This window comes from Hippichthys cyanospilos, chromosome 1 (assembly GCF_059441005.1).
Source record: "Hippichthys cyanospilos isolate Australia breed blue-spotted pipefish chromosome 1, RoL_Hcya_1.0, whole genome shotgun sequence".
Lineage (NCBI taxonomy): Eukaryota > Metazoa > Chordata > Actinopteri > Syngnathiformes > Syngnathidae > Hippichthys > Hippichthys cyanospilos.
Window position 1 is genome coordinate 28,367,612 of NC_142369.1, and position 72,089 is coordinate 28,439,700.

The 72,089-nt window shown below is 40.1% G+C and overlaps 1 protein-coding gene across 1 annotated transcript; it reads left to right on the forward strand.

Moving 5' to 3' along the window:
• The first annotated feature begins 1,829 nt into the window (after window positions 1-1,829).
• lmx1bb (LIM homeobox transcription factor 1, beta b) lies at window positions 1,830-52,584 on the forward strand. The gene is made up of 10 exons (XM_088418711.1): window positions 1,830-2,021; window positions 2,139-2,193; window positions 2,415-2,533; window positions 2,738-2,924; window positions 43,359-43,591; window positions 45,442-45,620; window positions 45,901-45,978; window positions 46,350-46,416; window positions 48,927-49,088; window positions 50,098-52,584. Exons 1-10 carry the CDS (start codon window positions 1,943-1,945, stop codon window positions 50,253-50,255), a joined length of 1,317 nt encoding a protein of 438 aa, XP_088274837.1. The 5' UTR covers window positions 1,830-1,942; the 3' UTR covers window positions 50,256-52,584.
• Window positions 52,585-72,089: the final 19,505 nt, after the last annotated feature.

The window sequence follows — 72,089 nt, forward strand, 5'->3', positions numbered from 1 at the left end:
ATTGTTTTCTACAAACATGGACATATTCTCTTACCTTCATGCTGCACGCAACAACTGTAGTTGTGGCTGCTTGCAGGACGTTATGATTCAACTTTGGCAAGCACTAAGTGTTCCCCACACCTGCTGGTGCTGCTGCTACATGTTTTTTTCTGTCTTGTTTAAAGTGAGCGTGGGCTTGTCGAGCAGAGGCTCATTAAAACACGATTGATTTATTGAATTAATGATCTCATTCACACAAGCAACCTGCAGAGTTGAACGGCTGCGTGCATGAGGGCTGCCTTTATGCTTTTGTTTTTTCAACTGTATAGATGAACAAAAATATTGATAAGCTCATAATGCCGTTCAGTGGTACCGTAATCTAATATGGTGTAAGGGTTCGAAACGACCCCTGTTGACCAAAATGTTGGAAATAGAGACTCGACTTTATGTCGAAACGACCCCTGTTGACCAAAGTGTTGGAAATAGAGATTCGACTTTGTGTCTATCAGGGGCCTAATTTTGAAGGAGCGTCTGTGTCTTCCGAAGAAACAATGAATCATTCCGCGTTTTTAATAACTGATTGCTTCACGGTACCGCATTTCGAGTCATTTCAGATGAAGCATGCTATGTCCAGTGATGACCACCAGAGAGCGCCCAAAAATCTCCTCCACTGTTTGAAAAGCATTCTGCAGTTCACTGCATGATCCACGGAGGCCTCGGAAAGGTAACCAGTTATAAGGCTTATCTTTAATACACAGCTTACTGGCTCAGTTTATTTCAATAAATAATAAGATGCACGTCTTATTCTTATTCTTTTTAATTAGTATCCACTGACGATTATTATTATTATTATTATTATTATTATTATTATTATTATTATTATTATTATTGGTGACACTAGACTAGAGTATATTGGTATAGTTTCATTCATTTTTAGGTTATTACATTCTCTGCCACATCATGATTTTGCTTAGCAGATAAAGACATAGCATTTTCAAAAGGTGAGTGCAACAGTCTTTTGACAAGAGCATTTTTCTTCTATCGACAAAAATCGAGACTGTCATCTTCTAAAATGATCTTATCACTGGAGACACTAACCTGCGTATTTTAAATGTGAGTAAATTCACTGCGTGTGTCAACAGTACCACTCTTTTTTTAAATTTATGTAAACGAATAAAACTATGTGTAATAATAGTATTCTGTGACAGAAAGAAAGCTCCTTTTGTTTATTATTAAATGGTAATAATAATAATAATAACAATGATAACAACAACAATAATAATAATAATTCTAATAAGGATAATAATTATTATTATTATAATTATTGTTCATCTCTCCAACCTTTCAATTTCTTGGCCTCTTATCCTCAATTAGGATATATATATATATATATATATATATATATATATATATATATATATATATATATATATATATATATATATATATATATATATATATATATATATATATATATATATATATATATATATATATATATATTTGTGTGTGTGTGTGTGTGTGTGTATTATAGACGGAATTTGTTGCTTTTTGTTGGTCAGCCATGGCCTCGTCTTGCTGTTATCGCCTCTGATCACCAGGTGCATCCGCTGAAAGGAGACTGCAGCTTCCATTGGAAAAACGCACACTAAAAAAAAAAAAAAGGAAAAAAAAACTCAGCCATGCTTTCTCACACACGCTTGCCCATCAGTATAAATTACACACTAGGGCCTTTATGATTTTGTTTTCTATTGCCCCAATGTTATTTTTTAATTAATCTCTTTAATGTTAGATCCTGTCATTTTGTTATAATATTGAGTTTATAGTAGCCAGACTTAATCAATGAACATTATTTTGTGGCATATTTGTTGTGTGTTGCAGTTGTGCTGAACGCGTGGATTCACCGCAGTGCGCTCCAATAGCATCCCAACGCCTGTGAGTGGGGAGTGAAAAAAGTGCAGCCATGCATGCACGAGTGGGAGGTTCTACTCGCCTCAATCACGATGTGAGACTTGAACAGCGACACCAACACAAGCAAGCAAGTAAGCAAGCTCCTGCATGACCTGCTGCTAGGACATCTGCACTCGCCTGTCTTTGGACCTTGTTGTCTTCTGTGTTCTCCTTGGACAAACTCCGACTGGACACTCAAATCAGCTCAGGCGCACTCGACATTGGAACAACGCGTCGACGCGTCTTCGGTTCTGATTTTTGCAGGTGACAGCGAATGATCGTACTTTTTCCGCTTGATTTCTCGCGGTGACACACGATCAAAGTGGCTCTTTTATGTGTCGCTCAAAGTCGTGTTTGTTGCCTTTCAACAGGTTCGGAAAGCGGTGGCGTTGTAACTTAGGTTTTTAGACTATTCTACCCTCGGAGAGTACCCGTGTGCGCGGGTCTGTTCACATGTGTGTGTATTCTTATGGATCTTGCAACAGGTCCGTGTCACTGGAACGACTTCCCGTGGGTGAACAAACCGAGACTTGCATCATGTTGGACGGCATAAAAATAGAAGAGCATCCGCTGCGATCCGGACAAGCTCTGGGTGTCATGATTGGTGAGTTACTCTTTAAAAACTGGTATATAAATACATAAATAATTTCAGGATATTACATCTAAAGTTCGTGCATACACTATAACGCTACTAAAATTATTTTAATTTTCTTGACATTTGATTGGATGAGCGAGTGAAGTTGTGGGACATTTTTTTTCAGAAATATTGTGTTACCGCACCTACAGGACACTATTTTTTTTCTTCCAGGGACAGACTGTCACCACCAGGCCGTGTGTGAAGGCTGCCATCGTCCCATCTCTGACCGCTTTCTGATGAGGGTCAACGAGTCGTCGTGGCACGAGGAGTGTTTGCAGTGCACAGTGTGTCAACAGCCTCTCATCACCAGCTGCTACTTCAGAGAAAGGAAACTTTACTGCAAGCACGACTACCAACAGTAAGAACTGCTTTTTCCCCCCACTTGGATTTGTCCTCGTTTTTTTCCTTTTGAGTGAGCGCTTTTTGCTCGGTGATGGTTTGGCCTGCACGCAGGTCATCATATGTTGAATCAGTCGTTCGGGAAGTGTGTTTGACGATTTAAGCGATGAATTCTAATTATTATTCAACTAAAACATTTGCAGAAAATGTATGCTGCACCGTTCTGGCAATTCACAAAACGTGTGCAACTACGTATTCTGGAATGGGAATGTGTTTTAAATACGTTATGGAATTATTATTATTATTGTTATTATTATTATTATTATTATAATTATTATTATTATTGTTATTATATTATTATTATTATTACCCCCGTATTGCTTTTTTTCAGAGTCAAAGATTGTGATGATTAAAAAAGTGTTATATGCGTGTCTAAAACTAAAAATATTTACTTATCATCTTATCACCACAAATCTTGACTGAAATTTGAATTAAGTAACAGGTTATTGTTTATTTTATTTATCATTTGTTTTTGTTTATATGACTTTTTAAAAAATGTATAGACTTTAATTTCTTGACGGCTAACAAAATTTGCGCGAAAGTCGTTGAATGGTTTACACAGTGCGTTTAAGAAAATTATGACAGCCCCATTTTTACAAATTGAATCATTAGAATTCCAGTGTCTTGCATGCGCCACTCCCTATCGTAAAATACTTAGAACTATAAGCGTCGTAATTAAACACTTGGATATGCATGGATTAACCGTTTTACTAATTGCTGTCGGACAGTTCCCTTAAAAAAAGGCTCGAGAATGAGATTTGCTTTCTTCTAATTACTACCTTAGTCACAGTGCTGTAATGATTCGCTCAAGTCTCTTGACAGCAAACAAACTCTAGTTTTATTATAACGAAAAAATGGCGAGCTCTTATGCATTGTTACTTATATACATTACACATTAAATTATACATTTTACACGTAGCCAGCTATTTCAAATTAATTTTGTTCCGTTCCATTTGGGCAAATATTGCGGATTTTAGTAGTAGATTTAACGGGGATTTTTTTTTTATTATTTATTTATTTTTTGGGGGGTGGGCGGAGGACCCCAGGGTGCTCTATGTTTCTCATTGTATGAATCCTTTACATGCCTGTCATCAAATGTTCGTTTTTTTGTCCGTGGCCTTTTGAACAATTCAACTTCCATTACTGGGACACGCTGGCTCCCTGCTAGACACCTTGCAAGCAACAATGAGTTACATCCATCCCGTGTGTGTGCCATTCACTCAGCTTTGTGGCAGTGTAGTTGCAGGATAACAATAGGGGTAAAAATCATAGCAGTAACTAATGGATACCAGAGTCATGGCGTCAAGATTCAGAGGCGGTGGAAGCGGATAGGAAAAGAAAGTCAGACAATGATTTCTCCTTAAGATGACCTTTTTCTTTTCTTTTTCTTTTTTTAAAGGCATTTTTTTGTTGTTGTTGTCGACCTGTGTTTGTAAAGAAATGAGGAATACTTACCAGCGTAATGGATATTTCCAAAATAATCAATCAATTCGTCCTCGCTACCTTTGCTGTTTGGAAGGGTGTCAGCCTGTGAGGCAGATCAAATCTGAGTCGAGCAGAGCACAACAACAACGACCCGCTGGGCACCATCCTGCTTTCACATGCTGTTATTCAACACATCTTTTAATTCTTCTTAGACTTTTCAGCCCCCTACTCCTTCATATTTATGTTCAAAGCTAAGCGGAGGGTCCCTCTGTCACACACACACTCGCATGCATAGACGGACAGCGTCCCCTTTTCCTGTTTATTCCACTTGCAGTGATGGGATATTTAAGGATGTAATTGGCACCTTTTTGACTTTTATGACACCCATTTAAGATGCATTTGTCAGCCCACAAACTGCTTGGGGCTGTGAGGAGAGCACCTAGCATTCTAGGTTCTCCTGCCTAATTACATTCCTACAGCATCTGATTCATGCTCCGTAATCAGCGCTCACCAGCTATAATAAATCAAGGAATTGGCAAGCAGACTTTTTTCACACCTTTGGTACAGCTTTAAGTGTAGACGAGGGAAAACAATTGTGTACCGCGTTATTAAAACTCCCACCAACACAGTTCAACCCGTCTTGCTCCATAGTGCAATTATATAGTAACAAGATTGGATTTTATTATCCTTTTATCCCATATGTTTTTCCTTTTTTAAAAGACCCTACTGCTGCCCCGTGTTTATTGTTGTCGCCTTGACCTAAATTTAAGGACATTTAAAATGATATGACGGTGAAATATTTTTGACAGCTTTTATTTTCATCAAAATTGCAAAATGGAAATACTGTATGCGCTTACAGAGAGCGGGGCTTTTTCCTTTACACTAAAGGTCTTTTATAGACAGAAAAAAACACGTATTATTTTTTGGTTAAGCATATCGATGTTCAGCTCGTTCGAGTGGATGGCAGTCGGAGCCGTTGAGCGCAACAAGCTTGAACAAGGCGGGCCCTGAAATTACACCACCCAGAGAGAGTTCTGTTTGCACCCTGGTGTTGGCAGGGCAATCACGCATCATTAGAAAGAAGGAGATCTTTTCCCTTGAGGGACCTTTCCTTTAAACAAGCATTCATGTAGTGAGGCCATCACTGGGCCGAGGTGTCGGGCAACACCCCTCTAATAGACTGCCTTGTTAGAAAGTGCCATGGGCTACATCCACAAATACTACACTAAAATGTAACCCTAACCAGATTACACCAAATAATTTAGAACCAGCACCTGCGGCTCTAATAAAATGCCAAATTATGCTTTAAAGTCAAAGATGTGTTAGATTATTTCATGTAGTGACCCCTCATGAATCAAAAGTAGCAACAACAAAATTTGCAACTTGTCCGAATACACCAGGACATTTTTTTATGCCCACGTTGCAAGCCCAATTTAAAATCAGGTCATGGTAGTATGAGTTGATCAAAACAGCAGTGTGATGAAGCCATAAAAGTGGAGCTCCCACAATCGGTCTCACCTCCCATGCATGCTGGACCGTCCCCAAGTGTGCTGAGAGCTGCCTTTTTAGAACTGTTTGGAGTACCCTCCTGTGAACTTGTTGTTTTTTAATTAGCTGAGCTTGTGACGCTGCAGCAGTGTGCCGGATAGATGCTGACGGCTGGCTTTCTGTGTTAGCTGGCCCACTGTGTGTCTGTCCGTGTGCGTGTGTGTGTGTGTGTGCGCGCGCGAGTAGGTGCGCACGCGTCCGTGCTTGTGCATGTGTGTGTGTTTTACTCTGTCCAGGACACTCCCGTGCGGCCTGTGTACATGCCCTAGCCCATATACCAAAAACTAAAGATGAAAAAAATAAAAACAAAAGGATGCCCTTTGTGTTGTCTACCCAGCGGGCTCGTTTCATAGTTAATTAAAGACTGTCCTATGTTCTGCTACTAAAACAACCAAGCATTTTTTTCAACTTGATCTTTGTTTGTTCCATTGGGGAAGACCGTTTTTCCACATTAGATTTTTCAAAATGTACCCTAAAAAGGATAAAATAAAAAAAAAAGGCTCTTTAACCACTGTTCCTGGGTAAATAAAAATGAGAGCGCTCTAATGTTAGAAACGCTAAGCTGCATAATATTGCTTCAGCTTGCTGGGATTTTAGGTGCTCGGCAAGCAGCTAGCTCAAACTGACCCGGTTCCTCTGTAAGGAAGTATTAGGTTTTATGTCAACATGGCCTGGCCTGGCCTGGTCTGTCCATGCAGCATACTCGGATGCATCTTTGGTCATCTCACTGGATTTTCTTTTTATACAAAAATCTTAGGCCCATTTGCCGGGAGTGGTAATTCGTAGTCTGGATTGCTACATTTTGAAAAATTTTGAAATGCAGTATTGAGAGATAAAAAAATGAAAAGCTTCATTTTGTTCAACCCTTTGCTGGGCACAGCGGCCGCTTTTGGCCAATTGTCTAAACAGGCATAAGGTAAGGTAAGCATCTGAAACAGTCTTTGCTTGAATTCTAACGTAGCCCTACGTTTCTCTAAAATCCGGAAAATTCTTGCCTGTTGAGACTCTTATCCGAAAGTGGTCGCTGTGTCCAGTAAAGGCGTAATACTCTACATTTTATTTTCTATGTGAAATGTAAAGGACACAACAAATGAAAAATAGCTGAAGTATCAAATTTGGCATCTTAAGGTTTATATTTATTGACAAATTTCCAGTATATGCTGAGGTGTTTTTCAGTGGAAATAAATTAGAGGCTATGGATATGTAGGCTTGCTTTGTCTGTGTGTGTGTGCGTGTGTGTGTGTGTGTGTGTGTGTGTGTATGCATGTGTGGTGTTTGTCTGCGTGCATGCTCTGTAGTTGGCAGACAAAGCAATTTTTGCAGGATGCTACGTGAAACCGCAGGCTCAGTCATGGTAATGCCATCACCTCTTTAGAGGCCAAAGCAGTGGCCAAGGATATGGAATAGATGGTCATGTGGCTTGTGTGTGTGCATGTTTGCGTGCGTGTGTGAGCTTGTGTGTAGGGTGGGTCGCTGCAGTGGTACCGGGGAGGAGAAGGATCTGCAGAGGGATGTGCCTGGTGTGCTCACATTACACTGCCCGATGGCGGAAGAGTGCCGAGGAAGTCAAGCGTGCAATTTGTTGGTAGCCACAATTTAACCTCATCTCTTAAAGCCGGCTGTTAGGCCGCCAGTGGGACATGTCAGTCAATCGGGGAAGCTAATCAGCGACACTGGAGAGAGAAAGTCCCGGGCTTGGCAACGGAGTCATTTTCATTACTGCCTCCAAGTCCTCGGGCCTTCAGGTTTATTTTCCCAGCATGACAACTTTTCATAACGAAAGGGAAAGCAACCACAAACCATTAAAGCAATTTACAGATTAGATTTTGTCTAAATCTGTGAAATACAGCTTCTGCATCTCTCTGAGCACATGTTTTCAATTATAATTTGCCATATTACACATTTAGGTCTAGAGTTAAGATGTAATCGCGTGTCTTGATCTTTGCCGCATGAAACGTTTCATGGATAATACTGTCACGCCGATTCCAATTTTTGCCACGTTTGCGGAAACCTTTCACATCCGTTTGTCTCATTTTGCTCATGTGCGAGGCACATTTGTTTGGAAATAGCCCCTGCTTGTTTCTTCGGGCAGCCTGGTGAAACGCGCAAGAGAAATGGACACCTGGCTTCTGCTGCTGGCTGACAGTGTCACGGTTGGCCCCAGTCGAGTATACGTGATCCCAGTCTGGAATGTTTTTCCAACACGTAGGCTTTTCACAGATACACTAGAGAAGACTGGCATCACAGTGGCAAGTGCTGCATTCAGACTGTTGTGTGCTCAAGGCTTACTCTCACACTCATGTCACACATTCTAGCTCTACATGGCAATGGGCAGAGCTGTGCCTTTGCCAATGTGCAGCCCACATTTGGTGAGGGTGTGGGCAATTGCGCATTTGCCCTCCCACACACCCTTTTTTGTCTGTAATCTAAGCCCCTTTCCACCGGCCCACATCCACCCCATGGAAGCACTTGTCTCGCTTGCTGCTTGTCCTTCTAAATTTCAGCAATCACGCTAGATATTTGTACAGATACGACAAAACACATTTCTTTGTCTTTCTTTTCTTACAACTTTTAATCTTCATCAACGGCGATTAGCCCCCCCAAAAAACAGAATTCCAGCTCAAAAGTGACTGACAGGGATCTGCACTTTTATCATTAAGTGTGACACTAAGCTGGTCAGAGCTTTGTCTTGAATAGAGGGTCTGACGGAAACGGGGGCTCCTAATCCTTTTATTTATGTCAGACCCAAAAAGAGGGAAGAATGGGGCGAGGCCATAGAATGCCACAGCCTTTAGTCCCCCCCCAGCCCCCTCGAGACCTGGCCTCCACAGCCAAGTGAGCATGAGACGCATCTTATGTGGTCTATCCACCCGAGCGGACATGTACGCGCCAACATAAGCGCAACGAGGATGACGAAATATTGGCACCGGTGCGCTGTCTTTGTCTTGGTTTTTGCGTCGACACATGCCATGCCCTGACATCAATTCGAGTGGTTACCTGCACACGGCAGATGAGTCTATCACTCATCCCTGACTTGAAAAACCACGCGATTCGGTCGCGGATGAGATTAATAAAGTTTGCCGGTTGGCTGGTCAAGGTCCAGCGTTGGCTTTTGTCTTCAGCTCACATCGGGTTGTGGGGCATCAGCTCCTTTGTGTGCGCACCCTTGTGGTAATCCATCTCCCGCGGGAATCCCCTGGGGCACTTTATTTACTCATTCAACTGTTTGGAAGTCTGTTAGACTGCAGATCAGAAGCGGTGAGACCAATGTGATTACTTTAACCGGCACTGCAGATTTCTGCTCAGCATCTCTTAACTCCACCGGAGCCCTCCAGGATGGAGGGACGCTTCACGCTGGCCCGTCTTTCTATAGTCTGGAATTTAATGGACTAATCTACTCTTGGTCTTACAATTATTATTAGTTTTTAATTAGGAGCTCAAAGAATCACACCTGCATGAAGTTTTCATTTGTTTGAAACCCTTTCTTGCTAGATAATTCAGCATCGTATATGCCCGTTGTCACAGTGTAAAAACTAACGTCTCAGTTTTCTTGCCAACATTGAGATGGATTTGGTTATCCATCCTTCAACATGAACCTAGAGCATGTATTTGGGGCTAAACCCCATGTTAAACCATTGCAGGCTGTCAGACTCACTGAATTTACTCTCTGTCTGTCCGCCTGGTGTAGCTGGGGAATATGGGTGCAATCTGCTGCCAGGACGGCATCTACAGTGACAGCTCTCAAAATACACTGGTTAGCATCAGCCTACTGACTGTTGATGGCTGTTTTGGCAAGAAGAGTAACCCTGTAAGAAAAGAGTGCGGATTGGGTTTCTTTACGTCTGACTCACTTCGCTTCTCGTGACCAGCCCCCCCACAACCAGCCAGCATGATTTGTGCAAAAGGTCCCGTGACCCGTGGAAGCTTCAAAAAGCAGCCAGGGGAAATATTTGGATGATCCTGATGGGGGAGCGAAGAAGTGGGAGGGATGCAAAGGCGGTGACTTGGTAGGAGCTGATATAAGCCAAGGCAGATGTGACGAGTCTGCATGAAAGCCCTGGTGATGCGGATGTTGGGAGTAGGGCGTTGAGAAGATGAGCGCCGCTCCCAGAGCCTCATCCTGACCGTTTCAAGGCCCAGGATAACAAGCACATACATAATACATACATGATACATAACAAGCAATAGACAATTCAAAAAGGTATTTCATCTGCATGTAGCCATGATAACCGATCTTCTGTGCCTTGCTCCCCTGCTGTACTCACCTAGTCCCTCCTCCTGCTTCTGCTCTTTATTCTTTTGCTAGCCGCGTATTAATGTTTCTCCAAAAGCTGCTTCAAATACATCTTCTGGGGAAATTCCATGACTCCTGCAAACTGATCTTGTGCCTCTGAGAGGCTGATGGATAAAGGGATATAACTTGCGAGTTTTCAAAGTCGTTTTTGAAAGCATGCGATCTTATACGGCTCTTTTTGTGAACATGTAGTGGACGGTTATGAGAGTTTAAAGTGCAATGAAGTCACAGCTGGTTTAAGTTCACAACTGATTTTCTTTCTTCCAGGTTCAAGACGGGTTTTTCCCCACAAAGTTGAAAGCATCATATTGTTTGGCAGGAGCTAACAAGTTTCGATCGATGACTGATTATTACATTGGTAGCTCTACACTTTTAGCCATGTAATTTGTTTCGTTAGCATTAGAATATCACCACAAGTATGCGTGCGTAGTGCCATTTTGAATAGCTCAACAGAAATAGCAGCAGTTGGCTCAGAGTTGGAGAAAAAAAACCTTCGCCCCAGCACTTAAAAAAAGAACAAAGTATGCCATCTCAAGGAGCCCCCAATCAGTCTTTGGCCTCAATTCATGTCACTCCCTCCTCCTGAGAGTAGGTGGGCTGAGTAAGCATACTGGCCCCCTGAGTATTTGTCTGCCTCACGTTAGCCCCGCAGGCCCAAGCACACGGGGCGCACCATCCCTGGTCGTGCCGGAGCTGTTCCGTGAAACCGGAGCTCCAAAGTTGTGTTGTGATCCCAGCTGGAGAGACATCTCTGGCTCTGAGCGCAGCCCTCTCGCAGCAGGCAGCAGAGGTCACCAGTGGCCTCTCAACCTCCACCGCTCCACAGTGCTTCTGCACTGCACACACTTAGACAACATTATTTATTGACTTGCCGTCACTTCTGAGGATATGCCTTGCAACAAATACCAGAGGACTGAAGTTTTGATGAGGTCATGTTTATCGACTCATCTGGCTGGAGAGGTTCAGCAGACCACACCGCTCATTTTTTTTTTTTTTTCAGATTAAAGTTTTGTGCCAGTTTTAATGTCGGCAATGAAATACTGCCAGCGAAACTACAGTGGGGCCACCATCTGTTATGACTGTGTTCAACAGTTTCCCCCTCAAACCCGAGTCTGCTAAATAACCGTGAAATATGGTTCTAGGAAAAATGCCACTTAAAGTCTTTTGCCCCGAATGTGTCTTTGCAGTTTCTTAACACAGTGTGTTTATCTCTGCATTCGATCGTATGTTTTGCATTCCTGTGTGGAATGGCTCGCGTGTGCGTAACCGACGACTGCGTGAGGAGCGCTGCCGCTTGCGTGTTTGTGAAGTGGGTCTGTCACTTGGCCAAGGGTCGGACATGCCGTTGGCAGGCCGCATAGTCTGTGGATTCTCCTCCTGGTCATGTTGCTTCGGAGGCGGTAAGCGGTGCGTGCCACCAAACCGCTATCTCATACCCCACTCTCCACTCTTTCTTGCAACCCTCTTTTCTCTATCATCAGCCAAGCAGCCCTCTCTCTTCTCTCCTTGCACTCCTTTCTTGGGCCCCATCGCCTGGGCTGTGGCCTTTGGATGAGTGCTATATCCTGGCTGTCAGCACCGGGGTTTGCTTGGGATTGGACCCGAGTGGAAGTGCAGTATCAGGCTCTGTCTGTCAGCTCCCCATTCCACTTCCTCAGCACCCCTCATAGGCGGCCGCAGTCAGTGGTACAAACATTCGCTGAGTCCTGCGGGGACATGAAGCTCTGAGTGACTCGCGTCTCAAGATTGACACTCTAAGGATCGCCCGTTTCATATAGGCCTGCCAATGAAAAGTGGTTGTTTAAAACCATTCAGAGCAGGGGTGTTGTGTTTTTAAACAGACGGCAGTCTTTGACAGACCATTTACTATTTCACCACGTATTTCAATTTGGCCTTCTGAACAGCGGCTGCCTTTTTTCCTTGCTAATATGCAGTTACGACTCTTTACATCTCTTGCATCAACAATCCTATGCCCATTCATCAGACTGAGTCATATTTGCAAAATGTCATTTGAAGTTTGTCATAAATCTTAGAAAGCGTAGTGTATATTTTTAGCCGGCGCTTGCAGCCATATCTACGTTATGATACACGCAGGTACACATTGACTCTCACACATCTGTACAGCATATGGCTACAGAAGGGCCTTCAAAAGTCAGAGGCTTTGCAACTACAATCAGATTAATTGGCGCATATTTCCCTGGAAACATCACATGCAGGTAACAGGGTAGCTTTCAGGTGCATGCTGCTTACATTAACCAGAAGCTGCGACTGTGGCATCTGGGTCAAAAGTGTCAGTGCACAGAGCGGTGAAGCTCTTGATAGCAAACGTATTCGAGAAACTATACGGTATGAACATTAGACTCACATGAACAATGGACTCATTGAACTTACAGTTTATTTTACCTCCGTTTGGTACAGATGATCTGTTTTGGCAACATACATTCAAAGCAAAATGAGTCCTGCTTCCCCACTAATGTTCTCAGGGTTAGGTTCAGTACTCCAGGAAGGTCCTTTTCCCCACTACTGCAGCTTTTAGATATAGATATTCTGTAGTTGGTCATCCTTTTATCTTAGGTTTTCGTTTTTGTTCAGTTTTGACAACTTCATATGGATACTATAAAGAAACAAGCTACTTTTTTCTGCCTTTTATGTGATGTTTTCTAAAATACTGAGACATAATAACTGATATCAATCTACAGAAATACAGACAAAGTTTCCAGGCAAAAATACATTTTAATGGATGTTTGAATTTTCTCAAGTGCCCTTTATTTGATTTGATTGAAATATCAGCGGGATGTGGTTTACCAACTTAGGAAAATTCAGATGGTCTTAGGTAAACTGCTGATCCTGAACAGACCAAACAGACCTTTGCTTGCTTTCATGTTTGTCCAAAAATTTCTTTCCTCTTTCACTACAGTACCTTAAGTGGTAAAGCCAGCCCTGCTGGCACATAAGACAAGTAAAATGAGCCATAAAAACTTTTCTTTTTAAATTCTGCTTCACCCAGCTCTGCTTTTTTCACACATTTTGGCGCTAATAGGCTCTGACACACCCTAAACAACCACCCTCACAAAAAGAGTGTGGAGCCAGGCGCAGCGGTTTGGTGTCCAGGGGAAGCCTGTGGCTCTGGAGCCAGAGAAGGAGTCATGCCCCGCTGTCCCACAGAGATGACAGGAAGATAAGAAAGAGAGTTGGCCTCTCCATACAAAAATATCCCACTAGGAACTTACCTATCCTGGGGGTAAGCTAGAGGAGGGTGTCAAGATTCATGTCTAATTCCTTCCTCTACACAAAAAAAAAAAAAAAACATCCAAAGCTTGATCGAAGTGGTGATACTTTGATTGAAGTTGACTTTGTCACCCAGTAGCCACCAGACTCAACTGCATGATATCACAAATTTCCATATCAAGTTTGGACTTAAACAGCACGCCTCTGTGTATCACAAGTTTGGCTGTGTGTCGTGGCCTCCTTTAACAACAGACGCAGGAATAAAAGAGCGAAAAAAGCTAACGACAATTGACAGATTTTTGGCTGATACTGGCAGCAGTAACAACTTTGGAAAGTGCTTACAGTTTGCAATATTCGAGAGGACGAAGTGAAAAGGTAGCCATTTCTTCAAGACGATGTATAATGAGGGAACCGTGGGGAAGGAGAAACAGCGAGCGGTTTCTGGAAGCGGCACTATAACGCAGCAGCATTAAAAGAGATTTACACCACCGGCTCTAAAACAGTTTTCTTTTGCTCAATGGTTCCTCCTTTACAGATATTTCAAGGAAGTAATAAACTGTGCTGACAAGTGTTGGAGTGGCTTTGAAACATCCCTCATGGACAGCACAACTCCATCATTTCTGTCACAGTGTCACCGCTATGCATCATTAGTTTTATAGAATTTTGCCTGATTCTCAGTGTTAACAGCCTTTGGCCTTTCCTCCTAATTAGGACCAGCTTGTTGTTCTTTATATTATAAAGAAGACGGCATAGCCATGTATTACATAAAGCATGACGCTCGCCTTTCGGCTTAGTCTCACAGTGTGTATTGTTTTTTTTAGAGTAGTTTAAGACGATAGGCTGTTTTTCCCTGATGGTTACGTTCTTTTTGAAGCTGTCTGCATGGTCCAGAATGAGGCTCTGCACAGTGTAAGATGTCATTCTCCCACTGTGCTGACCGACATGCTGTGTGTGCCCATAATATTTAATGGTATTTTGGCAAATGCTTGTGGAAATTCTTACTTTGCCCAGCAATGTTACATTCCCTTCTTTCTAGGTCCTCAATTTGTTTTATTTACTATAACCACCCATTTGCCTTTGAAGTACACAGTATGTTCTAACAGAAAAAACAAACATGATATATATATATATATATATATATATATATATATATATATATATATATATATATATATATATATATATATATATATATATATATATATATATATATATATATATATATAGTGAACGTAATTAGCACTTTAAAAAATATATTTTTTAATAAGAATATTATTTTTGTGCACACGAATGCTTTTATTTTAAGTTGTTCTGAAAGCATGTCCTGATTTTATACCTCACAACCTGTTGCTCTGATAGTCACGATCCATGACTCGATACAAACAACACAATCTTGTCCTAAAACCACATTCAATCACCAATTCAGGTTAGTAAAAAAAAAACAAAAACAACAACAACAAAAAAAAAACCAACTTGACGGTGATGGCATTGTATTGAATTTTGCCTGTTGCCAGCATCTTGCACAGTCTCTAGCATGAATAGCACGTGAGTTAGCATCTTGAATCCTTTATATTGGCTGGTGAGAGCAGTCCGATTACCTTTCAAAGGCAGTTTAAGAGACAAAATTCTGTGATTCTGACATTTTGACAGTTGGCATTCCTACTGATCACTTTTTATTAAGCCAGGCTGACTCCAGTTGAATACACGGGAAGCGAGATCCACAATCTCAGTATACTTTTAATATCAAAGTTGATTATAAAATAACATTTTTAATAAATTATAAAAGTGGAATTCCCAATTAAGCTGATATATGTTATTTCATCACGAAAAAAAAAGAAAAACTCTTACTCAGTCTCAATATATGCAGCCTTACAGGAGAAATACAGAATGCTCTGGTTACTTTTAAAGTACCTGCAGCGATCTTTTGGTTTTTAAGTTGAAGAAAATGATAGTAAAATATTATCTGATATTACAAAGATTGTTTGTAAACACTGCAAAAAAACAACAACAAAAACAAGGCCAACTGCATTTAACAAGAGCTGTATGCATTCTATCTATCTATCTATCTATCTATCTATCTATCTATCTATCTATCTATCTATCTATCTATCTATCCATCCATCCATCCATCCATCCATCCATCCATCCATCCATCCATCCATCCATCCATCCATCTATCTATCTATCTATCTATCTATCTATCTATCTGTGTGTGTCAAGAGAAGAGAATGAAGATTATCATTCACTACAATTTAGTTGATAATAAATAAATAAAACAAATCTGCTTCCTGTCGTCTTAAAGTTAAAAAGAATGACAACAAAAATGCATGGATGGCAATGCAAAAGCTGTAGTATGCTTTTGACCTCACAACTCCGTTAATTGGTGTCACATCACATCTTTGCTAATATCAACACACAATTAAAACAAATCATATTTAGTTGCAGATTAAGGCCTTGTCTACATGTAGCCATGGTTCTTGCAAACGGGTGGTAAATGTATCCCGTTTTGCCCTATTTACTATATGTAGCCAGGGCATGTTTTTTTCATCAAAATGAAATGTTTCAAAACCTCCGGCTAAAGTGGAGATTTGCCCAAGCCTCCGGTTTTGTGGTTACGTGTGACCAGCTTCAATCGGGATTTGCGTCACAGCACTACTATTTTTCCCACCGAAGACGCAGAGATCGGTGCTGTCAGAGGCGGAGGTTCCTGCTGATTGGACAGAATTTGTGACATTACTGCTGCCTATAGCTACGTTTCATGCTTGTACATGAATTTGAAACCGCACCATGCTGTTTCATATAGACGTGACTTTTTTTTAAATAAACAAACAACAACGACAAGGGGGAGTCTAAGCAGATTCCAACTAGCTGGTTACATGTAGACAAGGCCTTAGGATGCCAAAAAAAACAACCAGTCAATTATGCTGTCATTTAAAATTGGAAATTTCAAATTCTGACAATTTATTTAACTATGCATTAGACTTTAATAACTAAATATCTAAACAATATGGGCTCTTTACAACAACAACAACAACAAATAATTATGGGGTACTAAATTACAGCATGTGGTCCAATGAGACTCCTATAGTGGAGTAGCTGTGGTCCATGCACTGTTTTTTGTGGAAAGAGACATTTTCCTTACGATCAAATATGTAACCAAAAAAAAAAAATAAAACCCAACAACAACAAAAAACACGTCAATGTCTATCGTTGCTTCGTCTTGCATCATGACAATGCTTCGCACTACTTGCGTTATTTTATATTAGTATAAATTAAGAGGCATTCCAGCAGTCTTGATGACTGCACTAACTCAACTAATTAAAAATCCTCTAGAGGTTAAACTTTGAACAAAAAATTCATGCCACACTAAAGAGCAGGTGAGATAAGAGGAATAAATTAAAGAATCTCAAACCTGTGCTGAATCAAGAAGAAGCTATCAGGTTGTTATTCCACTATTTTGTTCACCATTTTTAAATGTGTTTTGGGACAACCCAAATGTAGCAACATACAATATAGAACATCTAGTCACAAACTACGTCGTATCTCACTTTAAAGGAAATGTGTTGTGTATACATTCAAGGGATGGTAATAAAAAAAAAAGCAACACTGGAAAAATAATCTGCTCCTTTTTCTGGATTGATGATAGAATTCAATGGGTCATTTCTTTCCCTTCAAACTCTGAGAAGTATATGCTTTGTTATTTGACAAAGAGCAAAGAAAAGCTGCCTCGGTAAAATTGCTTGAAGCCCGTAACTTTTGTTATGGTGAACCACCAAAGAGATGAACCAAATATCTAGAACCATCCAAAATCAAATGGCACAGTAATGCACTTCACACTGTGAGTCTGTGTCCTCTTTGCCTTTGCTTGTAACCAGCAAGTTTAGTGGTTGCAAAACATCCAAACACATGCTTGGCATTGAGTTTTGCAGTGATTAAAACGTCTAGAGTGGGAGCCTGTTTATGATGAAGACGCATAAGGTTAGCAGGATCAAAGTTTTGTGGAAAGGATGTAAACCAAATGAGTAACAATGATAAACAAGGCAGCCAGTTTGTCAAATACAAATGTATGATACGAAGAAACAATCATGGGGGTAAGTTGCCAAATAAATCAGATATGAAAATACATTTTTAAAATGTCTATTGCTTTATTGGAAAAACATGGCATTGCAAAAATGTCCACATAAAAAACGTTTTATGCCTCAATTACTGGTTTGGCTCTTTTAGAGTCAGAAATAAGGCAAAAATGTTGCTCAAGTTTCCAAAGTAAATATTTGCAAATGTGTTGTTTTAAATGAACAATAGTCAATCTGCTTTCATTGGAGCACTACAGAATAAAAACATTTTAAAAAATTACAGCTGGGAGACTCAGGCCAAAATTCTGAGGATTTAGGCATTAATAAGTTATATAATGTTCAAATTCATTAATTGAATTTTTTTTAATAACTCAAATGACAAAACAACGCCTTTTTACATATGTACATGTGTATATGCACAGGTATGTAATGTAGCCTTATGATTTCATTTTATGCATTTTGGCTCATATTTTTTCCTGTATGGCAACAGAACTTTGGGATTAAAAACAATTAAAAGTATGTTCTAAATTAAATTGATCACTATTATTCTGTTTTCAAAGCTCAAAAGATACATCATGATATTTCTGGTAGAGCTTTCTGCCTTTCAAATTTCCAATGGCAGTAAAACGAATACATCCGCATTGGGCCTAGGGACTGTGATAAACACTTTAGATATTTCGTCTTTCTTCATATCTGTTTTGTCTTTGTGCACAAATGTAATCACACGCAGTTCCATCTCTCTTTTTCTGTCCTTCTGCCGTGGTCACGTGACATGTTTCAGCGGCGTCTTCCATTGTGTAACCGCTGGAGTGGGAGTGGTGTACCACCCGGGTCTGCGATTCCCATCATGTTCAGCCATTTGCTCGCGGCTACAGCTTTAAGTAGGAATTATTGCTGTTGAGATAAGTATGGAGATAAGACGGTTCTTTCCTGCAAGATGTATGAGGCGTCTGGACAATGTGACAGATGCACCTGACCTGGAAATGAATGGTGTGAAGGTACAAGTGCAGCACAAGGATCTCCTTTATCATCTGTCACTTGTTTGTTGCAAGTCAAATCATCCCAAACTGTAACAATAATATTAGGAGATGCAAAAGTTCCACCTGGAACTCGATAGAAAAACACGTCTTAAATTTGTTGCAGAACATTTTGTTGAAGTTTTTTTCCACCCTTTAAGGTGTGTGAGAGAAACATTCCTTCAGCTCGCGATCACTAACCTCCAGGGCCTATCCCAGCCTTTGTTCTTTGGTGTCTCTCCCTTCGTTGCCTTCTTCACACCAGGTGAACTTTCAGCCTTTCGCAGCGCTTATTTACGACACATTCCCTCACATGTAAAAGATGATGAAGTTGACGTGTGACAGGCACTCACTAGCATGCACGTTCCAAAGAATGCTTTGTTTAACCCCCAAACAAATTTGATGACACTTCACTTGCTAAAACTGTTTGCCCCATGGATCACAGCCAAGAGATGTCATTATTATGATAGTGGACTAAATACACTTACTTCATTGCTGTGTCGTTAACCTCTTAGAAAACATTAACCCTCATTGCGATACTTGCCACTTGACTTGAAATGGAGTTAATGATATTATTACATCTCACTATACAGATTATTGGAGAGCATGCTGTTCTGTTTTTGTTGTTTTATTGAGAGAATGCGTTCCTGACTAACGTTAATTAGCGTTCTTAACTTCCTTTCTCAGTGAAAAAAAATGTGTGTTTGGCTACTATTTCTATCATGCAACAATATTATTCTTCCCCCACCGTATTCAGTCACGGTCGCAGGGATAGCTAATGGCCAAAGAGGTCGCCCGCTGTTATGATTGAAGGGCACACCGGTGGTTTGACCCAGCACACAAGAGTTATAGGTAGCTGGTCAGCTTGTCAGTCAACCCGGGCTGTTTTTTAATCATTTCATCTTTGCTGTGGGGCTCTCTTGAGACCCCAGCAACGTTTAGCAGTCTGCAGCACAGGACCCCGGGGCTCGTCTCAGCCATGCCTGTATCCGAGCTGCCATTATTAGCTCTGCTCTCAGGAGCCCGCTGCTCATCTCTCCCCCGAGAGGAAGGCTGAGAAATGAAGCACTGTGGCTGGGCGCGGTAGCGGTGAGCCAACAGCCCGACAAGGAACAGTAATTACTCCATTGATATTCCTTGTGCAATAACACTGTCATCTCTCATTTGCATAAAGTCACTCGCCTCGGCACAACTGATGAATGCATTAGATCTTGTCCAAAGGCTAGAAGAGGTGGCATGTGAAGTATGTTTTTTTTTTTCTTTTAAGGGAGGGGTTAACCTGCTTTCAGGTTTGACATTTGTTTCACACACACAGTCAAATGTTCAAATTAGCAACAATAAGGACTCGATGTAACTGCTCTGTGTAAACAAGCTTGACAGTCTTTGCAGTTTTGGAAGCTCAACTAGAGACTGGCAACAATTCTAGTTTGGGTCGGCTCCATAATCAAGGCCATTTCCCTAAAACAATTTAGACTTGAATTCTTTCAAACACGAATGATTCATTTTTAAATGTTGAATTTTGCAGAGTTAACAATATGAAATAGATTCCAAAATATGTATCTTTTGTGTGTATCCAGCCACTCCAAACTTTTCCCGTGGATTTGTTGCAGGTTTTGTACTCCCCTGCAGACTAACAATTGCAAGAACAACAACAAAAACAGGAACAAAAAAAAGTGTCTTTGGTCCAACAGCGTATTTCTCCTGCCGATGCGTCAGTTTGCGTTGGTGTACAGCGTACGTGTGTGCGCGCTTCTGCCTGAGAGGGGGTGGATATCGTTGGATGTCATAGGGCCCTGTCTCAGTCCTTGGTTAATGGCCATTGGTCATAGGCTGTCTCCCCTTTATTTCTTTTGCTCTGCTGCTCTATCCTTTCAGGTCTCCCACTGGTACAGCACCCTCAGGCACTGCATCATTTATTGCTGTCAGGAGCCACATAGGAGGGGGGCGGGAGGGGCGAGGGGGGAGCAAAAATACGTGTATGGATGGTGTGTGTGCAGGAGAAGGGGAGACGGAGAAGATGTGCTGCAGGGGGAAGCCAACGGAGGCAATGGGGAGAGGCAGGCACGCCAGACTGTCAAATCTCAGCAGTTGAATATTTAATGGAGCCTGCAGTGTTTATTTAGTTAGCCTGTCGATTTTTACCACTCTGTCAATAGCGGCCCCCATGTAGCCTGCTGATGATCTTTAGTGTCTCTTCCCTCAGGAGCGGCAAGGCTCTAAATGCAATTATGGATTTTCCTGCACTGCAATGTGTTTGATATTTTTACTGATCTAATTTGCAATCTGGTAGTTTATTGTTTGGCATTTTAGTGGCGCTCAAGTGGGGAGGCAAATTTGATTTCCTCTCATAATTCTTTATAACTTCATTAATGCTGTTAGCACATTGGCACAGATCTTAAATAAAGCAAAAGAATCATCCCATGCATGGAAGCTTCCCCCTTTTTATGGTCTCCATACACCATTATTTCACCGATTCTTGTTCTAATTTAAAATCGTCCAAGCGGTGTATTGTCATTGTGAAATTGGCAATCATAATTAGATCTGAATTATTCTCTTTACAGAGACAAACATGTTTAACCATTCAGAAACAACCACGGTATCAGAGCAGTGGCATTCAAAGATAAAGGATATTACCAAGAGGGACACACACAAAAAAAAAAAACAGCAGCAAGCAAAATAATGCGGCTGATTGTCTCCCACAAACACTGCGTGTTTCGCCAGTGCTGTAGGATTTGCCGTCCTTTGACGGATGTGTTAGTTAGAGGGGCAACATTAGCTGTAATGCTGTTAGCATGTAGCTGTGTGAGTGATGTGCTAGTTAGATGCCCAGCAGTAGAGCTAATGGTGTTAGCGTGTTGAGCCTACCGAGGGATGCAATCGGTTAGGCGGTGATGGATGAGTGTCGTGCTGCAGAGGCCTGCAAGCGGCCTCCTTCTCCAGGCTGTCAGCTCCTTAAGTAGACGTGCACAATTAACGCTGAAATCAGAGCCCGCTTAATCTGCTGCTGGGCTCAGCATTTAATAGGAATAATGGCTCAACAACTCTACGGTGAGTGAGAGATGCTCGCTGGAAAAAGATGACTCAAAGCTTGGTGTGGGATATGTTTGTGCTGAGCTTTTATATGATCGTAATCATAATAATCATAACCAGGGGGCTGGTTGCATACTCTTAATTTCAATTGAGAAATGCTGCAGTATCATGAGATCTTCCTCGAGAAATAAGGTTTACGGCATATTTAGTCACCAGGTTTGTCATTTTGTCACTGACTTAACCCAAATGAGCTGCAGTACGTTTTTCTTTCAGAAATTTCAAGAATTGCTCCTGCATCACACTGTTTATCAAACATGGTTGCCCTATGTTTCTGCTTACTCATCTTACCTAAAACATTTTAGGCAATTCTGAATAGATGCGCTTTGTTTATTCATAATGTTGTCTACGGTCGCTCTGTATTTATTGTTAAACATATAAAAATTACTCGGTATTAAATGAACCGAGCGTTAAGTCAGTAACTGCACATGAGATGTCGTATAACGCGTACATGGCATGCATGTTCCACTTCAGAGGTTTCGAACAGGGCGCGTCACACAATCAAACGTCCACAAGGAAATGCAAGGCATATACTCACACTTCACGGCCTTCAAAACAAACAGGTGAAACATCAAAGCTTAGCATATCCTTGATCAACGTTGTATCAGCAGAACTTGTTCTCACTTGGCGAGTGCCGCATGCCTAAACATAGCTGACATTTCAGGTGTCGCAATTAAACAGTGTAAACTCTTGTGAAGAGAAGAAGGCTGGTGTGAAAGTGTAATATTTCTGCCTATGCTCAAATCTTCATAAAAAAAATATTTGAAAGTTGTTAGACACGGTTAAAAAAAGTAGGGCTTGTAGATCCTGAATCAGAGGTTTGCCTTTTACCTTTAAAAAACCTTTAAAAAGTAACTTGGCTACTTTACTGGCAACTTCATTTTAAAACAAGACTAGATTACATATTACTTTAAACGTTACCGGTACTTTCAGCATATACTGACAAAGTTGCTTAACAAAACAAATGACGCTGCCTTCCCCTTATTGCGAAATGCATTTTTAACAGTGATATTTAAGAATAATGTAATAATAATAAGAATAGTTTATTCATAAGAAAATAGTTTAATAAGAAGAAATGCAATACTATATGAATAACTTTGCTTCATGCACAGAATCATCAAACCGTGTCCTTGTTTTTATATATTCTTCAGTGGTAGAATCACTTTGCATTTCGCCGAGGCGAGGAGGTCATCTTTGTTTCAAATACTATAATATATTCCCTAAAAAATGTATAAAATACTGACAATGAAAATGTAAACTATTATTTAACTATTAGTTATTACCAATAATAGATATCATAATTGGAATGTCTGATTTTATTCCATTAATTTGTAAAAGCAACACTTGGGAGACAGCATGGCCTGAATAGATGTATCTAATGTTAAGACCAGAGATTGTACTGCTTGTTTTAGTAAGGGGTTGAGTGTTAAAGTCCACCAAAGACTCTTAATTATATCCCAGAATTAAATTTGTTCCGAGTATATTAACATGGCTGAGTATTCACTCACAAAATAGTATTTGAGCCGCTCCCTGGGGGGTTGTTTTCCTTACACTACCGCAGAAAACATGCTGTTTTTATTTCCTGTAATCCCTGCAATCGCAGCTGTTAAGGCCCAATTTGAACACAGGCTTTCATCTAAAGACGTTTCAGACAGCAAATAGGCCTGCTCTAATTGAACACTGTCATCAGTTGAGCTGCAACCGCAGCCCCTCCCCACTCTCATCGGTGCGATTTCAGAAAAAAAGCACAGCTCCTCAATAAAAGATTCAAGAGATGTTTTCACTCCGGCCGTGGACGCGATTCATCGCCCTTATCAGCTGAGACGAGCTGGGGAGCGAGGTTGGGGAGGATCAGGAAACGTCACCGCTCTGTAATAGTTTATGATTCATCCCTCCACCTTTGACTAAATAATGAGGGATGACAATTAGAGCGGACCATGGGAGTTGATATCAAAGGGCTGAGATTCCCAGTTGGCAGAGTCAGGCGTGTCTGCGTGCGCTCCCTGCAAACTGGATCCAGATGTCGAGCACTGTGCTGCCAAAGACGTCCGCTGCCACACAACGGGGTCTTTCTGCCGGGCGCCCGGACCATCTTTCAGCTTCCGTGCCGCAAACACGACAAGGGGCCCCTCTTCAAATAAAAGAATTCCACGTCACATTGAGCCAAGTCCTGATAATGTGATTTATCAAACTCTGCCTTTGTGTCTCTGTCCGTTTTTTTTTTTTTTTTGCATTCCCTTTGGCTTTCGCTTTGTTCCTAGGCTTTCGAGTGGGGGTGCTGAAAAAAGTCAAATAAAATAAAAATAAAGAGGGTGGTAATCATGGATGAGAACGACGTACTATTGTTCAACTAGTGCTGTTGATTTTGGTTACGATCGGCCAAATCCAGTGCATGCGTAAGCCCCGTCTATCTACACCGTTTGATTAGTGCGGCGGCCGCCGCGGCAGTACGCGGTTTGGTCGGCCGAGGAGGGAGGGATTCAGGGGTCAGGTATTGTCACTCGGAACGGCGGCTGAATCAATGGCTCGGCGCAGCAGAGAAAAGGCCGGCGGCGGCGCGCTATTGATATGTTTAGCAAATTAGCCACGATGACGGCAGGTGTGATTGTGAGCGCAGCTCGGGGGTCAGCTCGTCATATGGTGGCTAACAGACACAATATTGCTGCGTGTCCTGATCTCTCCATTCCCTCACAATGGCATTAGGGGCACCCCAGGGAAATAAAGAGTCCCACTCCCCTATCCCCAGTGCTCCTCAAATTAACTCCCCTGAAGGTTAAGCTCCCTGATTCATAATTATTCAAGCTTACCACCAGCGCCATCGCCCCTCTCCTCTCCACACTCACTTCCCTAGCCGCCTTTCTCTCCGCCACTTCTCCTGAGTGGCACTTGGCTTTTTTTTTTTTTTTTTTGGAAAGCGTAGGAATTAGATTAGCCAAGCCTGACCGCCGAACATCCAGCCTCATGACGGGAGCGGGATTGGACTTGATCTCTGCCTGTCTAGCTGTCGCTCTATTCAATCTAGCTGTCTGTCTCTCATATTGTGTTATTGCTTGTGAGGGTCCCTATGGATGAGACATTTTCAGCCTTTCAGCCACGCTGCTATTGCATATACGGCTCTCCGAGGAGTGGGCAGTGTCATGAGCTTGTCTCACTTGCATGGACTTGATTTGAATGATGCAAGGGGTGCAGTTGGCATTTCACTTCTGCTTCTGTGTGTTGTCTTGGGACTTGGATCAATTCGGGCTCCTGATTAAACTTTTGTGGCTACCCAGCAGAAGAGTCAAAACGCAATTGTAGCTTACCTGAAAATACACGTTCTCTGTGATAATTAATTGTTGTCTTCATTTTAAAGGAGGAAACACATTCAAATATGTACTGTACTACAGAGCTTCTCCACTATATTGTGGCACAATGTTTGCATTTGTTTTTACTAGTGTAGTTTCCTTGCATTTGCAATCAGTCATTCAACTCAGAGAAAAACATCATAAGGAGAATGAGCACTCACTCAGGAGCTACTGTAAACCACAGCTCAAAGACACACACGCAAATGCACGCACACTGACGCCGGGCCAAAACCTTTACAATCACTTTTTGGTGACTTTGATATTTTTCCAAAAATGTGTGTTTATTTTATTTGTTATAATTGTAGTAGTAGTAGTAGTAGAATTACAACATTTTTAACAAATTTCAAGTGTTTAACTTTCACTACACAATAATCTTGAAAAGTGATGATTTTGGAGAAACAAGGATGAAAGGAGAAAGACTGGATGCCAGCATTGTACATGGACACTAAAACATGTGCATGCATCCATTTGTTTTTTTTTTTCATATCCTCAATCCTGTTCAATGTTTTGAGTGTTTACACTGGTCGCCTGTCAACTGCAAGTCACATAATCAACCTTTGAATTTTGCGTTCTCATCGTCACTGCACAGGTCAGGCATGCTTGCAATTTGTATTTTGTGTTTAGGTGTTTGTAGTGTGTTTAAGCTGTTTGTTTTGATATGTTTGAAGCGTGTGTGTGGAGGGGGGTACGGGAAGTTAAACAATAAAAACATTAGTTATCCTATAGGTTAAACAGTATGCTCTCCCAATACCAAAAGAGATTTATACTCAAAAATTACACCTGTAGAGAATGGGTCTCGAACAGAAACACGTTTCTTCCTTCCATAGTCTCACATAGGCATAACCAAGTTTCATTTATTTCTGAACACCTGTGTGTTATTTATTGAAATTATTTTTTTTTTTTGCTTCCTTTGTCTCACATTTTTCTTTGTTACCGAATTAAGAAAAATTACAATACTTTCCAAGGTATTTATTTTCTGCACCACCGGTACTCATTTGGACCAAACTTGCATACGCACTTGGAGTCAAGCAATTCAAGTCTTTAATTAAGCTAACATGCATGTATTTGTAATGTGGGAGAAAACCAAAGACGGACCCCAAACAAAACCTACTAACATGCAACTTCCACCAGGGAGGGCATGAGCTGAGAATGAAACCCGAACCCTCTAATACATGTGCTTCCAATAACATGTTACATTAATGTATAGTAGTTGTGAATCTGGTTAGAGTTCCAAATGATCATTTCATTTTGTTTTACCCTTTTTCATTCAGTTTACTGATCTTAGTGAGGCAATAAAGACGGATGGGAAGCGAGTATCCATTCAAGTACAATTTGGTGTTGATGTATTTTCTTCAGTCTTTGTGGATGACTCCGTTTTTCTTTATAGTGCTGGTCAAATCAGGCTAATTTCCATGGTAATGCCCTCCGATTATCCTAGCAATTAGTGACTCACACGTCTTAGCCCAATGCTACATCTTTGTTCGACTAGCGAAAACGAATAAAATCCAAAACATTAATCGACTCCCATGTAACAGCCAAATGATGCATTTAACCTAAGCGATTTGATTGGCTGCTGCGGGAGTTGCGGCAAAGCGCTAAATGCGGAGCACCTTTAATCGTTGTCACCGCTCTCAATCAGTGGAGATGTTGTTGTGCAGATGGCTCATTGTAGAGAAGGTATATGTGCCTCTAAAGTCAATTGGTCTTCACCAGAGACCAAGGTAATGTAATAAAGCACCACTCTGAGGGGTGAGCTCTTTTTTTCTCCAATCACATAATTAATCTCCCGATCGTACCGCTCACTGTGTCATGACAGATACGTTTTTGTTCAGTGCATAATGGCGAGGTGTTGTGCGCTCTTCGCATTCTTCTGTTTTGGAAAATGGTTCTAAAGCCCATTCCTTTGGACTCTACAGAGGGTTGCATCCAAAACAACACTCCCTTTGGGCTCTATTAGGAGAGAAAAAGATACACATGTCTCAAGCAGGTGCTTTAATAATATGTCGGCAATTTAGATAATGACTGGGAGTGAGATAAACACAACTGTGTATTACAGGTAATTGGATACATAGTGTGTATGCTACCTAAGCATCTATGAGGTGTGCATTGCTTTTTTTCAGCTTCAAGGAGCATAATAGGATGAACTGGCAATGATAAGTATTGCAGGTCCTGCGAGTATGCGCTGTAATAATGGCTGATTTGACACATTTTAGCCATCCACATATGTTAACACAGCCTTAGGTGGTATCACAGCCGCTCAACGTATCGAACCGTGAAAACAAAATATTCCACATCCGCTTGCAGGTGTGTGCAGTTAGTCGGAGGATGACAAATACAACACCTGGGGCTGCCACAATGATCAAGTTTAGAGAGTTTTCCCATGAGCTGGAAAAGTTGGAACTATAATGAGAGGTGTCAAGCCTGTGAGGGGACGCACAGAAAGGGAATCACTGGGTGCCTTGAGGGGTACCGTACTTTGGATCTCCTCGGCCTTTAAATAGATCAAGTCCACCCAGAGGACAAAGGAGAAGTTAGCCCATGACCAACACTGCATAAGAGCAATACAAACATCATTAATAATCTGATGATGAATCACTGCTTTAATTGAATAGTCTAAGCCATAAATCTGGTTATATTCTTTAAACTATACCGTAATGAGGTTGGCGGCCCTTATTTTTTTCATGTAGTAATGTACGTATCATTTTCTTAAATGTTTTTGCTCCTTATACTGTGAAAGATGGATTAGCACGTGTTTGCTAATGTGATGGCCGCATTGCTTACTTTTATAATGGCTGGCGTAAAAGAACCGCACGTACGTCGTTACTGTATCGGCCACTTAAAGTCAGCACTCGGGGTCAGGTTTCAACCATTCTTAATTAGATGAGTGATGGCCTAATTACATCAAATTCATTATCCTCAGCCCTAGATATGAAGAGACGTTATTGGAAATAAGGTTAGGCTTGCCCTCATCCATCATACCTTAACTAAGCAATTCACAGACCAGCTTTTTGCATGAGGCGTTATTACCTTGTCATAAGCACTCACCTTTAGAATCCTTGAATCAAGCCCTGATACGCAAAGCTTTTATCGCATTAATGTGCGCTACTGTGTCAGCCTCTTTCTATCTAAGATAAAGTAGGCTCCAAATAATTACATTAGCTTATAAGGCAGCAACGCTGCAAACGACAGCTATTTAAAGATGGCTGATAATCTGGTATTATAATGATGAAGCACAGCTTCTCAAGGGAAAAAAAGGGGTGCAGACTTTTCCGCCGCAAACAAAATTAGTAAAGTGTGTAAGATTAATCTTTTAGAAAGAACAGCAACAATCTTATTTCACTCATATCGTTTCTTTAGTTTGACCACAAGAAACAGTATCAATTATGCACCTGGTTACACTGTGTTATTCATGCTGCTGTGAGTGACGAAGTCCTCATCTTGATCACTGCGCTGAATCTTAGCCAAGAACCAGTAACTGGAATCATGGAATAGTGATTTGCATATTGCCATGACCTTGCAGGTTTCGCATGTGTTAAAGATGTGGGAGTACTGTTGCATACAATTTCCGCCATAGGGCCACAAGGCCTTTAAATGCCACTTGGTGGTGGCACCATATTCTCAAACACATGAGGCCTGTCCAATGCTCTGTGTTGGAAAGTGAATTAGTGAGCTCCATTCTTGAGCCGGTGATAGCAATGGCCTGTGAGCAGTGATTTGTTGGCCGTGTATATTACAGCCCACGGTCAGGGAGGGATCACTGAAGTGAGCGTATGTGTGTGCCTGCGCATGTGCGAGTGTGTGAGGGATTGGACGGACCGCCTTATCATTCAGTGTTTACTCACAGTAAATTGAGTTGAAATAATAGTCTTTCTCTGAGGCAAAACAATGGTGGAGGCTGCAGGCGGATGGTTCAGGCTGCTGCAGAGCTGGCACACGGCAATTCAAAATGAAAGGCAGAGCCTGAGGCCATTGGGAGGAGGCTCGGGTGTGTGTGTGTGTGTGTGTGTGTGGGGGGGGGGGGGTGCTTTATGTGGACGGCTACACCAGTTGCGGAACAGACATCCCTCTGACAGGCACCTGGGTAGGGAAGCGAGAATCAAGCGGCGGTCTGTGGGGGCGACGCGGCCTCGGGCTGTGTCATTAGGTTGGTGCTGGAAAGGACGATGACTGCCCTCAGGACTGAGGAACGACGGGTCCCTGTGGGACAGCCAGCTCAACCTCTCGCTCCCCTGAGTCGGCACTGGAGCTGGTGGCCTGTGTTCATCTGTTAACCCCCTCCCTTGCATCAACAAACACTCCTAACCTTTAGCTATGGTGAGCAGCGGGAGTCAACCTGTAGAGGCGGTCGGCGTGCGAACTCAGAGAAGTGACATATCCTTGGGATGCACAGACACGCCTATGCTATTGTTTTTGCCTGTGTGTGTTTCAGCTGCGGCTCTCCTCCTTCCCCTTCATTTATCATGCTGCAACATAAAGTGCTGCCACAGCATTATAGAAACAGCTGCTATTTCAGACAGCCATAGAGAATGGGCTGCTCTCCAGCACACAAAGACACGCGTGGCTCCAAAGAGGGTGTAAAATTTGTGCGTGAATGAAAAGCTTTTGCCTCTCCTGAGTGGGCTGAACCGGGGTGTCACCACAGTAGGAGACTTTGCCATCGCATCTGAAGACAAATAAGGATCCATATCAGCCCAATAATGTGAACAATGCATGGCAGGGTGACGAACACTCTCTTCCTTTACTGCCAAATATGCATAACTACAGCTGCTGCCCTCTGTTTACAATTCATATAGAGCCGTTAAAGTATGTCTCGTATACAAGATATAGACCAAAGTATTGAAGCACCAGGCCTTTGGAAAAATATGATGCGAAAATATAGAGAAAGAGATGGAGTGTGTAATTTTGCTGCTCAAAGTGTTCCAGGTTTTTTTTTCATACCAAACTCATCCAAGCCACTCTGAGTATTGACTGAAAATGTGTATTTTTTCACATGTTTTCTAATGTCCAATAATTTATTTTCTATCCAATTGAATCATTTGCCACATACACCGCAACTAATGTGGTATTCTCATGCCTGTGTTAACCATTTAAAGTCAAATTGTGGCTATATTGTCAAGCGTCCACTTTTTTGTATGTTATGAAAGGTCGAAACAAAACATTCATTTTGAAACTAACAAATACATCAGTAAGTAACTATAGCAGTTTTGTAGAATAATTACTTTGTTTGATAATCATTTTTTTAAGTTTGAGGAGCTTTCTTTTAGCAAAGATTGAAATCAGCAATAATAGAATGTTTTTTTGTTGTTTTTTTTTACACTGGAGATGTATTAAAATACAATGCTGAGGGGCAGAAGAGGCATTGAGAGATATTTTGAGAATTGTTTCTACGAGAAGACTGTAAAGAAAAATTACTTAGTAGGATAAGTCAAGTTTGGTTGTTTTATTCAACAGCTGTATTTTACAGTAAAAGAATCATGTGATCAAAGAAAGCTTTTGCAATAGTCTTTGAAACTAAATAGTTTTCTTCTGAGGAATGCACAAAAAGTCCAAGATTTTACTCAAGTATTTGCTGCAAGCTTTTCAGAAAATACAATTGATGTTGATTTATGGAACAATTTGCAGTTACTTAAAAATTATAATTTGTTTTACAGCACTTGTATATATATATATATATATATATATATATATATATATATATATATATATATATATATATATATATATATATATATATATATATATATATATATATAGCTTCTGAAGCAGAGGTGAAAAAAACGAACGTGTTAGTGCTCATAATGGAGTCACTTCAAGAGCCGCACTAAGATAACTGAGGTGACTCCCAATCATGGCCGTGGGGCTGTGCAGAAACATTGTCAGTTGGTTTGTGAAAAGAGCAGACGTGCCGTGCCATGCTTCTGCTATTCCTTTTTTTGCCTTCAAGGCTCCACGTGGAGGAGAGAGAATTTTGTCAAACCTGTTCTCTCCCAGCTGGTGATAAGATTTTACACACCGCCAAACACATGACAGAAAGGTGCACTTTTTCATGTGTGTGTGTGTGTGTGTGTGTGGATGTTTTTCGCTGATTGGGGGTGTGGGCTGGCCAGGCTAAGGTTTGTGAAAGAAAGTCAAGAGAAATACCAGAACATCAAGCAACTTTTCTCTAAGACTTGCTTAAGGCCAAATGCATACTTGAGTACTTTAAGACAAAAAGAGCAAAATAGTTTCACAGAAACTTTAGTCGGTTTGATTGAGACGGTATTTCAAGACTTCAAGACTCAACAGAAAAATGTGATGCCGGTTTATGCAAATATATGAAAGGGAAACAAGTCATTGGTTGTTCTTGAATACACTGTGAAATGTCAATCATAGATAATCTGACCACTTAACAGATGTGTGGGGTTTGGCAACTAGTTTTTTATGCGTGCCTAATATCGGTAATGCGATTCAAAATTTGAAATGCCAGCGAACAGGATCGGCATATAACAGCCACTCAAAAATGCCTTCTCGCAGCATGAACTTAGCACATTCAAATTTTAGTATATGGTTCTTAAGTACTTAAGACAAGCAAAAGTTTCCCATGGGATGGAATTATTAGCTTGAACTGTGAGCGAGAAGGACCACAGATGATTTTGCTGTCTCTATGGTGATGGTGATGGTCCTGATAGCTCATATCCTGAGGATTTTAGTCCTGGTGGAACAATTAGGAGAGCAGGGCAAACTCCAAAGAAAGTTTAAAGTCATGGAATTGGTAGTATTTGTGCAAGGCAAAGTAATACTAACTTTGGGGAAGTCATTAACTGCATAAAAGCCACATTTCGTTAAATTTGTTTGTTAAATGATTAAAAACTCTGATATCACCCATCATTGCCAAAAGCGCATTCATGAATAGAGGGCATCTTTGACAATTTTCATTTTGAAAATTATAGCTTGTCTCCACCGCCTTTCGTTTTGCTGGCACCACTTTGCACCTTGGTTGTGTCAGCTTTTAAAATTATTTAAAAATGCGAAATACTGTCAGCACAATTATCCCCGGATTTACCATCATATGCAAATAAAGACTCCCCCAAAACATGCAAAATGAAGAGCTTGGTCATTTTGTAGACACAATCCTGGGTGCGCCCGGTTCAGCTTCCACATCTGTTTTTGTGCACAATCAAGTTATATCTGTTGATGCGCACACAAATCAGGCCTTAAGTAAAGGTTTGAGCAACGTGCTTCAAATCTTAATCATAAAAATAATGGAATATTTTACATGCAAAAGATGAAAACTGCTCTAGCTCATGAAATATGGAATATCCTAAAAAATTAGATGATATGATGCAATGGTAAAGGGAGATTTGAAAACTAAATCTACCATTGCAAAGCCACAACGTCCTAGAGTTGATGCATTTCTTTTAACAATTTTTTTAATCGTAGTTTGTTGTTTCCGTGAACTACACTTGTACATGTAACACATGTAACAGTGATGGAGAATAACCTCTTCATCTCTTGACCCAAACACCCCTTACCTTGTAGGTGGTCTTAATAATGTGGTTGATACGCCTCAGTGTGAAACAGCAGGAATTGGGTTTTCTGTGTGTGTGTGTGTTTGTGAGCGTGTAGATGTGTGTGTGCGCGCCCCTCTGTCGCTTTGGCACATTCCAACACCGCACTCTTCTCCATGGCTCCTAACTACCATTCGGTCGGCATGGTTACAGCCATACATCCACGTCAGCTCTTCAGACATATTTGTTTGGCTAGTGTAGCTACGTTCTGACAAAAAAACACAGCTTTTTAGCATAACACCTGCTAATCTTGGGATTTTGTGCTTTGAAGAGGATTGCTGATCAGAAATTCAAATATATTAATTGAATGCTAATCTGAATGTTAAGCCCCCGGGTCTTAAGGCATCCTGTCTTTCAACAACTGTTTATTTTTCATTTGCAACCCCCTTTTTCATTTTCTCCAGCCTATGCTTCCAACTCGCAACATTCAATATATATTCTATTCCCGCAAAGCTTTAATACAATGCTTTGTATGACGGGGTTAGTGAAAGACGGCTTTCATGCCATAATTATTTCTCTTATTTAGTTCTGAACTTGATATTGGTGTTATTGAAACCTTATTCATCACTTCTTCACAGTGGATACAACTCATGTTCATCTATTTTGCCACAATTTTACAACATCCTATATTTTTCCACAATATGTTTCCCCAGTTTGTTCATAAAGACTTCTCCTGATATTGTAATTTTTGTCTAGTTGTCCCCCCTAAACTATTTCCAAACCAAGAGGTTATTTTTTATTTTTATTTTATTTTTTTGTTATTTTTTTTCATCAATATCCATGGGAAAAGCTGTGCGCTTTGTGCTTATGTTTTACTAAAAAAAAAAAAATTGAAATAAAATAAAGGGTAACATTTAAAAGCAAGCAAAACATTTAATGCTAAACGGAACTATACTATACTATGCTATGCTATGCTATGTTGTATACACTCCTAATGCATGCAAATGTCAATGCACTCTCTGAAATGATTTTTTTTCTAATAAAATCCCTGTATGTGACATTGATGAAAAATGCGTGTCCAATAAAGCTCACCTGAAAATATGAGAAAAAAACTTTAACCCAGCCATCAAATATCTTTCAAAAAGTAGTCTTGTTTTTACTGAGAAATCATTTAAACTTCTTATTTTTCACAATGCGTTCGAGTCAGCGATGTTGTAATTATCAAGCCACTTGAACATCCTGTAGATGGAATCGATTCCTCATGAGCTGCTCATTGCGGCGGTGAGTATTCTTTCTCCATATTATATGCCTTGGTGTAGGATTAAGGCTGGCGCTATCACACGCATGCAAACACCGGTCTTGTGAACAACATCTAATTCCCGGTTGCCTCCCATTCCCGCTCTTCAAACTAATTTTGGTCTTAGACTGAATCCCTGTTAAGTAAACAGAGCCCCCCTCATCCAATCCATGTCCATCACAATGATCTCCAGATCATTTCAGCCCATTAAAACCTGGTCAAACACTTTACTCTCCACCAATACGCCAGATGAACACACGAATACAGAGAAAGAAAAGAGGGGGAACGCACAGGGGCGTTTCGCAGCCTTTCCCAGATTGTCTCCCATTCTTCTTTGATACCTATTTAATCCAGTATCTTCCAGCAACGGTAAACTCCACAAGATGGACATTGCTTGGTTCATGGTGGAAAGAGGTCAAGCTCTATTGGCCTCTACGCAGCACTGTGGAATTTTTCATTAGTGCACAGCTGGGTCACAAGTGGCTCCAAAGCCGTCTTAATATTGTGTAGACCCCCAGATTAGGAGCGAAGAAAAGAGGCTAACGGGTGATGCTCTCCACCAGACCCTGTCTTTGCATATTTGCAGACTTGTGCTTTAGAACACCTCATATTACTGTTTGTTTTATTTCTCATGCGCAGAACCTTCAGGTCAATAGTAATTTTAAAACCCTCCAATCCAAATGTTGTTTTTTAACCGTTCCGGCACTGAATCGGGAAGTTTATTTTCATAAACGATATAGAATGTTTTTCTCCTTCAAAATAAGAAACAATGTGAACAAAGTTGGACTTTATTAAACATGAAATTCTATTTGTTTGATCACAAAACTATTAAGTACGAATTGCACGCATTGTGACTTGTCATTTCACTGAGATACAACAAGTAAGTACATTTAAAATGTTGCATTTAGTTTAGGCCACTAAAACAAGCTCCACGCATGTCGCTCTCTCTCAAGTTTCGTTCAGCAGCTTGAAGCCTGATAGATACAGTAATAATTCTTCTTTATGTCCCGGCCTTCTGCAGCTGCTTTTGCACCGCAGAACATGTATTTAAAGGTCCTGGTGTGGCCAAAATATTAAACACCTTTCATATACGGCAGTCCATTTCAATAGCACTGCGAGCTACAATATCAGAACAAAGTTGCTGTTAAATCAATGCCTCTGCTGTGTTGTAAAGGCAGATTTTGCAGAAAGTTGTACAAGGGGGAACCATGTTTCTGTGTGCAGTTATAGTCAGTTCGAGCTCTATAACATGTGATAGCCATTAGCCTTATTGTAGCCATCACTCTCTGTGCTCTCCCAGCTCTTTCAGAAGCCGCAATTGCTCCCAGTGGCTCGTCAAGCAGGCCAAGCCCTCAATTGTTAGCTGATGCATATTTGTTTGAAGAGGAGGACAAACAAACAAACAAACAAAAAAAGATTTCGAAATACATGCACATGGACTGAGAAATATAATATTTTTGTTACCTGTAGTTATTCATATTCAATATTTGTCTTTTTGTTGTTGTTTTTGTTCTCAATGGTGATTATTATTACTACAGTAATATACTGGTTAAGTTAAAGTATTTCATAATCTTTATACTTTACAGACATAATTTCCTCATGACGATTCCTTTGCCGCGATGCTGTTTCTTCCAAGGCGATGAAAAAAAATGAGCTTAAATGTGATGTTACACACATTTCGGATACTCAGGAACACCAGCTGTCCAAACATCATCCTATGTGCCTGTCTGCTTACTCTTGTATTTAGATGTGTACTTAGCCTCCTCTGCTGCCCAGTACACTGTCCCTTTCATTCCGTCAGCTTTGTTCTACCTGTGTGGCTGGGAGGAGGATTATATCCACCCTCAGAGAGGGAGCGGGAGAAAGGGAAGAGAGAGATCCCGTTTTCCCCTCAGACTCATTAGCAGATACATGTGAATGAGAAGGAGCCGCTCACTTGATGCTGCGAGACAATTCTCAGCGCACCTCCTTGGGAGCCCCGTGTGCAACATTATCATATGCATGCTCAACTTGCAAGGCGTAAGACGCTTGACGCATTTAACCCTGCTACATGCCAGCTATTTGTATGTTTTAGGACTCTGCGCAATTTGAAATGTGCACTCGCCAAAGTGACATCATTTGAATAATGAATTGGGGTTTAGGATTTCTTTGTGCAGCTGTGCCGTATCCATGCACAGATATCAGACCGAGATGTCTGTTTGGCCGGAGACTCGTCTCAGGAGCTGCGCATTCCTCAATTCGAGAGCTCATGCTGCCATAGAATTAAAGCGGCCATATTTATTTTCACACTACCAGACTTGTGGGATAGATGATCCTGGAAAACACTTAGCTCCAAACTAACTGTTAGTCCTGTGTTTTTACAGATTCGGTTAAGATTCGTTGAGCAGCTTTTTCCACAAGTGTTCTCCCTCTCGGATGTAAGGCAGGTGCAGACGCGTGCACCGACACTTCTAACGCATCTCCGCTATTATCTTCGCCGTGCCAAGAGCAATCAAGTCGTCTCATTCCTCCCCGGTGAGCTTTGGAGGCAGCCGGTGCTGCGCTCCGGGGAGGCGAGCGAGCAGAACCCCGTGGCCAGAGCCGTGTGATGAAGAAGGCACCATTGGGCCATTAGCGGTGTACACATCTCTGCTTAATGTGTTTTACTTTTACCTGCTGGGAGTTTAATTAAAAAACAAAGAGCCTCAATTTAAAGGCCATTATTATGCTAATGTTGTAAGCATGGGATGGTGATTAAGCAGCTTTTAGAGCTGACTGGAGCTAGCCCTTGGGAGCAGAAGGATGGGACTTTTTATTTGGCTTCATTACTCTCCATGAATGTATAGTCCAAAGAGAAATCCTGATAATATGAAACAAGGTCAGACGCTGAGATATTTTACACTCAGACAACATTATCATTTTTTGGTGGCTATTGCATTAATAAGGACAGAATTTCGCAACGCCCACTTTTCTTTCTTTCTTTCTTTCTTTCTTTCTTTCTTTCTTTCTTTCTTTCTTTCTTTCTTTCTTTCCTTCTTCCGTTCTTTCTTTCTTTCTTCTTTCCTTCTTTCCCTCTTTCTTTCTTTCAAATAAATATTCATGAATTATAAATGTCAACACTTTTTCACTCAAGTGCAACATTCTTTTGAAAGCAACTTTTTACCATAATCTGCAAAGATGTATACCATTGTGTTACCTTTGTGTCGCTATTTAGAGATAGCAGGGTTGATTATACTGTTGTAAAGGATTACATTTGAAAAGTTATCTCTTTTTTCATCATCGAGCTAAACGCCTGGGAAACAAATCTTTCTGATTCAAGTGGCAATCGTTTTACTGCAGAGAAGCACTTTCCACATTCATAAATAAAACTGCAACATTGCGTTGCATGTTTTGCATGGTAAGATTGTAAAAACTACATACAGATGTCCCTAATCTGACTGAAATCATCATGTGTATTTCATGGTTTGCATGTTCAGACTAAACACCTACATATGCTAGACCAAAAAGCAATTTTCCAAACATTCAAATACGTTTTCTTGTCTAAAAATCCCCAAATTTAGCCTGAGCAAAATGATGAGAAATGCAAGCCTACTGATGCCGTGTCACCATTCTGATCTCCAGACCTTGTTCTCAGCCGTCACACAGTCATCATGTCACACCCTAGCATGTCCACAAGTTGCCTAGCCAAAACAATCTTAAAAGTAATAGTTTACAGCTGCTGCCGGGATAATCCTTATCCCCTCAGGCTTGGATGAGAGTCGCTGACATAACAGGCCGAGGTGTATTGTTCCCGAAACTGTTGTTATTTCTCAAAGTACCGGTCAGCAAAATCGGCGTGCGTCACACGTGTCGCCAAATGTTGCACGATACACTCAGCAACCCCCCGCCCACTTTCTTTCATCCTGCCCGGTCCTCCTAATGCTTATCACTGCAGCAGAAGCATTAAATGTAATGTCTGTGGAAGGGAAATCATTGACAGCATGTGGTGAGAGCTTAAGATGTTGTCACACTTTAAGTTGCCTATAATCTGTTCAAAGGGAGAGTCCATAGTTCTCCAGAGTGCCTGTAAAAAGGGGGAAGAAGAAGATGCTGAAGTCTCTCAGCTGCACTTGGACAGCCTGAAGTGTTCATCAGACAAAATAAGTGCCGCTCCCCGTAGGCCTTCTCTTCTATATAATACTTTTTTACTCTTGGCTGTGTCTTTTTATATTTACTAAAAACACCACCCTACCACCAGTGTGATAATCCGTCAAAGCCGATGAACCCAATCACAGATAAATTGAGAACGAACAGACAAGGGATTGCAGGTATGCGGACACAGGATTAAAAAGAAGGACGTGATGAGTCCTCTGGGAGTAAGCTATGTGCTGAGATTGGCCCTTTTTCTTTTATTTATGAGCCCTTCGGGAAGGCCTAGGTAAATATTGACAGCTCTCTGCTTGAGATGCGGCCATTGATCCACAGAGTAGGCGCTCATCCCTCGATTCGTGCGCTCAGGTGTGGAAGGAGGAACGCGAAAGGCAGGATGGGAACAGTTGATGCTGGTGCTTCAAGCTACAACACTTGGAGTCATGTTACACAGACAGCTGCTCTTCCAACACGGTCAGCTAAGTGGTCCACGTGAGGGTGGGATATGACACAACGTCAGAAAAAGAAAGCCACTTTTGGTGCTATTCACTACTGATTAGCTTTCTTGATATTTAACAGCTTGGAAATAAACATGCACAGATCTTTTTCAATCAGAAAAAGATACAGCAGTTACATTGGCGTTTCAGCGGCAAGAGGATGTGCCATGTGTTATTAGTGTGATCCTGAAGGCCTTCTCTGAGGCCGGGTTGCATGAATGTGGGTTTTCCAGATGACAGGAAGTATTTACCAAAGCATGCATCTCCTCACCCACATTGCCGCCGACTACTACATCCACGTCCAGTCCTTTTTGGAAACACTCGGCAACTAGAAGAACCTGGTCACCATTGTGTCTTTGAGATCACGTATGATCACTCGAGAGAGTAGATTTTGTTTTACCAGAGGCGGAAGATAGTCTTTGTGTTTTGGAAGCTGTACTGAAACTATCTGAGCATCCGACAAAGCAACCCGATCAAAACTGTAAAAGGCCCATTTTGTTATCTTTAGGTGTGTATCAAGTTTTATATACTGTAATTTTTCCACCCTAATTTGCTGTGCATCTCCTTTCACATAAATCACCTGATTCACATTTAAATTTCAACATATTCCCCAAAATTTACATCACAGAGCCCAGTATTTTACTAATCTCGAACTTGCGGGGCTTTCACAAAAATTAACGTCTTTCACCAAAAAGTTCCCTACTCTTTCCCACTCAGATCGAGTTTCTCTATGGTTGTTTACCGGTTATTTAAATTGCATATTCAACATCACACATTGGCATTATTTCCATTTGAAACGCCATTTTTTTACATAAATTCGCAATTCACTTGACAAAAATTTGCACTGACGAAAATAATGTATTAAAAATCATGAAATGCTTTAACATCAAGATATCCTGACCAGCCACACTGTCATCATTCGTCCATCCATCCATGCATCCATCATTCTCTGAATTGCTGATTTACATCAGGGTGGACAACATCATTATTATGACTTATTACGACTACTTACACAAAATGAAGATAAAGTGTCAACAAGAGCCAAACAAATACTCGTGAGTATTTGGAAATCTCCACTTATTAGTCTAACATAATATATTACAGTACTGTATTACAAAAATAAGCCAACTAATAAAATGTGTCATGGGCATCCATTTGGAAAAACTGATTTGGGCTAATATCTTCTTTTTTGAAGCGGGACATCCCAGGATAGATTTTGACACTCATAACGTTACCACAGTTCTGCTTCTTGTCGACATGAAATCATTTTTATGTCCTCTCGCCCGCCTCCCGCCGGCGCGTTGGCCCAGTGGCCCCAGACCTCAAACCACTAATCAGGTAATGTTGGGGAGGTTGAATGGCATGCCTCCCCCTGGTCAACCTTCACTGCTCACACTGCGGTGTTGTTTTAAAGAGCATTCTTTAGCAGCTGAACTTGGAAAGGTATTAAAGTGGGATTAGGCTCCTCCACAATCCACTGCTTGTGTCATTCAGGGAGTTTGTGTTCTCCTCTCCCCACCGCCACCTCCCCACTCCTCTTCTGTTTGATTGTGGCGAGCCGCGGGAGTGGGCCTGACTGTGCCTTTCAAAGGAGAGGGGTAGGGTTAAATCCCTAGTCCACTGCTCCCTGCTAATTCTCCTTGTTCCTTAGAGAAGGATTTACTTCTGCTGCCAGATTCTCAAAGGCCCTCTCTGCCCATCCGAAAAGTCGCCGTTGCCTTCCTGTGGAGGTGTGGTTGCCATAGAAGGGGCGTCATGCATGGCTATTCCATCTGAACCCCGCAGAGAATGGAGACCAGGGGCTGAAAACAGGCAGAAAGTCCGGATTAGAGTGGAGGACAAAGCAGGACAGGAAGATTCCAGAAAGGACGAATAGGAATTACAGCAGCAAAAATAATGCAAAGTGACAGAGAGGGGAAATAGAAAAATAATGGCTTACAAGATTAGCCTCGGTGCGCGGAAGAGAAGAAAGGAAAGGGGGCTGAATGAGAATGTTTTCATCTAGATGAGAAGATTTGAGAGAGCGGCTGTAGGTGAATGCCGAATCCTGGACGTATCAAAACCGTGCTAACAAGTCATTTCCTCAACTTTTCGCTCTCTTTCTTAGCCTAAGCCGTCAATCATTAGCTAAACATTAGAGCTGGGAACTTGTCTTGAGAGATTCATCACTTCTTTCCACTGATCCCAGCATGTAACGCACTAATCCTTCTAAAAATGTGAAACTAGTCCCTGAATATTCAGTTTTATTGCATTGCGATTACACTTTGTTTCAATGTACTCGGTACTTTTTTCCCCAAATTCAAAATTTGATTTTTTTCCTTTTATCTGGTGGACAACCATGGTGGTTTGTTTCCAAGATCTATCCACGTTGGCGAGTCATTTAATCGAAACACACGCTTGTTTTAAAACGTGTGGATGTTTTCTTTGTTTTTTTTTTTCATGAGATTATACTTGATCTTTTTCCATAGTTGAAAAATAATCTTCTTAACGTATTGTAATAAATGAAAGATTATAGGATTTTATGACCCTTGCTAGGTTTAGGTTGCTGCTGCTGCGGGAAGGCTGAAAAGTTATATGCATTGCATTTTTGCTGTGCCTAATACAGATGAACGCAATTATAACGTCGGTCTATCTTGTAAAATGATCAATCAATTATGCATACATAATCGACGCGACATAAAAAGCTATTTGTGTGAGCGATGATGATGCAATCATTCTGAAAGGAGCTGTATATAGACAACAATAGAAACCACACTTCTTTCAAGCATGCATACAGCTGCTCGGTGCTGCTTGCACACGTGTTAACGCAGACAAACACACACTACCTATCAGCACTCAATCAGCACTGGGAACAGAATTACCATAACAAAAGCCTCTTCTCATATTTACACATTATATTCATCACCATCGCTCATCCCTGCCCGAAACAGTCGATGGTGTTAAACAGTCCTCTCTTTGCCTCTCTGAAACGCACAATGAAATAGATGCTCACCACAAATAGATATGCGGCTGCCACCTGTCTTCCTGACCAGGACAAACAAAGACGCCACTAATAAACCAGCTTCACGGCTGGACAGCATCAACGTCGCTCACTGCCTCCTCGCTTCATTTGATGTGGTTTCATCTGAGCAAGCGAGCACAAATTAAATGACTCGCAGTCACCAATAAAACAATGCAAACATTTTACCGAATGACCACAAAAGAAGATGGAGGCATTGGACGACTGAGGTGGCGTTGCAGCACAGTGGCGTGATGTCAGACCGTGAGATAAGATATGACACCCCTCGCAGTCAGTAATGAATCACAAACTCGGATGTAGGAACATAAATTAACCTAAGCCCCTAACTATCTTCTTCTGCTTACTTGAGCTTGGGTATAGGGTTTAGCACCTTTATGCAGCTCTGCTGTGAGAATCCAGAGGTGCTCCTCCATTTTGGCAGCCTACATTTATGATAAGAGTTTTGGTCACACCCAAAGCTTGAGACCATAGATTAGGAATGGGAACCTCGATCAGCCGGTAATTCAGGAGTTTCTCCTTTCAGCTTAGCTTCTTCTTCATCACAATAAATCAATACAGAATTTGGATCACCACAAACGCCGCTTCAATTGTCTGGCATTCTCTCATTTCATTTTACTCTCACCCCTGAACAACACCCAAAGATACTTCACTCTTAAAACCAATGGGTCAAAATTTGGATGAAATTACCAACCAAAAAGATCATAATCAGACTGGGCTATTTGAACCCATGGCATTGGATTGAGGATTTGTTTCAGCGTGTTTGAAAATAGTACCAAATTAATGACCGACTTATTTTTTAAAAGAATAAGAAGTAGCAAATTTCTCAATTCAGGTGTTAATGCAACAAGTCACTTTTATGATACCCTTGACATAGAGGCCAACCATCATTTTTGCATGCACAAGGCCACGCACCCTGTCCAATATTTCAACCTAAAACTTGAGACCAAACTCAGTGGGGTTGCTCACCGAGCCATCTAGCCACCAACACCTTCTTTTGATCATATACATTAATATTATTTCAATTTCACTGCTGAACAAACCTGCCCAAAATGACTATAGCTTCAGCTGTTCAGCCAACCCAAATCCAATTTTCGAGTCAATATGCCAGGTCCAAAAAAACCCAGTCTTGTGTAAGTTAACAGTTAACCCAATCTGCTCAAAATCCACAGTGCAAGGCAGTTAGGAAAACAACTGAACATTTTTACTCCGGTTTTTGAGCTCCTCTCCTTGGGGCCAGATCTCATCCTCCTCACTGTTTTCTGATGGACAGCCACATCGTCCTATTTGGGGGTGCTGATTATTATTACAAGGGCTTCCAACTCTGCCTCAAGCTGTGTGTTTCTTTAAAATGACTTTGTTGTGATATTTTAAACATTTCACAGTTTGCTACAGGTAATTACATCATTATATATATATATATATATATATATATATATATATATATATATATATATATATATATATATATATATATATATATATATATATATATATATATATATATATATATATATATATATATCATTTCTGCTGAAATATGGGTTGTTGTTATTTCTAATCTGCAAGTAACCCCACTGTGCAGCTGCCACGCCCCTTTCATAATGTTGTTCCAGTGGGCCACTTGACTGCAACGAGAATGTGCGTGTGTTTACTCTGCATGGGAGTTATAGGAGTTATAGGAGTAACAAAATAAAGACCTGTCAATTAATTTGATCAGCTACTAAGAGCACAGCAATGGGAAGAAATGCCTAGAGATACATGAAAGGAACATAACACCACTTTGGGGGTTGTTTTGATGAGGAAGTATCAGTCTCAGATGGATAAAAGCTCCAGAAAGTTGAATTCACATGATATGGACTTATTAATACATTTAATAACTATAAAATCAAACATTTTGTAGCAAATAAAGTGAAAAATATATCAACATTTAATGGAGACCCCCACGCCTCCTTTTTTTTTTTTCCTCTGTAGGTTGTTTGCAACCAAGTGTAGTGGATGCATGGAGAAGATTGCCCCTACAGAGTTTGTGATGCGAGCTCTGGAGTGTGTCTACCACCTGAACTGCTTCTGCTGCTGCGTGTGCGACCGTCAACTGAGAAAAGGCGACGAGTTTGTCCTGAAGGAGGGTCAGCTGCTGTGCAAAGTTGACTACGAGAGGGAGAAGGACTTACTCAGCTCGGTCAGCCCTGATGACTCAGACTCAGGTGAGCCCTGCTTGGCCTCTCACAGCAGAGTGAGAACGGCACCGTGGTGTGATCATCACATGACACCCAGGCGATGGGTTTTGTGCGTGCTGTGCCAATGTAGTGACAGCCAGCTCAGAGGTCCTAACTGGATTCAAGTGGAGTTCAAACAGTACACACACTAGCCACAATATTACGTACACTCACACATCTACTATCATCAAGTGCAATACAACGTGGTTTAACATGATTACTTTTAGTGAATTTAAGTGTATTCATTTTACATTGAGCCTCGATATTTATTCAGTAGTTATATCATTTAGCGATACTTTTGATTGGTATGGCTATTATTTGAAGTGCTCTTGAAGCACACTGCTGAAAGGGATTTCCAATATTATTTCTGCAAGATAACACATTAAAATTCTTAATCCAAGAAATTATCATGAAAAAAAATTGCATTTCCTGGTTATTGTTAACACAAGATACTATTTATATATATATATATATATATATATATATATATATATATATATATATATATATATATATATAAAAACATTTAACCACTAAACCATTAAACCAAAGTAATAATTACCAAGATAATAAGGTAAAAAATAAATTACATACCCTCATTTCAACATGTTTCTTTGTTGCACAGATTTGCCAAAGGATGTGATCCACAAGCATATAGGAAAGACAGAAAGAAACAACGTTATATTCCGCAAACACCATCGGCGGGAAAATCTTCCAACATGACACGGTCTGCTGTTTTGGTAGCTTTCTTAATTCGAGCAGGGAGCACAAGTTTATGATACAGTAGGAAATGGATCCTGGACTCAGCCAAGCCCCTCGTTATAATGGCTCTCTGTGCGTGGGCAGGCCGGGGTGCTGGAAAGAATTAAATCACTGTATCATGGCGAGTGACAGAGGGATTTGGGGCCATTCTGCAGAACGCCTGCATCTCCGCTCTTATCAGCTCAAGTGTTACTCGCCTATAGCCTGCTCATACAATGAGGCATGTCGCCAGGTCTCACTGTTCACTACCATCTGGCTCACATTTAAACATGCACAAAAGCGGGGAATTTGTCAAATACATCTGTGCCTATGTCAACTTTTGTCAACTTGTGGGAATATTTGCTCTGCCTCATCCTTGTTCGCTTGAGTCCCAGCGTATCACACAAGCTTTTGTGCATATATCCAAATTTCAAGATGGAGAAAATGTTGACATGAACAGAGGTTAACCCCAGTATTGTGGTAGACAGAATATATATATTTGCAATGGACAAATGTAGTTACTGTACATATCCGAAACAGACATTTGAGCCATCCTGTGTGCCTCTTCTGAATTTATTTGATTTTAAATAAGGTTTTTGAAAGATTTAATAAGAGAACAAAATAGCCCAATATTAGAGTTCTTGGTTATTTTCACATTGTCAATGATCTCGCTTTTGACAGTAAAGGTAAAGCAATAATTTCAGGTCCACGGTTCTTTTTTCGTTGATGATAGAAGATGCATTCCCCAGATGTTTGAGAATTGCCTTTTCCCCTTAACACAGTATTCTTATCTGAGATTAATTTTGTGCAAATCAGCTAAAGCTGAGAGCAATATGTTAGAAGTGACACAGTGTCCAGGTCAGTGACAAATGAGCATACTTCACCGTGCACTCAGGACTTCTTTGAGTGCAATCACACATGTGGCAGTTTTCTTTTGAAACTAATTGATAACCCTATTCGAAACACATGTGTGTTCTTTGAGTATGCATTTGGGGTGTGTGAATCTCCTGGAGAACGAAACTGTATTTGTCATTTGAAAAAGGGGGGAGCTCAGTCAAACACACACTGATGATGCAAACCATTTTTTTTTTCCCCAGAAAAAAGCGATGATGAAGAACTGGACATCAAGCCCGAGAAAGGAGGCATAGGAGGTCAGGGGAAAGGGGATGACAGCAAGGATCCCAGAAGGCCCAAAAGACCACGGACCATTTTGACCACTCAGCAGAGACGAGCCTTCAAGGCCTCTTTTGAGGTGTCCTCAAAACCTTGCAGGAAGGTACGTATGCGTCAGGCTGCAATTAATAATGATGTATTTGGATCATGTTGACATTATTATTATTAAATTCATTCATTTTGATCACCTCTAGCCTGATCAAAAATTGTTGTATATTTCAGCTCTCGTTTTATCCAATCGAGTTTTGAATCTGACGCAGTAAATGTAAAGAAGAAACGCATGTCATTCAAGGTTCTCTAAAAACAAAGCACATGCTGCATGAGTGGTTATCTGTGTAAGTTGTTCATGATGCTGAAGGAAAAATAATATTCACTGTTTTCAGGTGAGGGAGACGTTGGCTGCAGAGACTGGACTAAGTGTTCGGGTGGTCCAGGTGTGGTTCCAGAACCAAAGAGCTAAGGTGGGAGAATGAAGGCGATTGACGCATGCACTTAACAGCCCTTTTCCATCTCGAATACACAGAGAGAGCCTAGAGAATAAATCACCAAAACTATGTGCGTTAAAGTTATCACTGCATTCCTTTCACGACTGCGAAAAGAAAAGAAATATCACTTGCAGTTGCAAATCTAGCACACTGATGCACTAAATGTCTACGCCCTCCCTCGGGCTGATGACTATCTCGTGGAATCCTTTGATACTTGACAATGAAATGCACTCCGATACAGATTTCATGCAGTTCACGCCAGGGTGAAGAGCGTGAAGCATCCTTTCAAAATTAAAGAGCGCATGTTAGCTTTGGGAGTTCCTTACAACTTTGACTCTTTCGTTTAGATGAAGAAGTTGGCCAGGAGACAGCAGCAACAACAAGAGCAACAGAATTCCCAGAGACTTGGGCAAGGTAGGGACTGAGTATACCCAAGGAGCTTTCACTCCCAAGTGCTGCATATCTACTATGTTTCATCTCATTCTGTATTTTGAGTCAACATGAAAACATCCCCTTTGTTTTCTTTTCAAAGAATAGAATCTTATCTTATTTTCTTCAGTGCTACATAATCTGCAGCACACGAAAGTGTGCGCCTGGCTCTGATAGTGTGTTATTATGATCTATCACTGTCATTGTAATATTTAACATTAGAAAAGCAACACTGACATTTCCAAGAGACACTACACTGTAAGTGACAATCTTTCCAAAAAATAGATAAATATTTACATCACTTTCAAATTTACATGTTAATCATCTCTTTATGACAGAGATATTACACGCAGGATGTGTTTTATGTGACCACCAAGCTATGATGAGCATATAAAAGAGAAACAATAAAATGTCATTGAACTCCTGAATATAAAATGATCTTCCCCCGTGTTTCTTTACCATCCACAATTAGTTTTAATTCACTCATGAAAAATTAGTGGTCAATTTTTAAATACAAAAAAAAAAAAAATCATAAATAAGTGAGACCAAAATGACTCCAAAAGTAATTTAAAGTTGATATACATAGTCGTAATTTCACCATCAAAGGTTTATGTCAAAGTGTTAATAAATGCAAGGGATTGGGCCTGAGTAAGAAGAAGCCCCCAGAGATGTGTATTCATCAGTAACTTTGCTAAGACCAGTGTTTGGAAAGGGAGCAGGCTATAGAACAAGAGCCAAGAGTGTTTCACAAGGATTTGTTTCCAAGGTAATACAAACCAAGGCATGCTTGCCACTTAGGTATTTGGAGGTTGTCGCTACCTTACAAGAACTGCATTTTTTTTTTTCATTTTGTTAGTGTCACTAATGTGGCACAGTGGCTAGATAAATCAAAACACAATCATACACCTTTCATGACATCCAACTACAGAGTAGAAGTTGTCAAGATCAATGTAAAAAAGAGAAAAGGGAGCAATACATTTTTTGTTGGTAAAATCCCAATGTGTGTACAGTACCAGTCAAAAGTTTGTAAAAACCCTCTAATTCTTTTTTTTTCCATTATTAAAAAATGTTGGATACAATCTAAATTATCAATATTATAAAATATTATTATATTAATTATTTATTTGATTAACATTTTTTTTAGAAGAAACTGAGTTTCATAATTTATATTTTTCAAAGTAAGAATTCTTTTGCCCAGATAAGAGTTTTACACATCTTGTTATTTTCTCAGTCAGATTTTTGATGTGGATGATGCTTTGTGATGTAGAGCAGTGGTCCCCAAACTATGGCCCTTAATGTTTTGACCTGCCCCCTCAAAAATACCAGAAAGGCTTTTTTCTTTTTTTTTTCCAATCCAGCTACGTGATTGAGACTTAAACATGCTTAGAGCGCAACATTCTATTCCACCATTCTGTAGTCTGTGCCTTATGCAAAACCCCTTCCTCAAAATAAATAAATCAATAAATAAATAAATAAAAGTCATGGACACACCCCTGTCAAACAAAACAGAGTAATGGCAAAAAGATTAGGTAAAACAAAGATTGATTCAGACTGTAGGGTATTTAAATTGCAGTGGACATTGTTTTTTTTTTTTCCTTAAACGCAAAGAAAAGGCTGTTTATCTCTTCTGTCAAGAAGCGATGGCTGTTTTCCAAGTCTACAATCTGAGGCGACATGCCGAAACTCTTCCAGAGGGACATGTATGATAGCTTGCAAGGCTAAACGTGCACAGACAAATTCTCAAAGCTAATAATAGGACAGTTAGCTCGGCAGAATACATTTGTCCGCCAAAATCACCTAAAGCAGCCATCCCTTTGGGCCAGCTTTTGAGTTTCTCAAATGGTAGCAAGCAGCGGTAAACTTCTCACAGACAGAGAATTTGCTGAATGCTTTGTCCTCTGTCGTGGAGGAGGCTTGTATCGAGAAGAAAAATGTCTTTAATGCGATGAGTCCGTTGGCGACTACAATCATGAGAGCCATTGAAGAAATAAAGGCTAATGTATATGCCAAGCTGCACCAGATGACAAAAGAATCACACTTTTTCCTCTGAAAAACAATAAAAACAATAAAACATTTAGTCACCTCTGTGATCATTACACTTTTTGTTACAAACTGACCCCAACCCCCCCATCAAAAGATGGAAAGGTTATTTTGCCCTCACGGGAAAATATTTCGGGACCCCGACCTAGAATGACTCTCAGTTCACGGCTGAGAATTTTAAGAGTTTATAGCTTGATTTTCTTGACCTCCTATTAGTTTGAGATAATTCGAATTTGACTATACTAGAAAATTAAACATAACATTTAGTACAATAAATAACAGTGATAGATCTCAATGATGGCGAAAAATCCAACAAGGTACTTTAAAAAATGATCCTGGAACTATTTCATTCACAGATGTCTAGAAGGAGATAAATCTTGATTACAATCCAACAAAAATTCCTCCTGGAGCCCATATCCATTGTACAAATTTCATGGGCGCTCACTTTCTTGCAGAAGTAATGTCAAATCGAATGGAGGGGATGATGAGCTCCTTCACACCTCTGCCCCCGCCACAGCAGCAGCTGGTCGCCATGGATCAAAATGGCTACAGCACAGACCCATTTCAACAGGGGCTCACTCCCCCTCAGATGCCCGGGGACCACATGAATCCATATGGTGAGCATCCTGCAACACGCTAACCCCCGCTCACTTGTCTGTTCCCCCCTTGATCAATCTGGTAGCTCCCCAGCGTGGAACATAATTTCGAGCCGCAGATACGTGATTGAAGTGCCAGCAGCTCCTCCTTCCACATGAGATACGCGTTTGAGTTTTGGGGATCACGCGGTTTCAAGATCACCGCCGCCAAGTTTTGAGGCATCCCCTCGCTGATGATGTTGTTGGTTAAAAACATGTGGTCAGTCAGCGTGGAGGACTTTGAGGAGACGGAAAGCAACGCAAACGAAGACTTGGGGTCGTATCTGCCAGCACATCAGGAAGCGCGCGCAACTGCTCACAGATTTTGCAAAGACATTAAATTGCAAACGAGAGAAGGGGGAAAATATCAGTCAATCAACTTTTAATCCACAGGATGTTACTGGAATAACACTTTTCGGAGTGATGTCCTCAACAAACCCCAGAGGGACCATTTCCTCGAGTTCATAACTTCCTTATAATTTGCCTCCATTTAGTTCTTGATAGTAAGAACCCAAATCCCCGGTCTCATCACTCTCCTTCGGTTTGGGGAAAAGAACAATATTGGCAAGGCATTAAAAGATATGTCTCAAAACACTGTCCCCATTTTGTGCACTATCATTAAGATCCAGAGTGTAATAAAGTTAACTATTCCCTTTAGAGAAATAACATGTTGAGGTTTTATGAAAGGCGTAAACAGTTGCTATTAGCCAGATCTTTTAGGAGGTTGCCCCTTGTTTACATGCGCCCTTGCAGAGCACAATTGTCCCAGCGAGGGCAGCAAAAAGTGAGCTTTGATGATATCTGAGAAAACAGTTTTCACAAGTGTGATGACACAAAAACACAATTCTTCATAGTGACGATTAGTACCGGTAATTATAATTTCCCAACGCTACCATCAGTCGTAAGATTACATTGATTTGTGCATTTTTTCTTTGTCCCTCCGCTCCCGCTTCTAAGCGGTGACAGTTTCTCTACATTTTATTTCGCACAGGTAACGATTCCGCATTCCACGACATAGACAGTGACACATCTTTAACCAGCCTAAGTGACTGCTTCATGGCCTCCTCGGAAGTCAACTCCATGCAGGCCCGTGTGGGAAACCCAATCGACCGCCTGTACTCCATGCAAAACTCATATTTTGCATCGTGAAACGCCAAACGCAAGACAAGAAAAACAGCACAGAACAAACTGCGCATCTCTACCTAAAGCCTGGCGCTCGGGGGTTTGTACACAAGCACGGATACGACAGAAGAAAGCACCTGCGTTGGCTCGCTCCTGGTTTTGTGTGGCCGCCGACTCCCAAGATTGTAAAACCACACGACAGCGAAGCTTCCTGGGATAAAAAGACTTGTTAATTCGTAGAAACCGTTCAGTAGGATGGCTTATCCATAACAGGAGATTCTGTATTACTTTTTCTTTGTTCCCAAGTAGATATTAAAGCCGCTGACAGACTCTCAAACCAAATAATAGCGTGAATTTATACAGTGCATGATCAATTGTGAACACTACATTTCTAATTCATCCCCCCCTCGATTAAGATGTGGTGTTTGGACTGTTTCCTCTTAAGACTGCGTGGTTTAATGCTACCGTTTTGATGACTATGGATAGGTACTAGATATTGTGCTAATAGAAAATAGATGCAGCATGTCTGCAAGTGTGACTGTACATTTGTGCGTGTTTGAGAGTTTGTGCGCTGAGAAAGACGCATTTAGAGGACTGAAAAAATGTGGACAATGTGGTGGACGAGTCACATCAGTGAAATGTAAATACTTCTCCGAGGCAAATTGGATGTGCATGTTAAAAATGGAAAGCATTCTATTTATTTAACTATAACAGGCTCTTGAAGGTACATATTAAAAATGAAAAGCTTTATTTAAAAGGAGAACATTTTTTGGAGCAATTAGTGAGTTCACAAGTTTCACAACTTCTCTCTGTGCCATTTTAATATGAAGATTAACCCTTTTTTCCAGCCAAGCTGTAAATGAGCAATGTGCTATTTATTTCGTACGAACCATAAACTCTTTGTTGTCATTGTCATATGTGCATTCTCAAAATGTTAAAGTTGCTAATTGACCAAAGTTGACTGGTTTGATGAATAAACAATGTCTTTCTCCTGACAACGGTGAATACATGGCCTAATTCAGCGTACCGAATATAAAACCACATGAAATAACATGTATTAATGATATCAATTAAAATAATGATAACATAGTGAATATCAATAATATAACATGACTAACATTTATTGTCACTTTTTTTCAGATTCATTATTGCGCAAGTACTGTAGGTTCATTCATTTGGGTTACTGAGGCAGTTAGCTCAGTGCTGCATACAATACCATCAGTCCTTATTTACGATAAACCTTACTCTTTGTGCCAGTGTGGACACTGTAAACAGAAACAGCCCAAGTGGGACAAGGGAATAATTGCTGCTAATTTTCAGGAAGTAGAAGGAAAGAGAGGGCTTATGATGAAAATACATTCGTTGTTTTTGACCTCATGGATGTTGGTATTTGCTTTTTGCATGGATGTTTGGGTGATTTTTTTTTTTTCGTATTGTAACACACATAATATACACTATTGTAACATGCATAACTGCTGTCCTTCGTTCCATTTGTTAAAAACAAATTGGCAGGTATCTAGAGTCCATCACAGTTCAATGTGTCTAAAAGGCACTCTAATCCCTGGTCTGGTCACCAGTAAATCACAGGGTGTTTATTGAGACAGACATACAGTAATTCAAATCATATCTGAGCAAGAACCACTACACCATCAATGAACATACCTGCCATATATTTAGTGGCAAATATGTATGATTAAAGTTTAAAAGGTAAAACTTTCAGGGCTCCGCTTGCCTAGTGCAAGTTTCGAGTGACATGCAGACGGTGATATAAAGTTTTGTTATTTTATTTTAGTTTTATTTTATTTGGTGATTTATGCCCACAAAATTCAGCTCATGTATCTGAAAATGAAAATTGAGGAATTCATCTAAATTCCCTTTATATTGATGTTGACAAAGTTTGCAGACAAAGATGCAGTTTGAATGGTGCAAAATTGAAAGCCCTAGTTTAAAGAAAAGCACCCTTGATGTTTTGGCACGTTCATCTTTCAAATGTCCATAGTAACCAAAACATTAGGAAAGAGATATAGACCCAAACTTTCAGGATGTTTGAGTGACCATTGAATGTACATTCCAATTGCAGGTAAGGACATCATCTGAGAATTTAACAGTTTAAAATCTGAGGAAGTTGGACATGTCCACAAATGAAATTGGGCAAAAATGGGACAATCAAGCCCAAAAAAAGCTTAGCTACTAAGAGAACAGTTCATTGCCTGAGACATCATCTGCCAAAATGTGCTTGTGTTACTGTTGCAACCTCTGTGTGTGTTGGTAATTTTTGCATAAATGTCCACAATGAGGAGAAATCAAAACGTTAGATGATTCATATTACATCATTAAAGTACATTATTACTCCAAAGGCGATTCAAAACGTTTTTTTCATCTTTCTTGGACTCTATTCTCTCCACAGGTGGGAGCGGAAAGCTCTGAGTGAACAACATCAAACGCATCGACGACATACAACACAGTGAATACTTTAATGCTTGAATGAAAACATAAAAGAAAAAAAAACTTGTTAAAGAATGAGAACCAAGAACTGATGGTGAATTATATTGTAATTATTAGCCTAAGCCTGATTGACGTGATGATTTACTGTCAGATAAGGTAAAACATGTACAGTATATTGCATAAATGTACAGATTTGTTGGTCATCTGGCTTCTAATTAATGTGTTATATCATATTGTGTTTTAGATTTGTAATGATCACTTTGTCCATTCACATAACTTATTTTTGAATGACATTAGAGGATTTGGGGTTTATTTGCTGACAGCTTTACTTGGACGCGCTATAGCTTGTTCGTCGAATAAAAACAATAGGGTGCATCATTTACTAATCCCTTACATTCTTACACTTCAATCTCAATTTGATGCTTTTGGCTGCTAGGAAATGAAAGTCGAGACCTGCAATCGTCACTCTGTCGCTCATTCAGCCAATCATCGGTCTGCCGCTCATTTCCGCCATCATCACCCCAGCCTCCCCCACTCCAAAAAAAACAACATTAAACCTCAGTCCTCCTACTGAAAAAAATACCTCTTTAAAAAAATAAAAAATAAAAAAAATAAAAAAAAACATTATCAAACAGTAGTCTGTACATTTTGGGATAGGGTTAAGAAGCAAAATATGAAAACAGATTTCACTTTCACAATCGTCCTCTTTAAGTAAATGAGCATAAGACAAAACTGATCACACTCCGCAATGCCTACTGTGTGTTCCCTTGGCATTAGACAGTCTTACGCAATGATGCCCACTCAGGAGCATGAACATCCAACCTTCAAGTTTGAGCCAACTACCAGAGGCCTGGAAACTTGGGGCTTCTGTGCAGAATCAGGATTCTAGCTTTTCCTTGTCTGTCACACCCTGCTGTGATGTCCTGTACCGTCTCTCAGGCAGTTCATGGCCTACACCTGGGATCCTTTGTGATATGGTAGATGCTGGCCATTTGTGCTGAATGACTAGGGCCTCCGTGCTGTCCTTCAGTCCAGCCTTGTCCAGCCACTGGTATGTTCTCTCAATGTCAGCCACTCCTTCAATTTAACAGCAGTACATGCTATGCATGGGCTTGTCTGTCCATGACAGTCCATCTGGCTCCTTCTCCTCACACAACTTCTGTTTTCTAAGGCATTCACTAAGCAAGCCGTCCGTGGGGGCCATCATCTTGATATATTGTTAGAGGCCTGTTATTTCTTTCTGGATAATGCCCTGGATGCTGACTAGTCCATGGTGCCCCTCCTCCGAGCTCAGAGTGCTGAACTTGGGGTGGAGCACTCCATGCATTGTGAGCAGCTACCTTGTCTTGACATCAGTGGCTTGCCAGGGAATTATGCCAACTGCATAAACTAGATATTTGGCCACAGGCAAGTCATATGTGTTATTGGTATTTATATGATGTTTTTCATACAGTGATTTTCTCGTATCTTGAGTCCAGTTTCATATGTACATTATCTCATTCATGACAAGCAAAAAAGAAGTAGTAAAATGTGGAGCCTTACTTGTAGGGTGTCAACATTTTAATATATTATCAGTGGAGGAGGAGCGCTAATGGCATGAAGCAAGACAGTATGAACTAAGAAAACTATAAAGTGAATGGCAAAAAAATCTTTACTATTTACAGCTTCTTGTTTGCGCTTGATGTGAGGGATGGTGTTGGCTATAAGGAATTGTAGCATGATAAATGAAAATTCTTCAAGGATATCATCGTTAAGGCCAAGAGGTTTAGCAGGAACGTTATCCAGAACCAGCAGACATCAGACAGAATCAGTTCTCTAGCAGATAATATTTCTTAACAGCTGGACCAAAACACAGGTTGACCCACCCACTAAAAAATGTGTCATTAACCGCACATCCGTGTGGATAATGACATATTACATGTTCCATACAACACGAAGCTACAGTAAATGTCTAGCATCAGGGCAGGAGCCTACCAAGACGATAGCAAGACAGCAGAAATGGGTCTACAGTTGGAGGTGCGGCAATTGTTTTTTCGTATTACAGGTCAAAAACTTTTTCAGATGTTCTTTTGTTAATTGAGTTTTTTGTAAACTGGGACGCATATCCCAAGGTACCACACACACACACACGCACACACCTACGCACACCCACACCCACACACACACACACACACACACACACACACACACATATATATATATATATATATATATATATATATATATATATATATATATATATATATATATATATATATATATATATATATATATATATATGTATATGTATATATATATACACATAACATACACACATATCAGTGTTGACAGTCACATAGCCACTTGACAAATCACAAACACTTACGTTAGCAATTCTTCAATCATTTCACAACAAACAAAAAGAAAATCCTACTTCAGTAAGGTTGCAAGAGGAGTGGCTGCAAGCATGCTAACATTGGTGCTTCAACCTCGCCCAGGTCCTCAGGCTTCGTCTGGCGGCTGCTTACAAGAGGCACCTGGGCGTGCTCTTGCATCTTCTTGACAGCTTGTCATTGCACTCATCAACTTCTATCCACCGTCTTTAGGCACATGACCACACAGACTCCAAAATCACGTTCAATTTCACTTGTTTTGCAGTACGGTATGTTCTTATTGTGAAAGGGTGACCATGAGCAAAAGGAGAACATCATTTTATCAGTGCATTCCAGCACTAAATTCACACAAACAAGCTGACAGCCAGGTGAGAAAATGTCTTCAGCTCAAGGTGAGGATCCCTTGGGGCAGTGTGCCGTGACAGGATGAGCCCAAGGTTTGTCAGTGGTGGGAAATATTAAAGTACAATTTCGTTGTATTGTACTTAAGTGCATTTTACCTTAAGTTTTATGACAACTTTTTACTTTGACTGCCTCAAATAGAAAGCATACTTTCTATGCCTTACTTTGTCATAATGACTGCCTTAAATATTTTTGATCTCCACAGATGCAAACATAACATTACAATGAGATATTAATGGAGATCTTAGGGTGATGTCTTTTGGAGAAAAAAAAAACAGGGACAGCAGCCATGTAGAAATGTATGTGAAGAAAGGAGCACTTACAACACCCGTTGCAGATACAGAGAAGCAGATATATCCCAGTCATTGTCATGATATGTTTTGTTGATTTTGGTTTTGATTCAGTTTTAGTTGTCATGCCTTCCTTGTGTCCTTTTCGTCAATGTATATCTAGTTAAGTTAAAATTGTCCACCTGTGCTTGTCAACTGGTCTATTGCTTCAATCAATCAGCTCAACCCAACCCTTGTGTCTTGTCCAAGTGTTTCTTGTCTTGTCAGTTGCATGTTTTTAAGATTCTTAGTGTCTTTCTTTGTTTATCGGTTTGTTGTTGATGTTGGTGTTTGTGCTACCAGTCTCTGTTGTATCAATCAACACAACGCAAATGAAGTATTTTCCTTGTGTTTCTTTATCTACATTGAAGCCTGTCATTTTCGACTTGTGTTTTTATATTTTTGATCATTCCAAGTACTGGTAATGGATGAAGATTTCTGAAGACTTGAAGCATTCCAGCAAAAGTTTTCAGCATGTGGGGCTTCATGTGCAATCAAATCCCCATGGTGGCAAAAACCCTGCCTTTATCAGTCAAATACGTCCAATAGGTGCTTCTGAACGTTCATCCAGGATTGGTTGATTTGATGTTAATATTGATACGATGTTAATATTGATAATTCACCAACATAATAATCTGGCAATACTTAATAACGATGGGCAAGTTTTTGTGTCATCTATGTTAATAGCAGCATGTAAGATGCAATACACTGAGTAATCGTGTAATAAAGGCCAGTAAACGTGGATGAAGCTGTACCGAAGACACCATGTTTGCGTTACATGCACTGTACAATCAAATGCATCGCTCCCTTCTTGTGCTCTGTTGGATAAACTTTAGCATAGGTGGCAGGGTATTATAAAAGAAAGTGGCCCAACAGTTAACTAAATCAAGGGCTCATTGTTAGCTACAGAAGTCCTTCCTGGTTCAGAGAGAATGGCCAACTACAAACAGGGGGCAGGATAATGAAATGTGATATTTTGGTCAGAATGCAATGTTGAATGCATTTTCACAAAATCAAGCTTATGTCTCAGAAAGAGAAAATTGAATTACTGTATTAATTCATACATTCATACCAATACATTGAATTCACTTTAAAATGACATCTAATTAAAGCAGGTAGCCCAAAAATGGAAGAAGTTACAGCAATTTGAATGTTGTCAAGCTGAAATCCCCAGTTTTGAGAAATATGCATCTGAAGCTTTTCACATACATCTTTCAATAGTGTGCATTGTCTACTAATCCCTTATTTTCATAAACTTCGATTTCACTTTGAACCTTTTGGCTTAGCTGAGAACATAAGGAGAATGTTTTTGTAGAAATCCCAAAATGGACATCTTTGTCAAAATTTGCATTTCAAAACTAATCTCTACACTGTAGAGTCTACAGCATAGGCCCTGGTTTATGAATATGTGTTATATATTTTGTTCCTCTAAATCTAAACAATTGTTATTTTTTTTTTTTTTTTTTTTTTTTTTACTCACCAACTAAATGTCTATGTAAAAGTCAGATGCTACAGACGATTAACAGGTGTCCAGGTGTACTTTGAAAAATATTGGCCTAAAATAATCATAACTATTATTGTTCAAGATTCAAGAGATTTTATTGTCATATGCATTGTAATACTACACAATGAAATTCTTATACTGTTCACTTATGTCCATCTACTGCAGGAGGACAGCTGGGAGAGGCATTATTTTTATTATTATTATTTGATTAACATTTATTTAAGGTGAGTGAGAGACAACAAAATGATGAGTTTGGTGATTCATTGCTCTAAAAGATTTTCATTGTTGATTTTAATTCAACCCCACACAGATTATATATAATCTTAGTTCATTCCATTTAAAATAACGTAAAATCTTTTTTTTTAAAGTGATTTTTGTACTGAATTGCTCTTTTATGCAGACCCTCTAGGATGTGTTTTCTGCACCTCCTGTTCCCCAAGCTTCCATTCTGGCAAACAGTAGAGCCAATGACTGACTATAATCAACGTCATGGCCTGTTCATGGGTGTGAATCAGCCAAAGGAGCCTCTCAGAGGTTGAGGTAAGTGTGGTCTCAATATAAAAACAGAGGAGCTGAAACTTGAGCTGGAGCCTCAGACGCAAACGCACACAAATTCGTGGAGAGTCAAGAGCCACCCTTCAGTAAACTCTTCACACGTTTACTCTTCTGCTATCCTGGAACCACATAGGAAATTAGTCTAGTAACAATATTTTTACTAGATAGTCAAAATCCTGAAATTTTCTAGCTGAAACACAATTTGCGGTCTTTAGTCCGTGTGTACCCATTGTGGGATTATCTTACCAGATCAATGGAAAACTTTGTGATGATTGACTTGGTAATTCCATGTCAGTCGCTGCCAATGTGGAGTCAACATTTTTGAGAGGCAAACTCGTTCAAACATACCTGCATGTATGTATTTACAAGTACGTTCAAACATACTTGCAAATGTGTTCAAATATGTTCAACCTTACCTGTAGGCTTGATGCGAAAAATTATAGCACATGTTCCCTTAATGTAATATAAGGGGTTGACCCCTGGGAAAAGGCTTTGTTTTCGCTATGTGAAGCGTAATTGCAGTAAAATAAGGATCGATTTTTTTGTTTGTTTTTTCAAGCACTTTGAAGTACTTTTTTTTCTGTTTTAGACCAACCTATAACCTGTATAAACGCTGTAAAAAAGTAGTCAACTGTTGTTTAAAGTTGATTAATATTGCTTTTTTATTTTTTCAAAGTTAAAAAGGATACAGTTTTGGCATACTTAAACAACTTTTATAGATAATCTTATTTATAGTCGGTGCGATGAAAGAGGGGGTGGGAGGGAAACGTTTTGTCTTTACAAGAAGGGCTTTTCAGCTTTACAATTACTGCAAAGAGCACTGGCCAGAAATATATTTTTCAGACTCGATACAGTCTAAAGGTCTCGTGATTTCAGCGAGTTCACAGGAGTTCACAGTGAGTCCCCCCCCCTCCCCAGTGGGAGCAAGGGGGAGCTTTGTGGTGTTTTCATTGGGCATTTTCCATGGTGTGTGGTTAATTGTTAAAGGGAGACATTTAACCAGAGGCTGACACATATTATTTGTGCCTTGAGGGCTTGTGTTCAATGGCATGACAGGCTATAGTTTGATTTCACCAGAAACAGGACTTTCGGCCAAGTGTCCATGCATGTCTTTGCTGCAGTCTGTTACTGTATTGCAATAGCCTGCAGTCCAAAACACTCCTGCCTGTGGATGAGGCACTTTTTGTATGATATAATACACATAAGGAAACACAGGTTCACCCAGAACATGAACCCGTTTTGACTTGTAAAAAAAAAAAAAAAAAAAATATATATATATATATATATATATATATATATATATATATATATATATATATATATATATATATATATATATATATATATATATATATATATATAGTCTTTTCTTGTGCTAAATGAAGATAAGGAAGGAGCATTCCGTTATTTATCCCTGCATTTTGAGGACCATTTGAACTAACCTCTCACTTCTTTCCCTGTCCTGAGAAAAGATGGTGTAGGATTCATCTCTCAGTGCCCAGAGTGCAGATAGAGCCCTGGATAGTGGCTCAGTAATCCCCTTCACCATTTGAGCCCATCTGTTTTGGTTTTCATTTTTCTGCATTATTAGTGCTTATTGGTACATGGTCCAGGAATGTAGCCAGGGTGTTTGAAGTGATGGAAGAAGGTGATGCCAGGGGCATGAGTCGAAGGAATGATGACCTCAGGGTCTAACGCAAGCCAGCACTTCTAACCTCTAGGAGCCTTTCTTGATGTTGGAATCCAAGTCCCGCCCCTTCACCTATCTTAGAATCCCTTGACTTTCCCAAGTACTCTGGAGTATTATATGTCTCCAAGTTTGCTGGTTTGAAAACCGAACTAAACCTTCCGTCTGCTGAAAGTACCATAATCTTATCAATCAAATGAAATACATGGGGAGAAAAATAAGTCAATGATGCTTACAGAGCAGTATTGTTCTCAGAATGTCTAATGTAATACGAGACGAGGTTCTCAAATATCCGCAGGGTAAATAACATCATTACATTATGGAAAGCTGCAGATTTGAATCAACAACTTAACACGCAGCTAACCCATATAATTGTACCTCGGCTCCAGTTACCTTTTGCCGTTCTACTTTTTGTCTTTCCGCGCGATGCGTGGAGGTGCCTCGGTCCAAGGACACAAGTATTAAAGCTGTCAGTGAGCAAGATAAAGCCAGCCATCCTGTCCACAAAAGTTGGAAGAAAGTTCAGAGTGCAGTTCAGGTTACTCCGACAATTTACAATTGATCACGTCAATAAGAATCCACTTTTATGCGATACTCCTTTTACTAAAACGTGTTTACATATCAAAAGAGCAACTTTTGAAGTCTTTTTTTTTAAATAACACAATCCAGTTGTTGGAAACCTACTACTCCCCATTTCTTGTCTGGATGAAGAAGAGAAGAAACAGTGCCTTCTCTCAGGAATGACTTGAGAGTAAAGTTGCTGTCCACAGCAAGTCTTGCAAACATTAACTCTGGACTGAAAAGGACAAGGTGAGCCCTCAGCTGTATATTCAAGCCCCGCAGGTTTTGACAGAAGTCACCTGTGAGCCAGATAAATCACCGTCAGTGTACACGGTAAGTTGAGCGTGGACAGTAAAACCGAAAGTCAACAGCTCAGTCAAACGATTAGGACTTCTGTTTTTGGACCACTTCCTGTCATGTTTTCCTTGTTTACAATGTACCCTTGGTGAGCGTGATGAGAGGTGCAGTTTTCTTTTGAACCTCGCTGATTTATTAAACATATTAATTCTTGGGTCGGGAAATAAAGCTTGACCTTTTTCCCTTCGGAGAGTGTGTTACCAGTCATGTCATTTATGTTCATTTGCTTATATACCACTTGATATTCGAGAGAATCCCATACAAGCCCTTATAAAGCTGTAAATCTAAGTGCCACATCAGATATTGATGCTGTACTTAGAACGGACCAATTGCTCTGAGATCATTTAACGACCTTTGCGTCACATCTGACCCTCGAGATGACCCGTCCTAAAATGATAATGATATTTTTTGAAGACAGGGGTCAGTGCCGATCTGCCCTGACTGACCTTTTTGATTGTGGCGTGCACCGACCTCATCATCAGTTCATCAGGACAATTAATAATCCATAATGTTACATATGAATTTCATTTATCAGCCGTGACTTTCCGTCCAATTCCCCAAGAGAGAAAACCACCAAAATACGCTTGGTTTGAAGCCCATTGATTAGGCTCGTGCTCCTCTCCAGTTAACGGCAGACAATCATTCTTTGTGCGCAGCCTGGCCTTTTAGTGTGTTTTTGACAGTTTTATTACGAAGACTAAAGCGGCCCCAAATAAACTGAGCATGAACGGCCTCCACTGGTGAGCTCTCCAAAAGGTTAGTAAATTTCACCATATGGATTTTTGGTGTCTGGCCTAAATGTCATGGCTTAATTATTAACTGTGGGGCAATTTGGCAAGAGATTTGCTCTTTTACAATATTGCAGCTCCTGGTGAGGTTAAAGCGTTGACAGTGCAAGGAAGGCCATTTTCCCTCTTTTGTATTTAATGAAGATGTATTTAAAGATAAAATGGTTGCTGCTGTAAAGACAGCATGACCTTTAAAATCCTACCTTTGGAAAACATGTTGGTTTAAATTGATAATATGCTGCAACTAGATTTTTATTTGTTTATTTATTTATTTTTGCTCTGTGGTTCAGCAATATTGGATCGGCAATTTGTTTTGAATGACTGCTGTGGCATTATCGGGGAATGTCAGAGCTCTAATTTAACATTATAAACCAGTCACAAACACAGAAGGTCATGACCTCCCAGAGTGACCGTTATGAGTAAATATTGATTACACTACAGCCAGTCACTAAGGTTGAGCCACCACTGAAAAAAACAGGCATGCACTGTGATGTTTTTGAAAGGAGTAATATCTTGCCTAATCCCCACCTCAGCTCTTCCTTCATCCCATTTTATGCGTTTCTTTCTGCTGTGCAAATCAGCATGTGTGGCTCTGCGCCAGGCTCGAGTTACCGTGAGCTCCTGCGTGGTGAAGTCAGGCCTTCACACCAGTACGTCTGAATATGGCTCCTGAATCTTAAAAGCAAGGTACTCCCCCTGGCTTTCTCCTCTGGCTGACTCCCAGGATGGTATGGCGGTATCTGAGTTCACACGTTCATCACCCCTGCCTTCGTATTTGTCATCAGGCTTGCTGCGCCTCCCTCAGTGAAGGTTCTCTGTAGACTTCCTCTGCTGACAAGCCAGACATGATGACGCTGCATGGCGTTGAGCACTGTACCTCTGAGTGGGACCTTGCAGTTGAATAAGTGAAACTCTGTTATACAACACAGCACAGGCTAATTCATGATATGGGGGGAACATTTCTTTTCGTTATTAAATTAGCTTATTTTGACAGAGATTGCTTTGACTTTTTTTTTTTCGCCCAACATTATTAATTTTATTCGATTAGACAGCTTCTCAAATAACTGACCAATGATGATGGCAAATGCCAGCAGACTGGCAATAATGAACATGAAAAAATATTGTCACTACTAACTGCCAACATTACATATTTATTTGTTTTGGGGGGAAAAAAATGAAATTTGAGCAATCTTCTTTGTAGTAAAATAAATTAATAACCTAAAGAAAAAATGTGACTAAAAACAATCAGTAAAAGACTTAACTAAAGACGACAGCAATTTCCATTATGAATAGCAGCAAAGGACACAACATTTTAATAGTATTAGTAATGCTGTCAAGAGATTTTATAAATGGGAATAATTAAGATCCATTATTAATTGATCTAGTAATTATAGTTTAATCTGACCTAAGAATTTTCGAAAACAGCACTTAAACTGTTGTTTTTATATACATGAGGTACAGTATGTAATTGTTCTTGACCGAAGGATTCATAGACAAGAACAAAAAAGTGGCATTTATTTTCTTTAACAGATGTGATTGTAACCATTTCCCTAATGCTGTGTTTGGGAGACATTTCCCTAATGATGTATTTGGGAAATTGCCCAGCCTTTTTTGACTGTATCGTTTTATATATACAGTAGATTGATAGACAGATAGATGGATAGATGGATGGATGGATGGATGGATGGATGGACGGACGGACGGACGGACGGACGGACGGACGGATAGATAGATAGATAGATAGATAGATAGATAGATAGATAGATAGATAGATAGATAGATAGATAGATAGATAGATAGATAGATAGATAGATAGATAGATAGATAGATAGATAGATAGATAGGCCTCTTGTGAATAGATTTTCCTCCATGTGGCCCCTGAGCTAAAATATTAGTTTGACAAACCCGCATTACCTCTTTTGTGACATCAAGGCATTTTTTAGATCAAATTTAGCATTCGTCAAACAGACAAATCTAACATACGCCTTTGTTTTAACCTCTTCATTCTGCTTCTGAACATGCCCTACAATAACAGCCAATCAGTTCATTTCATGTGGTGATTGCTTGTTTTCCAATCCCCCAACAATTCAAGCACAAGAAACAGGTAAAACAAATTAATATGGATGTAATCATCATACAAAGTGAATAAAGTTAGAGATTGGAAACGAGATTCAAGTGATTAAAACAAATCATGCATTACATATTACTGTAATTAATTAATCAAAACTAATCTGTTCTTCTCACGTCTCTGTTTTTCACATCAGCGTGAATTCCATCTTGTGTGGCTTAAAGTGAGATGCAGCAATTTAAGATACAAATGGGAAGCCAATATTTATGCTATTAATTTTAATACTTTATTATGAAAATTCAAATGTAGAGGACATTCAAGCTACGTCATTTTCCCAATGTTATTAGGTAACAGGCCCAATGATGATTCATGACCTGATTTTCTTTTCAAGTATTTTTGAGTAGAACTTCAAAAAGCAAGCCCTGACAGACAACTGCCGTTAAGGCTAGCCAGAGCCCATTGCCTGTGGTTTGCCCTTTAAAGGTACATGTCTCCTCTTGAGATTATTTGCCAAGTTGCCTTGGAAGCATTAGATCATTCAGACGATGCAACTGGAATGGGATCCAAGTATAGTAAAATAACCTAAAATAGAAAAAAAAAATGTCAGACAGTGTCGCACATACCGGCTTAATATGATGAGTTTGAAGAGAATGCGCTTGTCTTTTGAACATGCTGAGTCACATGAGAAAGATTTTATTTTCCAGACATTTTTCTTGTTTGTAGTCCAAGCAGAGTGATGTCTAGTAATTCCTTGGTGACAATTGAACACCTAAAACATGATTATAATTTTTCTTTTTATTTTATATATTTGTTTTTTAATCTTGGACATATCGTTTAGTGTTGTAAATGGGATTGAGGTATGGAGGGTGAAAAGCCCAGAATGCAACTCAAACTGCAGTACAGTACATTCCTAAATGAGAAACGGGCTGGATTGGCACAGCATTATTAATAAACCATGTGGGTTGCAATAAAATTAAGTTATAAATATGCAAAGTACACCAGGACGCCACAGCTATCTAGTACACCTGCAGGGACAGGTGCCAGCCATCTTTAGTGCTTGCGATTATATTAATAAAAGGCCTTGTTTTTGAGTTACAGCACAGTACTTTAAAGCATTAATAATCTCAGCGGGTGTCTAAAAAAACATACCTCAGGAGTTTAGTGATAAGTCCCAAATCAACTGCTTAGAAGCATTTTGCACAGTCTTACACTTTACACAAACACCTCTGCAATGCGTTCCATCATACAAAGCAAATGGGTGAATTAACATCTTGTGTGTTCTGAGATATTCCGTCATGATGAAAGAAAGAGCAAAAAAAAAAAAAAAAAGCATTGCACATGTCTGAACAGACTGATTTGTTTCCTTGGAGGTAAGTGACACAGAATATCAGCACTTTCCAGAAAGTGAAATCTGACAGTCTTGAGTGTTGACCTGCCTCTGACTCTATAGTTCACATTCATTCATATTTCTTGCATGGAATTTTACTTAACTTGCATAAAATTTTGCATATCTATGTGAAATTTGCTGATGGGGAACCTGCTGTCCATGTACACAAATTGTGAGTCCAAACATGAGTACTCCAGCCTCCATATTGTTACCTATGCCAAAGGAGCTGTGGGCTATAAGGCTATTAGCACTTAAAGATTTGTCTCAACAAGTGGAGGGAAACTCATGTGTTGCTATGAAGAGTGCTTGTCGTTCAGACTCTTTCTGAAAGGTGAAAGGGGATTAGGTTCAATTGCAAGTTTAAGACAGCGAATGCAGTGCCTGCACCGCGCTCATCCTCAACAATAGAAAGTTATTGGCTGGCATGTAATCCTAAAGACCCCTTCGATTATGTTGCCCATTCCATTTGCTCACATTCCATATCTGCAAAAACATTTGCAAGGCTAATGACTGTCTCACAACTCCAAACTTTGCCTGGGGGAGTTGTTTGTTGTCTCTGTGAAGAAAACAGGCATGGGGAAAAGAGGATGACATAGTTGTTATACACAATGAAATCTTATCAGATTCATCAAGTTGCATTTTAAAGTTTGGAAAGCAGAATAATTGACATGTTAAGAAAGTAACTTATTTAAAAATAGTAATCTTATGGTAGATACAGGATTCTATTCAATTGTAAAAAGGTAGAGTTTTGTATCAATATCTTGCGAAAATACAAGTTGCAAATAAATGTCTAAAAACATAATTGCCAACGATAGGGCCGCAACTAAAGATTATTTTGACAATTGCTCATTAATCTGTTGTTTATTTCGTTGTTTAAGATGGATTTTTTTTTTAAGTTTTAATACCCATGCCTTTATTTCAAATATGACATTATTTCAAACTGAAATTATTTAATTTTAATTCACTTACTGTTTTGGTGCAAGCGTCATAAATTACGCAAAATAGTTGATCGTTATTTTACAAAGTTTTAAATATACAAGTGGAGAGCGAGCAAGACGGAGAGTGAGCGAGAGCGAGAAAAAGAGAGAGAGAGAGAGAGAGAGAGTGAGAGAGAGAGAGAGAGAGAGAGAGAGAGAGAGATCCAGATTAATGAAGGACTATAAAATTCACCTATTGTTTGCTGTTGAGAAACGGAAATCCTGACAATATGAAACGGTAACGTTTGTTTTGCAGGGACATGCACGCACGCACAAACGCACACACACAAGTCAATTATACAGTGTATGTGCTCTTATTATTATTTTTTTTTTTTATTTACAGTTAACCCCAACTATTTTTGGGTGTAAGTATTTCAAACTCTGTAATTTCAAATATTAATAAGACTGTAATGTCAAATAATATCAAGTATTTCTATTTAGATAAAAGCACAGTATCATGTCATTTACATGGCAATGTAATATGAACTAATAATGATACATTTATAAAATAGATAAATGGTTACACAGAGTGTGTTGGCCCTCCCTTGCGGAGTGAAGCACCCAAAAAATTTGTTAGGGCCGGAGTATATGTCTTGGATTCATTACCCTAAAGAACTCCCAGTTTGGGGAGCTTAGCATGTGCTAGGTGATGTTTTCTTCTGAGTCTTTTCCACAGGGATAGGTTTGCACTCATCTTTGATAGTTAACCCATGTGACCCTTCCCTAAAGCCCACCTCACTGCTGCTGCTTCTCATTAGAGCTTGTCCATTCGTGCAACTAAGTCTAAGTAGGTTGGCACCCATGCCTCACCGAGTTTCCATTCCAAATAGGTAATGATTAAGAGGGTTGGTGATGATAATCATTATACTCCTTTTCTCTGTATTATTATTATTATTATTATTATTATTATTAGTAGTAGTAGTAGTAGTAGTAGTAGTAGTAGTAGTAGTAGTAGTATTATTTGTAGAGGTAGTAGTAATATTGTAACGTTTTTATTTGAGCACAAAAAAATGAATGAAGAAGATTTATGTATTTTATTACCATTTTTAGTTTGTGTCTTGTGATACCACAAAAGCCTAGAAAACATACTTCACACATTCACCATATTGCAGGCAAGATGTTCTGGTAAATAATTAAACATGGAATGAATGGATGGACAACAAATTAAAATGTTAATGTTATTTAAGTCCGAAGTACTTCAATACTATTTGTGCAGGGTTCCATTCAAACAAAAATAATTTAATGACACTTTACACTTTGAAAAGAGCTCTTTATGAGACCAAGCAATTCCCCTCTGAGCAATATTAGCTATAGCGTTACAGAAAAAAAAACGGAGTAAAACTGAAATGAAACAGGGTGCGCTTCCCATCTAGACTCAAAGTCAAATTAATTTAATTCCCGAAGAGATAACGAAATCAAATCCCATTACCAAAAATCATGATTGTCAATGCGTTGCTAAATTATTGCGGTAATAATATATAGTCACGTGGAATAATCTAATCGTGTTTATGACAATATCTACAAACGTGTGTATTTGCTGATTGAGCCAAATGATATGAGCTGTTTTTCAGAGTAGCTCGAGGGACAACACTAAAATTGCAGCTGAGTCATCACCCTGTATCATTGCTATCTCAGTGTATGATGAGACGTGAATTTGTCTGACCTCCCTGGGGGTAGCACAAAGGGCTGAATTCAATGCAAGGAACCCAGGGGCCAAGCTGGCGGCGGGCCCAGCTGAGGAACACCAGTCAGCCACCACCTGCATACTGCTGCTCGCCCAGTCTCCTTGGATATGAACACCCCAACGCCGCCGCCCCTGCCCGTGTCCACACACTCTTAACATCACACACACACACACACACACACACACACACACACCTACCCCCCCAAGTCCCCTGATCCACTTGCACCAGCTCCGACAACGCTCATCTGCATCCCAGTCCCCTTTTACTCCCACTGCTAATATCTGTCCGTCTCATCTGTCCATCATGTCGCCTAAAGTCTACGTGATGGTTACACCGCGGCCCCAGCTGCGAACACTCCTTTCACTTTGCCTGGGCCCTTGTCACACTGATTTCTTAGATAAAGCCACGACATTGAATTGTATTCAATCTTTGTTTTTGTCCTACCCAGAACACATTTCAAATCACAATCGTGAACGCCGGTTTTTCTAAAAGATATTTTACGTGCGTTTGTATGTTTATAACCACGAGAATTTTGAAAATTGAATGTTTTAGTATTTATTTTATATATATATTTTATATTTTATATATAATATTTTAATAAATGAGATTTCGTCCTGGTTTTCAAAAAAGATGAGTACATTTTGTAGGGCTGGAAATACGATCCAAAAACAATTCTTTTTTTTTTTTTCAGTCATTTGGGACGTTTACAATTCGATTATATCTGGTTTGATAAAAGCAACTAACATTTGAGATTTGAGTTATTCGAAAACACATCCTGTGCAAGATATTCACGCAACAATAATGTATGCTGATTGTGAATCTATATTAATTCAAACTTAATATTCAAAGCTCGTGTACGTGTTGCTTGAATGCATTACGTAGTTCTCAACTGCTGCAAACACGTTTAGTAAAAAATGATTTGACATTTATTTCGCTAATCGTCAAATCGCCGTTGCTTAAAATAACAAATTAATCGAATGAATTCAATGTATTGCCCGGCTTTAGTAAGTAATGACGCAACATAAAGGTTTGGTAACTATTAAATATGTTTCGCCTATATTTCGTTTAATCTGACAGGCCTTCCTCATCAATGAGTTTACATTATAAAAGCAAGTCCTGGTTATTCATTTTTTACCTGTTTTATTTTGCAGGAAAAAGTAATTTTAATCAATTTATCATCGTGTCATACAAAAATCAATACGAAAGCATATGGTCTTTTGCCTTTTGAGAGGCGAAGACAGAGGCGTCTCTGGCCAGACTGGTCTGCTTCTTTCAGTTCAACACTGCCCCCTCGAAAATAATTTTAGTACTGCAGTCCACAAACAGCATCAGAGTGGAAAAGGCAACATTCCCCTGGACCAATCATTTAGCAGGCCAATGCCTCCACTGAGGGCTCATTCTGGCAACAGTAACACCAGAAAATGTTTGAAAAACTCTTTGGTGGTGTTGCTTAGTAACATTTACAGCCAGAAAACTAATCACGTACTTATTCAATGTAATGATTATTGCTCATCACTGTGGGGGGAGAGCAGTATGATTAGCAATGTTGCTCATAACAAAAGGCAATATTTAGCTCAATATTTGCCTGCCTGAGTCAGCCGTGGCCCAAATTCTCACCTCTATTATGATCATTGTTTGCAATTCATTTCCCGTCAAACTCAGATGTCACAACCCATGTGAACCTTGCCCTTGAGCAAAAACAATATCAAAACATTGAGCTGGGAAGACGAGGGATCTAGACAGGGAGTACTGGGGTGGAAGGCCCAGACAATAAGAGCGTGAAATGGAGGATGGTAGAAATTCTCCTCCCAGCTGTAGACCCAGTCCGATCCCACTCCTGAATTCCTGAGCTGTCTGGAGGAGCCCTTGGGGCTGGCAAAATGGCAGGGTGCGTTGTGGGAGTCTGTCGTGACGGAGAGCGCTTTGCTAACACCACATTTTTGACCCCCTCACGCTCCCTGTCTCTGCAGTGTCTGAGTCACATGGAGGCCTGTGCAGCCACTCAGACCTGTCTCTTAGTTTCATGCCTAGACTAACACAAGGGTTAGTCCTGGGAGACAGCGTTTGACACCAAGAATCAGCTTCCACTGTGCACTAATAGGAGAGTTCGCATGAGGTTGAAAGGTTAGAGCGCTTTACTACTGCTCCAACCTTGATCACTAAAGTAATTATATGAAGGGAGGAGCTGAGAACATGCCTGAGGCAACTGACGCGGCAGTATGGAAGCGCTTGTATGTGTACGTGTGGCATATGCAAATGTTTCTATGTACAGTCTGGTGTCAGTCTGCACACTGAAAATTTGAAAAGACCACACCCTAATGCCAGTAAAATCATCCTTTGACTAACGCCCAAGTGTCACCTTTGGTGACAATGGATGGAAAATGAAAAATGTAGTTCTCCTGGAATTACTCCTGTTTCAGTAATTTGGGAGGGTACACCGATGTAAAAATGTTGTCCTACTATTTGAGCCTGCCAAGTTGCATGAAGGTAGGCCGCAACATGCCGATGCACTGCTTTGGAAGCAGAACTCGCTGGGCCGCTGGCGGCACCGGGTGTTGTTTCTGAAGGCAATCCATTATCAGTGATGGGTCAGGGTCACACAATGGGGACACTTTGTCAGATCTGTTGGGGATGCACTGCGGTAGGCGAAGAGGCTGCTTTGATCTTGTGAGTATGTTCACCGGAGTGTGCCATGTCTGAAAACCGATCTGCTCTCTGACAGTTCCCTCCCATAACTATTTGAGGATATATATCACTTTTCTTGAAACAAAAAACACACACACATACGAGAGAAGTGACACTGTAAAGAAGATTAACCTCAGAACTCAATAGGACTGTCAAATTCAAACTTAAAAGACCCTTGCTCTCGAACAACTGATGCATATGATATCTTTGTTCTTGGAATTGTCTTTCCATTGTATCCAAGATAAATGGGCTGTTAACATTTGGTGTGCGCGTGCCCGTATGTGCGGGCATGCAACTGTGTGTCCCGGACAGAAACACAGTGTTTGTAGTATTTGTAGTCTGAAGGGCCCCTGGTGGGTGCGCTCACTTTAAAGGGCCCAGTGAACTGTGAGGACTTGAGACATGAGACGGTGCTGCCCAACTGGCCCCGGGACAAGGGTTCACTCGCTGAATGTGAGCTGAGGAAGGGAAGTGGTCCGAGACGAGCTCAAACTTCCACTCCATTCCACAAGACGGCAAGCCCATCGAGGAGGAGCAAAACTTGTCAAAGGTTTTGATTTCATGTGTGATGAATCCCTTGTCACAACTGATGTGTCTTCTGGCGTGTTGTTTTTGCGGACAACATTGCATTTAATATTATCTGATTACCTCTGTATTTTTTTCCATCCGTCAGCTTCACAATGTACAAAGGCTGGGTGTTTACACTTGGGACCTAATATAGAATAGTCCATTGCACCATTGAGCATACAGTAATTAAATACAGTAAACGACATGGCGAAAGACTGCATCCTTCATTTCTGTATAATGTCAGGTCTTTTTTGATTAATACCAGTAAGAGCAAAAATATATAAATGTGCTCACAAGCTACAGTGTATGACCACATTTATATATTTATCGTGGCACGCAACACACTCAAGATAACATTGTAGGGAAATTACGGATGATTTCCCCAAAAAGGATGATTTCCCCCAAAAAGAGAAAAAGACAATTGAAGCACCAACTTGATCATTCTCTTTGAATGATCCGAGTGCATTTTCTTATCTGATTCAGTATGCAACTCAGAATACTACCAAGCTAACTGGATGCTTTGCAAGGGATAGATTGACAGGTATTTTATTCCCATCTAACAGGTTTTGGGATAATCCTTAACATGATGTTCCAGTATTCCATGCGCTTATTTTTTCCCTACTTGCTGTTTGAGGTATATTTATGAAATTTCATGAGATAAAATACTGAGTATGATTTATTTTTAGCCCGGACACAATTTGAGGAAGTTCATATACTGTTGATACAATGTCCCGGGAGAGTGAGGCAATGAGAGGAGATGTACAGCGGATCCCACAGAGTACGATATCAGGTTAAAGTGTTTGTTGTTTTAGCATGGGCCTCTTTTTTTCTTTTTTTCCTGTTGTTTCTTTTCTTCATTATGCGGTAGAGAGACAGCCAGAGCAGAGGGTGCTATGATCTCTCCAGAAAGATCTTGAGATCTTGGACTGAACGCAGATAGGGGGGGAAATAACTTGATTGTTGTCTTTTATGATGAAATGTCACAGTATCCAATTGACGGTATCCACCACATGACTTGTTGTACAGAGATTGTCCACTTACTTTACCTTTTTTAATCTAATAGTAGATGAAAAAATAGCAATGTAAGTGCTTATTGGTAAACCTTGATGACACAGACTTGCAAAATTTCAAAACAAGTCAAACAAAATCAAAATAAACATTCATTTAACGAAAGAAGGGCACAAAAAAATCAGTGACAACACCAAAGTCTACACAAAAGTACTCAAAATGCTAAGAAAAGTGTAGATACTTGGTTAATAGATATTAATCATCAAAACTCAGCTGTCATACAGTACTGTCGCTGTTGTTTTCCATTAATTGGTAATGAACTTTAAATAGATTTTCAATATCAACATCTCATTCTCGCAATTAGATTAAATTTGTATTCATAAAGTTCATTAAAACATCAACTTTTTGTGGATAAATAAGTAAATAAATGAATCCGTCCACGTGTCAGTTAAAAAATGAAGATCATTATGATTTAAGGTGACCT

What these genes read in the sequence shown, in the direction of transcription:
- lmx1bb (XM_088418711.1), top strand. Translation starts at nt 1,943, where the DNA reads ATGCATGCACGAGTGGGAGGTTCTACTCGCCTCAATCACGATGTGAGA. An exon ending in TTCGGTTCTGATTTTTGCAG is followed by an intron (nt 2,194 to 2,414) that starts GTGACAGCGAAT and finishes ATCTTGCAACAG; the next exon opens with GTCCGTGTCACTGGAACGAC. An exon ending in TCCAGAACCAAAGAGCTAAG is followed by an intron (nt 45,979 to 46,349) that starts GTGGGAGAATGA and finishes TCTTTCGTTTAG; the next exon opens with ATGAAGAAGTTGGCCAGGAG.